The 66,560-nt window shown below is 37.4% G+C and overlaps 3 protein-coding genes across 4 annotated transcripts; 2 read left to right on the top strand and 1 right to left on the bottom strand.

Moving 5' to 3' along the window:
- Positions 1-5,816: 5,816 nt before the first annotated feature.
- On the bottom strand, positions 5,817-27,039 carry LOC112056566 (ubiquitin-protein ligase E3C). 2 transcript variants are annotated; one of them, XM_052887271.1, is made up of 21 exons: positions 26,852-27,037; positions 26,602-26,733; positions 25,667-25,870; positions 24,265-24,384; positions 23,394-23,514; positions 22,907-23,060; positions 21,929-22,149; positions 20,854-21,235; positions 19,871-20,139; positions 18,994-19,214; positions 17,398-17,605; positions 16,379-16,493; positions 15,583-15,701; positions 12,981-13,092; positions 11,937-12,069; positions 11,229-11,441; positions 10,555-10,649; positions 9,748-9,908; positions 9,287-9,417; positions 7,159-7,326; positions 5,817-6,259 (listed from the first exon to the last, which is right to left on the bottom strand). In XM_052887271.1, exons 2-20 carry the CDS (start codon positions 26,725-26,727, stop codon positions 7,159-7,161), a joined length of 3,273 nt encoding a protein of 1,090 aa, XP_052743231.1. In that variant the 5' UTR covers positions 26,728-26,733; positions 26,852-27,037; the 3' UTR covers positions 5,817-6,259. The 2 variants fall into 2 exon arrangements, with proteins under 2 accessions (XP_052743231.1, XP_052743250.1); XM_052887290.1 differs by lacking the exons at positions 5,817-6,259; positions 7,159-7,326 and adding an exon at positions 8,124-8,507 and having other exon boundaries at positions 26,852-27,039.
- Positions 27,040-27,228: 189 nt separating this feature from the next.
- On the top strand, positions 27,229-51,171 carry LOC112052084 (lamin-C). The gene is made up of 10 exons (XM_052887353.1): positions 27,229-27,798; positions 39,532-39,664; positions 40,518-40,716; positions 41,363-41,484; positions 44,894-45,034; positions 45,987-46,192; positions 46,793-47,051; positions 47,523-47,744; positions 48,600-48,692; positions 49,404-51,171. Exons 1-10 carry the CDS (start codon positions 27,368-27,370, stop codon positions 49,446-49,448), a joined length of 1,851 nt encoding a protein of 616 aa, XP_052743313.1. The 5' UTR covers positions 27,229-27,367; the 3' UTR covers positions 49,449-51,171.
- Positions 51,172-54,156: 2,985 nt separating this feature from the next.
- LOC112052099 (UPF0489 protein C5orf22 homolog) lies at positions 54,157-63,140 on the top strand. The gene is made up of 4 exons (XM_024091031.2): positions 54,157-54,278; positions 59,704-60,561; positions 61,773-62,018; positions 63,005-63,140. The coding sequence occupies exons 2-4, from the start codon at positions 59,764-59,766 to the stop codon at positions 63,101-63,103; spliced, it is 1,143 nt and encodes a 380-aa protein (XP_023946799.2). The 5' UTR covers positions 54,157-54,278; positions 59,704-59,763; the 3' UTR covers positions 63,104-63,140.
- Positions 63,141-66,560: the final 3,420 nt, after the last annotated feature.

Raw genomic sequence — 66,560 nt, 5'->3', positions numbered from 1 at the left:
CAATGAATCCTCCCGTATCAATAAAAAAAAAACAAATTGCCTACCTCGCGTAAATAAATATACAAAGTATGACGTTCTGTCATATCACCGGCTAGTGGCTCACAATACCGGCGCGTATGATCCATGACGTTGGAAATAGTCGGAGGTGACGCATCCAGGCGCGACGCTGCACTAGATCCGATATGACGTGAGATAACTGCTCGCTATCTATTTCAATATTACTGGAGCGAACGCAATATCTTACAAATCTCGGCCTCATTCTGTCTGCTAGCCAACAGCCCACGACAGACCACCCAAGTCGTACCATACATACGTATATGGTCTGTTTGTTGTTTACTATTTAGATATACTTCTCTAATCTGTATAATACTTAGAAGTATCTCCACCCAATTAGTTTTGAAGTAGTATCAATATTATAAAGCTAATAGTGAGTATTCTAAACTGGTCAGAAATTAACTTTTCTTTTGAATTCGGAAACTCGACTAATTTAGCAATCCAATAATAGAAATTGCAGCTTATAAATGAATAACTGGACGCCTACAACTTCATTCGCAACTTTTCTTTAACCGTTTATGCAACGATGATTTGTTTTCCGTTTTTGCAAATATTTTTTATTGATGCTTCGCTCATATTGATACCAGCTGATGTTATATACCTAGCCTTCCTCCAGAGGCTTCCTCGTTATGTTGACTATCCAACATAAAAAACAATGTAATAATATTTTAATTATTTAAAATGAATGTTTATTATATTTCCATAGTAATAAAAATTGATATAGTACCTACTCGTAAGAGGAAAGCCATCGTCCTACAAAACACCGCCCTGAGTCCTTGAACCTGAAGCATTAAGAACTTGAAATAAAGCCACGAAGACAGGCAGCAATGCTACTTGGCGACAGTAATATGCACATACATCATCAGCATCATTGACAACCCATATTCGGCTCACTGTTGAACACGAGTCTCCTCTCAGAATTAGAGGGGTTAGGCCTTAGTCCACCCCCGCTGGCCACATGCGGATTGGCAGAATTTCTTCAAGATCTTTTTTTTTCACCGTTTGAGACGCGGGGTATTTAATTTCTTAAAATGCACATAACTAAAAAGTGTCAGGTGCATGCCCCGGACCGGATTCGAACCTACGCCTTCTGAATCGAAGGCATAGGTCATATCCATTGGGTTATCACGTCTCTTTACATAGGTAGGTACATACGAGTACATCAAGGTATATTTTAATATTTTTTTAAACTTTAATGTATTTTTTAAATATTATCTTTGTCACTACGGTGTATAAATACGTCTGCTTAGGCAACACAAGGATCGTAAAATCTCAATGAAACACGACAAGTTTTCAAATTACAAGCGTAGGACTTGCATACAGAATGCTGTCTGTGTAACCATAAAATATTTATACAAGTATAAAGGCACAATATAATTTACCTTGCATATTCGCCCACTCAAAATTCTGATACGTAAGTAAGTTTATCTTAAGGACTTATAGAAAATAACTAAATTATCCGTTCACTCATTAATTCAATGAAAATTCTATTAATAAACATTAGTGTGATTTATAAAAATAAGAAAGGATCGCTAATCTCACCTAATTAAGGAATCACTGATTTTATTCTAATAATTAACCCCAAATAGATCCATGATCCATTTCCTTGTCAGCAAAGCCTGCCGTTGGAACTGGCAGTGGTTTTTATAATTAAAATTTAAACTAATTTGTCTGGATTTGGCTTTGTAATAAATTCGCTAATTATAATCACCCTATTCTCATTTTAACAGCTATTGCAGTATTCAACTGCTTTGTTAGTCCAGTGATTACGATAAATTCTCATAGCAATAATTGGAAAGTGAAACATTGTCAATCTAATCCCGCCAATATACCATTAAAGCTTGGTGGGTTTAAACTCTGAACTCTATAAGAGATCCTGTACTTCTCGGGCCCTAAAGTGAAGAATAATTGCAAAGCACAATCCTTCCCTTTTCTGCCTTAAGCAATTAACATTATCTTCAAAGATAGTAAAGCAAAATGCAAATTAACTGCACTAGAAGTAGGTACTGTACTAGCTCTTGCAATTCACTTACCATAAAAGTATCTGTGGTACAAGTACTTACCTAATAAGCGAGCCCAGTCATTAGTTTCCTTAAGTGTCCAATCGATTTCCTCATCCCAATGATTGACAGGTAAGTTGCCTATAATTACAGGTCTAGGAGTAATTTTACAAGCGCTTAGTTTTACTACGTAGGCACAAAGCTTACGCCGATGACCTTCCGAGAAATGTCTCGAACGAAGCGACCACCCTCGAAGTCGATTGTTGGTGTCGTTCTTTGTTAAAAGACACTTGACGCCTTTATTTCGAACAACAATACAAATTAAGACGTTTTGTAACATAAGTAATTTTCGACGAAGACGTTGCCACAGCTTGCACCTTGCACCTTTGGACAACCGTGAAATCTTATAGGTATTGTATCGAGTAAGATAACTTTTTTAAACATTTCTGAAACTAAACACTTTTATATCTATTAGGTACCTCATCTATAAATGTGATGTATGAATGTCCTATTTTATGATGCATAAGAGTTTTGGTTTGGTTGTAGTTGTAAGACCTTAAAAGGTCGATGTTGTAAGGTTAATTCACTGAGTTCCTTTCAATTAATAGAATTGAGATTGAGAAGTACATAATTATTAAAAAGTGGTCTACCGGGACCCGGGACCGTCCCTCAAGGATCTGCTATTCTATTCTGTAACTACATTTCGTATAACTCGCAAGTGCGAGTTTAGAATTCACCTCGATCTTTATCTTTCCAACACGATACAATAGAACGAGAAAGATAGAGCTAAATTTGAAACTCACACTTGCGAGTTTTACAAAATAGCACTGCTGTACTAGGACCATTTACTTTTCTCAATTAAGTACCTACCAATATTAATGACCTTCCTTATCTTGATAAGGATAATCATGAAATAGCTTTGTTTATAGCATCACTTATATTTAAAATTATAAAAGAAGAGAAAAAATTGAAATTATTTACTATACCCGCCCATTGAGCAAAGTCATATTCACTACTAGCACAAATTATTCGATTATAGTTAGAGGGGAAGACGTAACTAGAATTTATTTATTAAAAAAATAACAATGTTTAAGTACCATCTTTTTGGTTCTTCATTAGATACATACCTACTGATAAACAAAACAGTGCACGATGCAACTCTTTAAAAATCAAATCAGCGTTCCTCCGAAAACGAACGTCGTATATCTTCTATTCAGTTGTCGTATTGTTTCGTGCAGTAACTTTCCAGGGGAGACTGCAAGTATTTTGCAGTTTGGCGAACAATGTTGCAAATCAAATAAGCATGCCGAATTGGTAAGACAATCGTCACGGACGCGCGTGCCTGCGTGAACAGCATGCTAAATGCCGCATGTCGTCAATGCTTCACGACAATCCGTCATTACCAGCGCTTGATAATGTGAGTGCATCGGTCACTTAGTGGCACTGGCAGCTCCTCTGAATGCCCACTTTAGAAACCGCAGTCACTCAGCTGAACGTTTTTAGAATATAAATGTGTTATGGCATATAAATTCAGTCTTTTATGTACCTATATTTAAAAAAAAGGTTATAAAGGATAAAGTAGATAGGTATTCTTACACGATTGGGGTAGGCAAGGACTAATCCATGTTTCAGAACCTACCTCTACCTACCTGTTCTGTTTCTGAATCTTTGCAGTAAGTAGTACTTACTAACATTTTATTTATGATTTGTTGCCTAATAGTGAGCCTAATAGGTCGATAGATACTTTTCCTGGGTATCTATATCCTGGACCATATGAGTGTTGATCGAATAAGCTAACCGCTAGACTAACGAACCACTCCTAATACAGTATAAATATTAAAGGCATCTCCTATATACAAAGAGTAGTAAGATAAGCCAGGTCCAAACATAAGCACTTTTTCTTTAAAGAAGTTGAAAAGCTTTTTATGACATTCAAAAAATGTAGCAATTCTTTCATACGACGGCAGTATTCAATCATCGCTGAGGTTACAATTCTGTTACCCCTCGCAAGCTAAACAATTTTATACACGGAGTCATTTAATTCACATTAGGGCTGACAGGCAATCGTTTAATCCTTTCATTGGTGGTGAATTGAATCGACTGCGCGAGCGCGGTGGCCGATGACTCACGTCGTAAAGGCTTCTACGGTCCACCTTCGTCATGTTATGATAGCGGCTATACTAAAGTACTCGTAATGTATTGATTGATTGACTTTTATGTACTGATCTAAATGTCACGAGCGCAATATAAAGTTGTAGTTGAAATGAGTACTTCGATAGGAAATGCATCACGCAAGATAGTGAATTTTAAATGTGAACGTAGGTTGTTACCTGTGTAGTTAATATTGTGTCTTGCACAAATAGCGAAGTCCGCATTGAACGATCGGCAAACAACTTTTAATTATTCATGTATTTTAGGTTATGTAAGTGTTGCAACTCAACTGTTGATTTATGATTTAAAATACCTACCTAGAATAGTTATTCGGTAGAGTTGTCAATTAGGTACAGATCACAAGCGGTATATCTAATCTTAATCTGATAAAACGCAGTACAGTGAATAGATACTTACCTACTTTATAGTTTTTCCTGCACGAAAAGTAATCGTAGGTCGTAGGTACCGATATGTTCTTTTCTGTACTGTTAGTTTGTTAAGGTACAGAAAGAACAAAGGGTTGATACCCACCACGACCTACGGGTATAGAAATTTTAGGAAGTTCGGTCGAGTAGTTGAAGCGTGAAACCGTGACAAACAAACTCCTTTACCCGTATAAAACCAATATTAGTTTTAATGTACCTACTTAGATTCTACCGTATAACGATACGTAAAGGTTCCAAAAGCTTTGAACCATGCACAAGTTATGAACAACATCGTGTATTAGATTTTAGATCGGTGATATAGACCTTTATAGCGTTATAGAATCGAGATAGTCGATCAGACTTAGAATTAGGGCCCTCGCGCACGATCGTGGTCGCTAAAGCTACGGTTTGCTGCGGCCAGAGTTGCAAGCATGACCCACGACCGGTTGTGAAGCGGGCAATAGTCTAGTTGACACTTTTTCAAGTGGTCTTAAATAGTATTATATATAATAGTATAGTATCGTTCTACTAGACTGAATTTTTTTTTACATGATGATGATGTTCAGAAAATTTCTTCAGTTAACCTGTTCGTGGCGGTTACTGGTCGTGGTCGTGGTCGTGATCGTGGCCGTATAGTTCGCTAGATGCCTTAGGATCGTCCATGTGTTTGAGCGCGCTACCGCACGCAGGCGCGGGCGGTACGTCTCGTGAAACTCATTCATCAAACCTGATTGATTGCAACTGTCAAAACCATAATGGCGGCGAGTGGCGGCCATATTTGAAACGATGAATGCACCTAAGCCAATATTAATGCTGGTTATTGATGAGCATCGCCAAGTTCACGGTTACTTATTAGATGTGTAATTTATTTAACCTTAAAGGCATATTTGACGACCTCTATGGAAGAAGAGCTAATGTCCTAATTTATAATATTCTGTTCAAACCATATATGTAATTCTATGATTCCAAAAGCAATATTTGGTACGAACGAAAGTTCTATTTCAAACATATGTTTGAAATCCAAAAAATATGATAGGTACATAAAAATATATTTAATTATTTATATAAATATATTTATATAAATTGCTGAGCAAGTTTAAAAAAGTGTAAATGACGATTTAAATTTGACAAAACAGTGGCACAATAAATTTAATTGAGGGCGGACCAATCAATAAAAGTGTACTAAAGTTTCAATAAATTTATTTGACACTTTCAGATGAGATAAAATAATTTATAATTGTTCTAAACATACTTTACACCCCTAATAATGTATTTTATGTATATTTTACCCAAACAGCCTCAGGAAGAGTACATTTAACTTACTGAAAATATACACTTATTAAGATAATATATAAAATTGAAACATAAAACTAGAAACGTGTCTACTACATCACAATATCTAAAAATATGTTTACATTCTGTAAATTTCCACATGAGCAAGAACTCCATAATAATAAATAATATACGACAGTGAACTCAATTTAACATTTATTTACACAATCCTAGTCTAGGAGCTTATATTATCACATTGAGATTAACGATCGGTATATAAATAAAATGTATCGCGAAATAGATATATTCATTTCATGTATAAAAGTTGGTAGGTAAACAATTCCTCTGTCGATTTACCTGGAAATAAAATAATAAAAAAATCAATTTTATTAAATAATAGCGGAGAAATCCTGGATAACACAAATCTCACGTGATTTTTTCCGTGATAAAAAGTAGCCTATATGTTAATCCAGAAAAAAATCTATCTCCATTCCAAATTTCAGCCAAATTAAACCGATTTGGCTGTCGCAGTCGCAGTGCAAAGGAGAAACAAACATAGATACACACTAACTTTCGCCTAATATTAGTGTGATTGCAAACTTCAACACAAAGTCTTAGGATTTTAATTACATGTTTAATGAAAGAAACAATCCTGCGAAATGCTTAATGACCTCAGGGTACGAAATGTCTAATTATAATGAAATCGCTACGGATTTAAGAGCCTGTGGTTAGGCCCCTGTGCTCTTTAAGTTTTGTTTTGTTTTAGCACCAAAATTAAACCGATTAGTAGCAAAGACTAAGTTACGAATCGAAGTACCAAACGTTTAAAAAGCACACGCATCCAATGGAAGACCTCCTTTTTTCTTTCTGTTCACAATCTTAACCAAATTACCAATGATCCTTGGGCCCAGGAACACAATATTTATTAATGATTATACTATAGTCTATATTATATATTATAGTCACATAGTATAGTATATATTATAGTCAATAATTAGCTCTTAGATGGCTTGGAGGGAAAACGCTTCACTATCATGGTTTGCTACAATGCTTCGCTACGTTTAATAATGTCCACTTTGCCATGAATTTTACATACAAGTTCAGGCACGTAACTAGTGCTTACCGACGCGGTTATTAGATCTCGCGTTTTGTTCAGCGTTAGACTGACACGCTAATACTTGTATACAAAATTTGAGCAGTATGGTCGTAAATAAATACTTTGTTCTTGGGCCCAAGCACTGTAGGACTGGACTCACTTAGCTCAGTTCGAAGCCCGCGCCGGCCTGTATCGCGTACAGCAGCTTCTCCGCCATGGCGTGCTCCGAGTGGTACTCGGGCACCTTCAGCAGGTTCATGCACGTGGAGGCGGACGGCAGCCGGTCCGCCGCGCCCGCCGACTGGATGCAGAACGGCGGCTGCAGGTCCTGGACGGACGAGATACCAATATACACGGTGTGTGGATCACTACCTTCTTTTTTTATTAGGAGGGCGTAGGTCAGAATTTGACTTTTCAGTTATATGTATTTCATCCTCTACGCCCTAAAATACCTGCTACAGAATCAGGACAGCCTAAAATACCAATCAATCCTATTACGCTGAGACAACAACGGCAAATGCCTGAAACGAGCTATGCAGATATCCTTAAAAACAAATCTCAACCAAAAAATTATTTAAATATCCAAGAATCTTCCGATAATCCAAATGATATGAAGAATCTAATAAATATGTTCAATCAAATTATGAATCAATTATGCACCGTGACAAATCTACTCACCAATTTAATGACAGTCATGTGCCAAAATTCGAGCAGCTCCAAATAGTTGTATGGAACCCAAATGGCCTGTCACACCACTCTTTAGAAGTTAAAACTATTTTTTAGAAACAAATGGCGTAGTATCGGAAACCCACTTCACACAAAAGAGCTGGTACGGTACAACTTTCAAAAGGCTCACGAGACCGAGCACCACAAGATGTCATGAAATAGACACTACATTATTATATTTGGGCAAATCACTGGATTTCGCACCAAACACGCCATAATTCAAATACTTAAAATCCCGCTGAATGGCTCACGACAGATTGCAGGAATAATTAGACTAAAAAAAAAAAAAATTATATGCATTTAAAAAAAAATGCGTGCGTACAGTACACAGTACAAGTACACATGTAAGAAGTGAAACTTCTTTTGCGAACTAATTTATAAATCTTGTTTATATTTATACAAATCTAAAACTTTAGATTTCCGAGACTAAGAGGAAGTGAAAAAGGAAGATAGGTTAGGAATTTAATTGTCATTAAAATATAAAAAGTGTTGAAAATTAATGTAAATTATAAATTTAATTTTTTCAATTTATTTCTTTAATATTTACATTGCACGATTTCTCTCTCTCGTTCAATCTTTCCCACTATAGCTCTCTCCCACCACCACTGTGCGTGATACGACGTTCGCTCTGTCTCAATCTTTCTCACTTGCTTGCTCCCTACTCTCACTCCACGGCTAGTTGCTTCATGCTACGTTCGCCCTGTCTTACTCTCTCTCAATCGGTCTCGATCGCACTCTGTCTCTTTTTCGACACTTCCGTTGCATACCGGCGTGACGTTACATCTGTAAAAAATGTTACCCTCATGCGCCTAAAGAAGTTTCAATTCAATTAACACAATTCAATTTTCACAAGTCTAAAACGGTGAAGGAACCGAAGAGTTCAAATGGTTGGTTCCTCAAGAATCATACGTGTAGGAAATAGTAGACTGAGATGGATATGACGTCGCTCGATCTCGTGTTGGCTTGTGCCGACGCTAGATGGCGCGAACTGTTTCCCTAAAGAGTAGGGAGTTAGAGAGGTAAGGTTCGGTTGGCGGGAACGACTTACGATATAAGGCTCTCGTCGTACGGTCAGCTTGTGGCGTTCGAGTCATCCACGTTTCTTGTTGTGTAGTTCTTTATGGGATACTTGGGATTGGCAGGAAGAGTGAATTGAGTGGAAAAGGGGAGTGTTAGTTAACTGTCTAGGGATCCCTAAACCCTACATACAACGATCACAAGTTCGGGACTCGACTCAAAGTCAGTCTCTTCCATTTCAGGGTTGGTTACAGTTTGACTTGTTAATTAAGTTGTCCTGACCAATATTGTTCGACAGTCATTGGTTTTCCTATTTCATCATTTCCTATGTCATTGTAATCCACTTCTGAGTTTGCTAAAATACGTTTATTAGGCCAATAATTTCACCAAATTCATCATTATACATCATATTATCAATTCCATATACTTATATACTGGGTACCCAGGGCCGACGTTGTATTGGTCGATGGTCATTCCCCTTTTAAAGGTGGTATATGAGAAAAACTGTTTGGGAACCTCTGCTCTAATCCTATGGTATGGATTACCTTGAACCCCAAGAGCGGCGGTCGGGAGCAGCTGGTGACGAACTTGAGCAGCTGCCGCCGCTGCTCGTCCGTGAACTGCTCCACCACGCGCCAGAAGCACTGCACTGTCGCGTGCGTCTCCGAGAAACCACCTATATCGGAATGAGAGAGATTTTAGACACCCTTTTCACGTAACAACATCATAAAAGGCACACTACGAGTGTATGACCCTCACCAAAAGCAAGACACACCGCCGCGCCGATTGGGTGACCTATTGCTCGATTTACCCAACTGTACATCGTTCACCACCGACGTCAGCTGATGATGAGCACACTCACCGCCGTACTGCGTGTGTCGGCGCAGGTCGTCGATGTCGATGGGCACCTCCGCGCCCGATATGAGCAGCTGCAGCTCGCGGCACGAGAACATGCGCAGCCACTCCGCGTTCACCACCGCCGTCAGCTGATGATGAGCACACTCACCGCCATACTGCGTGTGTCGGCGCAGGTCGTCGATGTCGATGGGCACCTCCGCGCCAGATATGAGCAGCTGCAGCTCGCGGCACGAGAACATGCGCAACCACTCTGCGTTCACCACCGACGTCAGCCCGCGCTTGAAAGCGTTGCACTGTGCCCTTATTTGTCTATGAAAAATACAAAATCTTTATAATATAAACAAACGTGAACTTTAGACCACACGACTGAAGTAAAACTTCTTTCAAAAATAAATAACAAAGCGCCATCTATGAACTTCAGGCATAACTGCATGGGACAGGTTCTTGAAGTGTTCCGCGACAAGGAGGCGAAGCCTTGAGGCTCGTTCCCCTGCCCGTTCCACGGGAGAAACCCACCATTGAAGTGCACAAAAATGGATTGTTTCTAAGTTCTCTAAAACCGCCATCTATTGGTAGTATTAAATAAGAAACACATTCATTATACCTGTAGATGCCAGCACACATCTTAAAAGCCTCGCTCGATAACGCATTCACCAGCTTACTCCTCAAGTCAAGAGTGCGGAAAGCAGTTTTACTTCAAAAATTTTGCTTTTCTCATTTTCGTCGTCTTCCACTGCCATATAATATACAGGTTTTTTATTGAGACTAGACACACACAATGGCCCCAAGCCGACTGTAACCAGCAGCTCTATGCGTTATGTTTATTTTCACAAACCGCACTGTATTGGGTCACCCAACACAGTGGAGTCATCATTCTAATACCTTGGGATCCTAACGTCCGATTCTAACTTGTTATCAAATAAAGACTTTGAATTAAAATTAACAGAAAAGTTACCTATTTAGTTTGTAATCAGCAACAAGATGAATATACTCTATCCTGTTTTCGGCTGTTACAGGGATGTTTGCGCCACCAGGTTTTAGTTCTTCTATCTGCAAATGACAGACAATATTAATTTTTCAGACCACAGAACTTAACTAAACGAAGTGGGGCCAATAATAGTACTTAACAAGAGTTTTATAAGTTATGTTTTAACTCTGCTTTATCTAACAGGAACCTAACAAAATAAAAGACCAAAATTAAAATAACAACAATAAGCAATCTATATTAAATGCAGAGGCGCCAAAATTCGAAACCCATGCGCATATATCAGAGAACGATTTATTTATGTTGAAAGCGATTTAAAAAATCTCCTTATCTCTTAGCAAATTATCTCTTGGCGTGCATCTCAGACCTTATGCAAAGTATGCTCTGCTCGGCAAACAAACCTTTAAACCAAAACGAGACTTCTAAAGCTTGTTCGTTGAGATATTTGTCACAAAATACCCTACTACTATTATTATCTTAATCACTCATCACAAAATGTCGAAAATCGACGTAAACAGTTGAAATTTGGCTGGGAGATAATAAATTAGTAGTCCGCTAAGACCGGATCTTACGAGAGGGCCAGATTAAGGAGTTGTAAGGGCGATCGAAATCGCGGGCCTCCGCTAGTTTCTAATATAACTTACCCTCTGTTCTCCTAATTCATCGCTAACTATAGTGAAGTCCAAGCCTAAATCGGGAACGTCTTCTCTTCTGTGTGACTTTAACATCAGCAACCCTCTGTACAACGCTGGGTCCAACGACGCCAACGCGTGGACATCCGGTTCCCGGGTAGAGCACATCTTAGCCAAAAAGAACTCTGCTAGAGGTAACTCTACCAAGAGATTTTCATATAAAGCCTGAAATACGACATTATAATAGATAAGTAATGATAATCTTTATAACCCCAAAATTAGTGCGAAAAGTTTTACTTTAACAACTAGTGTGGAAAATGTTCAGATTTGGAATTTGACGATAATTTATTTTTTTCTTGAATGTGTTTCTGAAGACTGAATTATTATTTATTTCTGATATTGTTGAAGTCCTCGCATCTATTTTTGCATGAGGCTTCTATATTAAAATCATTTGCTTGCTCGGTAGGCGGTATTTCAAACACGCACTTAAATAAATATAATTTATTTTCAGCTTCATTTTATTCAGTACAAACATCTATCTATTGTTTTTTCATAATTAAAATTATGAATACACCAAATAATTTCAAGATAGCTAGATTAACTCAAGCACCATCATTGCTTTCCATGAGACATAATTATTGTACTTGTAGTCAAGTGCAGGCTTATTTATCATGAAAATATGTCACACATGTGCAATACCTTAAAAGTCATATTACATACCTTTCCCAATATCCTTCCAATAAAATAATAATGCATAGGGAAGTCGTCATACAGCAAATGCACTCCTGGATTTGGATACAACATGTTGTCTTTTGTCAGACGAAACAATCCTCGGTTGGGATCAAAGGCAGATCTGAAATTTTAACAAGCTACAATTTGCTAATATTAGGAAGTAAGGAAAAGCACTAAATATAAAATAAATAATGAAAAAAGTAAAAAAAAACCGAACGAACCGAAACGAATTAATAAAATATAAAACTGAAGTGAAATAAAACAAGTTGTAACCATAAGTATATTATTAAATTCAATAGATATTACAATGATTATTATTATATATAATTAATCTACTTCCCTCTTTACTTAATTAATAAAAATAGTACACTAGTTAAAATAATATACCCCACAGAATTGAAAACGTAAAGGTTGCCTGCTTTCACACTGCAACTGTAGAGTCTCTAGGTATGAACAGTATTATTTACATACCCTCATCAGTTATTTAGTCGTCTATAAAGTCTTATAAGCTTTTTTATGCATAATTTAACTGTATTAGCTTGCCTTTGATCTAGTACATGGTTTCCTAAATTTTGTAAGAAAAATATGTTTGGCCGCTAACTATGTGTCACTGTAAATATTATCTATAATTTATTTCTTATCACTCACAGATTAATCAATAATATACAGGTGAAGCGTGCGGAACACGATAGTGTCGTAGCCGCTCCAATTTTAAAAACTGTTCACAAAAACTAAAGAAATAAGATGGAGTATTTCTCTATTGGTAGTTATTGATTATTAATATCTTAATTTACGTCATTTTTGTTAGTGTTAAAATTTTAAATACAAATTATGAAAAAGTTTGTATATGCGGTTGTTAAGGAGATTTGTATACGCGTGACGTTTGTTTTGCTTTTAATGTGTTCGACCGGCTTCAGTACGTTGCTTGTAAAGACTCACTCTGGTTACTCTGTGTTATCACTAATAAATAACAGACGAGGGTACTCGTTTATATTTCTAATGTGTAATCTTAGACTTTATAAAGATACTTACTTTAGAAGTTCTGAAAGGAATTCTCTAAATAAACCGCCCCCATCTACTCCAAGCTCCTCCGCGCCTGCCTGATTTATTAATTGCACACGAAGTTTCAGCTTTAAATCGGGTTCTAAAACAAAAATGCATATCGATGTTTTTTTAATCTATACTAATATTATAAAGATGTAAAGTTTGTGTGTTTGTTTGTTTTTGAGTTTGTAGGCGTTTAGGGGGTAATCTCTGGATCTGTTGAACCGATTTTGATAATTCTTTTTCTAATAGAAAGCCACGCTATCCGTGAGTGTCATAAGCTATATAACAACGCGCTATGGCCAATAGTGGAGTATCAATGAAAAGTGTGACAAAAATCCCATGGATACAAAAAGCAGGGTCACAAATTTAATATAAACAACATTAATTTCGTGTAGTACATGGAATAAGGGTTCGAAATATACTATGCACAAAAATTAAGGGAGCAGAAATAAAATCAAAATTTTTGGGGGATTTTCAACAGGCTGTAACTTATACAAAAATGGTCGTACAGCAAAAAAAAAAACCAAAATTGTAACCCTAAGTGTTTAGTTTTTGGATCTGAGTTTGAAAAATTTTTTTTGAAAATATTTTTCGAGTAATCATAAGAAAACCACCGAAAAAAAATTTTCGAAATTTTTTTGTTTTTTTTTTTTAATCTACGGACGTGAAAAAAATTTTTTCGACTCAACCTCCATATGGACCGGATAGCTTGTTTATTCAGATTTAATTTCGTTTTTTTTAAATCTCGATATGAGTATTTCTCGCTGAGATATCGATGTTTGAATGGAAAAAGATCATTTTGTCTTTGATTACCAATATCTCAGCAACCAATGATTGCACAGAAATTTTGAGGTTGGTTTTAAAAACTTGAATAAATTTTCTACAAGGATTAGCAATTGAATTTTGAAAAAAAATTTTTTTTCAATCATTACATGAATTTGAAAAAGCATCCAAAAAAGGGCTTTTTGTCGTTTTTTGGAAAATCAAGCGCCCAATCAAAAATATTGCGGAAACCACTGACGTTAAGTGTGCCTTTTACTGTTCAATATACCCACAAAAACCCTACAAAGTTTCAATTCAATCCAGCCAACCGTTTTTTTTTCCCACTTGATCGAATTTTTGAAAAAATTAAAGGAGCAAGAATTTCGCTCTGAAAATGTCATAATTTTTTATCAAAAATGAAAAAATTTTTTTTTTTCATTTTTCTCTCAATTCTGTATTAGTGACTTGAAAAATTTAAGAAAAAAAAAAATCGAAAATTTTTGAGAAACAAAAAAAAAAATTTTTAATTTTTTTTCAATTGGCCCAAATCAAAAAAAATTACCGCCGACATTAGCGTTACCCAAACCGTACCACGTGGAGGTTGCACGGCGGATTTACGGTTTTGCTTGCGCACGTGTATGTGTGTGGTTTTATCAGAGATTGACACACTGTGGTTCGTCACTTCCACAGTATTTTGTGACTCAAAAATTCGATCAAGTGGGAAAAAAAAACGGTTGGCTGGATTGAATTGAAACTTTGTAGGGTTTTTGTGGGTATATTGAACAGTAAAAGGCACACTTAACGTCAGTGGTTTCCGCAATATTTTTGATTGGGCGCTTGATTTTCCAAAAAACGACAAAAAGTCCTTTTTTGGATGCTTTTTCAAATTCATGTAATGATTGAAAAAAAATTTTTTTTTCAAAATTCAATTGCTAATCCTTGTAGAAAATTTATTCAAGTTTTTAAAACCAACCTCAAAATTTCTGTGCGATCATTGGTTGCTGAGATATTGGTAATCAAAGACAAAATGATCTTTTTCCATTCAAACATCGATATCTCAGCGAGAAATACTCGTATCGAGATTAAAAAAAAACGAAATTAAATCTGAATAAACAAGCTATCCGGTCCATATGGAGGTTGAGTCGAAAAAATTTTTTCCACGTCCGTAGATTAAAAAAAAAAACCAAAAAAATTTCGAAAATTTGTTTTCGGTGGTTTTCTTATGATTACTCGAAAAATTTTTTAAAAAAAAATTTTTCAAACTCAGATCCAAAAACTAAACACTTAGAGCTACAATTTTGGTTTTTTTTTTGCTGTACGACCATTTTTGTATAAGTTACAGCCTGTTGAAAATCCCCCAAAAATTTGGATTTTTTTTCTGCTCCCTTAATTTTTGTGCATAGTGTATATTGATATGAATTAATATAAGTTAAAGATTTCTTATAAAACTTTAAAATAATGTATATAAAAAAATCCAAACGTCAAAAACGCTGTCGTCCATTTTGTGTCGTCACGATGTTACGTGATGTCACTAGAAGAATAAACGTCAAAATAAGGAATGTCCAACTTTTTTGCTTCTTGTTATTGTACGGTTTAGTGTCTCAGTCTTGGTATTGTACGGTTTAGTGTAAACGGGTTTACGTGATGTCATAGCATAGATAAAATATCATAGCGTTTTGGCTCATATTTCAAAAAAAATATTCATAAATTAAAATTTTTATGTAGCAAAAATATGATATATTTTTTAAATCTATTAGAACGGTTATAACCAATTTAAGACCCTTTTTAAAAAAATGTCAACTAGCCTATTATATAAATTACTCACCATTGTCAGGACTAAGTTTACCAAATGCATCTTCATACAAATGCGTACGTCTAACACTGATTATTATTGACGGACCCTCATTGAAATTTGTCATCTCATACCAGTGTTCATGTTTCTCCCTAAAAAATTACAAGTGGCTTAGTAGGGTAATTAATTGCATGCTCAGAATAAAGTATATAATTTATGTACGTTTGTAGTTACAAATTGTATAAAAAATACTTATTATTTTATAGTACTATCTCGAAATACAAAAATTTTGTTTAGCAAAAATTCAGTATTTCGGCAGTTTCTAATAAAAATACAAAATACAAATCACAAAATATATTATACACAAACATAAACTAATAAATCCAACCCATTCCCAGAAAATTTTTGTATAAACTGTCATAAAAACATCCTTTTGCAGGGTTATGATTTAAATATATTGCATATTTGCTTCAGGAAGCCGTCAAGTTATTTTCTGCAGAAAACATCCATTATTAACATAGCTATATTTTAAGTAAAATGTATTTTTAAACCATAAAAATATTTTATATCAAAAAATCATCAACAGGTATTTGAATTATTACTAATACATTTTTAGGAAGTACTTGAAATATAAATACAAATTACACATTTGTATTTCAATTACAAGTAACTGAAATATTGCACACCCATATTTATATTCTTCGTATTCAACTTACTAATCCCAACTATACACAGCGCAGGGTAGATTCTAACGACCCTTAACTCATTTTGGACAAATTTTTCATTTAAATTGTGCATTTTGTCTGGCATTTGGTATGAGCAAGCTTACCTTACGAGAAGACCTTGGAATATCAATACTCTTGTTGAGAATGGCACTACAAATGGAATTTCTCTCAATATTGTAACAGTTCTCAGTTCTTTTATTGTTAATGGTGGACCCTCATCTGTAAATAAATACATTTGAAAAGACATGTCCCTAAAAGGGCTTTAATTATTTACATGTGAAGAGTAGAAGACAGAAGTTGATTAGAAAACAATATTTAGTATTTTTGGACCCTTCATTAATTAGACAAATCGGAATGAGCAAAAAATAAATCACAAAATTCGAGTACCTAATACAAATCAAATCAAAATAATAGGGCAGTTTACTCATCAAGGGGCCGAAATAAAGCGATATTAATTAATATAAGTTATTATGCAACATCGTGACGTCACAAAATGGAAAAAATATAAAATACATTATTTTTAAATTAAGTTTTATAAGAAGGAATTCTTAATGTATTTTAAATTTTTTCCATTTTGTGACGTCACGATGTTGCTTGATGTCACTAGAGGAATAAACTTCAAACTAAGGCATGCACAATTTTTTGCTTCTCTCAGTGTCGTTATTATACGGTTTAGTGTTTACGGGTTTAGGTTTTAAATATATTTAAATTTTAAAAAACATGATATTCTTTTTTAAATCTAGTAGAACGATAACAAACAATTTAAGAACCTTTTAAAAAAAATGTCAACTAGCCTATTAATCTGATTAACCCCGTCTACACTGCAGTGGCGAGGGATAGAATTTTGACGAAGGTAAGCCATCCCAAAGAAAAGGAAATTAATGACGCTTGATATAAACTCCGATTCCTCATACATCTATACATATTCATTACAATACTGAATACGTTTTTAGTTTTTTTTTTTTTGTTGGTACCGGGAGGGTTTGGGCGAGCGCAGAAGCATCGCCTGATGAGACCCGTGTATGGATTTTTAAAAGGTAAGCCGGCGGGAATCGGTCCGTATGGACTCTTCGCTGCTGCTACACTGTGTTAGTTCAGTCGCAGCTATACTGATGTGTCTCACCGTGCTCCGCCTGCGCCAGCCTGGGCACGTAGGCGCGGTAGGGGCGCGCGGAGCGGGGCGTGCGCGCGGCGGCCAGCGCCGCCTCCGCGCCGTCGCCCGGCACCACCGGCCCGGCCGCCGTCCACGCGCTGGGGCTGTCCGGCTGCGTCGCGCAGAACCGCAGCCGCGCGTCGCGTGCGTACAGCGCGCGCAACAGTTGCGTGCACACCTGACCAACACAAACTATAATAGGGTACTTGACTCATATCAAATTTAATATAAACAATATTAATTTCGCTTATTACATAAAATAAAACCGTGATAGCCCAGTGGATATGACTCTGCCTCTGATTCCAGAGGGTGTGGGTTTGAATCCATTCGGGGGCATGCATCTTCAACTTTTCAGTTGTGTGCATTTTAAGAAATTAAATATCACGTGTCTCAAACGGTGAAGTAAAAACATCGTGAGGAAACCTGCATACCAGAGAAATCTGCGTGTGTAAAGTCTGCCAATCCGCAATCCGCATTGGGTGGACTATTGGCCACGATCGAGATCGAGATCAGCAGTGAGCCGAATATGGGTTAATAATGATGATTTACATAAAATAAATATCTGTAATATATGTTTAGACAAACACTAAAACGTTTGGTTAAGGTTTGGTGTTTTCGTGACGTCATGAAACGAGAAAATATAGACCAATGCCGACAGCGTTTTGGCGCGAATTGTAAAAAAAATTTTTTTTTAGTATGACGTCTTAAAAATACGATAATTTCTTTTCAATCTAGTAGAAAGATATTGAACAATTTAAGACCATTAAAAAAAGTGTCAACAGCTAGTCTATTATGTACCTAAGGGATAACCTAAGGGAAGCCTCTGGCCCTTAAGACACGGGCTGACGTAAAGTTTAAGGGCCAGGATGCCATTGTAATTCTATACTGAGTATTTACCAACGAACATCTCTTATTTCTATTTCTAATTTAATATTGTCACACTAATTCCATAATTAATATAATCAACCCACAAACCAATATAAAATGCGTGTCTTCAGACCACACAATTGAAGTAATACTTCTTTCAAAAATAAAATATTACGTGAATGAGAAACTGAAAAATTAGTGACGTTAGTAGCGCCATCTCTATTGCTTGCTTTACTTCACAAGCTCCTACTAGTTAGTTCACAATTATACCGTTAAAAGACAACGCATTCGGCGCTGAGCTTACTTGTGTTGTGTCGTAGTTTAGCAGTGTTACTACAGATGGCGCTTTTACAACTTAACGGTATTTCGATTACACTTATTCACCAGCTTACTCTTCAAATCAAGCGGGCATAGAGAAGTTTTACTTAAAAATATTCATATCAGTTCTTGAGTTTTAGTGACTAACAGACCGTAATTAATTTAAATAAATGTTTTCTTTCATATAAGTTACTATCGTAATAGTTGTCCTATACTTTAATAGTCTTTGTGTCCTTATTAACTGACTTCAAAGAAAGGAGGAGGTTCTCAATTCAACGCGTATGTTTTCTTTTTTATTTGCTTTCAAGTTTGTTACTTCATAACTTCATCATTTATTAACCAATTTTTTTATTAAGAAGTTATTAAATAGAATAGCATTACCTTAAACAAATGCGCCCATACAGGTGTTTGATTCTTCTCCGACAGTTCCAGTTGGTAGCCAGTCCCGACAGCATCCTTATACTGGCCAATCACAGACGGCCTGTACTCGGGGTAGGCGAGCTCCACCAATCCGAGACACACTTGTTTAAGCGTGCGACATAGACCTCCCAGTTCGGAGAAATCAAACGCATGCACGCGTCCTGAACACGGCAAACTTGTTACTGAAAAAAAAACATACAACACGAATTGAGGGCTTCCTCCTTTTTTTAAGTCAGTTAATAATGATGTTTGTTATACAATTAAGTGTTTTAGACTCAAAAGAAAAACGGACAAGACAACTGTTAGCCTTGTCGTGTGTATGGATCAGAATGTTAGGCAGTAAAACGATTGGATAATCAAAGAATGCATGCGAACGAAATGCGCATGTTATAGCGTGGCAACTTCGTTCGTAACACTCCCTATGGGCCGCGCGGGCCGGGGGGCCTTTAGCGATGAATGAAAAACCGACGACTGATGCACTTCACTTCCCTGCGTACGCGCGATTTCACACCCGGTATTTCCGCTCGTCGCCCGCATATCATGAGAGTGTCATCAACGAACTTGCGAGACTATAAGATGGATGTGTAGGGTGTCTAGGATGGATAATTAGAGGAACTTTCATAGTGGCGTATTCAAATATATTATTTGTTATGTAAAAAAAAATATCAAAACATATCATATTTATTCAATAATTTCTTATTAAATGAATATGTTTGTGACAAGAAAGAAACTATTCATCTGATTCTACATTTACCCAAACAGTACCTATACAGAATATCATTTCTAAAATATATGATACCAATTATAATATATGTTACTTATGTGACGATCTACTTACTATTCATTTTTTCACCCCCATCTGTGTCTCTAAAGAACTCTGTGTCATGCAGTGTACCAATCAATAGAGAAAACAGTGCACAGAAAACTGCCAGAGGCGCCAGCAGTTTGTGCACTCCCATGACGTTGGTGTCAGCTCCCATGCCACGGGAGAGAGCCGACAGGAGCGGCGTGGTTGAGCCTCCGAAGGAAGATTCGTGGCTCATGTTACTTAACCATTGCCAGAGGTCGCGCAAAAAGATTGGCTTAAATGCTAATGTATATAATAACCTGAAAAGATATGTGTAACAATTAAAAAGTAAAATCAGCTTAAATGAACATGAGCAAGACGAAGATCATGTCTAATGCTCATATACCGCTTCACCCAGTTATTGTTGAGGACAGCCAGTTGAGGCGTGTTGCCAGTGATGACCTACGGATCCGAGACTTGGTCCCTAACTATGGGCCTTATTAGAAGGCTCAAAGTCACTCAGCGGGCGATGGGGCGAGCTATGCTTGAAGTTTCTCTGCGTGATCGAATCAGAAATGAGGAGATCCGCAGACGAACCAAAGTCACTGACACAGCTCAGCGAGTCACGAAACTGAAGTGGCTGTGGGCAGGCCATATAGTTCAAAGAGCCAATGGACGTTGGGGTCCCAAGGTACTAGAATGGCGACCCCGCACTAGAAAGCGCAGTGTTGGTCGACCTCCCATCAGATGTCACGATACCAAGTGAGTCACAGGGTTTCGCTGGATATGGTGGCTCAGAATCGTGATGTTTGGAAGTTGTATGTAGGTAGTGGACGTCCATCGGCTGATATCATGATGATGTGTAGTACAGAAGAGAAAGGTGTGGGTGGGTACACAAGAACCTATTAATGAATGAATAAGAGAACTCTCACTGTCACTTGCTCTTCATTTGTTCTTTTTTGTCATCACACCCCTACACAAGTATCCACTCAGAAGAGGACTCAATTATACAGTTACAGCAAAATTAAACTCACCGATACTTATGCAACGCCATCCTATGACTTAGAAGTAAATTATGGCATATCTTCGACATACTATCAAGGAACTCGTCACACAATTCAGTATCTGTGATCTGAGAGCACATGATCATTATACAACGATCAGGTTCATTCAACAGCTCTATACATTTGGTGAGGAGCATCTGTTCACGTATTGAAGTGGGATTCGGTTCAGTGTCACTGTCACTGTCATCGTCATTGTCAGCGGCTGTCTCTTGGCTGTACAAAGAATCTTCGTATTCATATGTTATTTGTTTGTTGCATACGTTAATAGTTAATTTTCCTATTATTTTCAAATATTCTAGCATAATTCGATTGTGTGGCAGCCTTGTGTTGTCTATTTGGAGTATACTGTTTGCTGTAACAAAATTAAATTGTTGATCATACGCCTGATGATTAGCCAAACTATGATGGTGATGAGGTAGTTCATGTAAAAACACGCTTGCATATTGCTTAAAGCTATATTGCTCTGTTATAACGGTTTATTAATCTGTCAACAAGAAACAAAAATCCATTTTATAGAACTTTCCATGGAATCCATGTGAATGCCGGGTCTATCAAGTGGTAGAGAGAATCTTCGAGCAGAGCATGGGACTTGTGTCCCGGGTGTAGGATTAAGGATTTACTGTATGGCATGTCAGTAAACACTTTTCCTGCTTGTGATTTTCTTCCTACCCTGCCAAATATGATAGGATCATACTAAAACGAAGCCGTGACAGCCCAGCGGATATGACCTCTGCCTTCGAGTTCAGAGGGTGTGGGTCGAATCCGGTCCGGGGCATGCACCACCAACTTTTCAGTTGTATGCATTTTAAGAAATTAAATATCACGTGTCTGAAACGGTGAAGGAAAACATCGTGAGGAAATCTGCATACCAGAGAATTTTCTCAATTCTCTGTGTGTGTCAACTCTGCCAATCCGCATTGGGCCAGCTTGATGGACTATTGGCCTAACCCCTCTCGTTCTGAGAGGAGACTCGAGCCCAGCAGTGAGCCGAATATGGGTTGATAATGATACTAAAACCGATTTGCATGATAAAAACAAAACTCACCAAAATCTGGTGGTTCCAGAGTCAAAATGGAATGCAATAACCAAGAGTCGTTGACCAGACGCCCCGAACTGAACTTATCCATGTACAAACTATGTAGTAAGGAGAGAAATGGAAATCGTTTGCTAGGGTCGTTAGTTAGCGCTGGCAGCACAAACATCTCCACAGGCTCCGGGTATGGGTTACATAGGAATGCTGCCGTGAACTCCGTCATGACTGTGTCACTGAAAATCATGATAAATATAATTAAAAAAAAACAATAATCCCATAAAAGATATATGACATATCATATGAAGATATTAACAACCACACATATATAAGATATATATATATATATATGTGTGTGTGGTTGTTAATGTAAATGGGTGGGTAAAGTACATTTTTGAATACAGTAGTTTACATATTTGAATATTTTAATTATTTATGTGTTTGCATTAGCTTATTCTTACAAGCAAATGAGTACAGTAGAAGTTATCTTTATTATTATTTATTTATATTTTTTTTTTTTTATTAACCAACTCCACTAAAATACAGTAACTAACCAAATGAAAAAAATAAGCCACAAAGTTCATTACATAGGATGTGCGGTTGGTAATATAAATGGGTGTCAAGTTGTTTGCATATTTGAATAGTTGAATTATTTATACATAATTATTTGTATTGCTAGTTGTGCTACGCTATGCGACCAACGATAATAACGTAAAAAGAAATAGACAAATTCAAACAACGCGAACGGGTGCAACCGGACATATTGCTATCTCTTTTTTGCGTTGGGACGAAAGATATGGGACAGGGACAACCCCGCCGCCATCAGCCGTCATTTTGTCTATTTCTCTTAGTCGCAAACGACACGAGGGTTCGTACCGCGCCGTACTAATAAAATATGTACTGTAAAAACATTTTCCTATACTTAAAAATTATATCATGAAAAAGCGTTTAATTTAATTTTAACAGTTTAAAACATGAATGTGATAATCTTACTTATATTCAGGTACATTAATTTGTGAGGTCAGATTTAGCGGCCTCTGTATGAGGTCTAGTAAAGCTCCGCACAGCGGCGTGGGGGGGTTGGGGGAAGGTCCGTACAGGGGCGGCGACTTCTGACAGAGCAGTTGGCGCAAGTCCTTGAAGTAACCTGCAATAGTATTGAATAGATGTAAAAAGCCGTGATAGCCCAGTGGATATGACCTTTGCCTCCGATTCCGGAGGGTGTGGGTTCGAATCTATAAAAAGTAATGTGTTACAACATATTACTTTTTATTGACAGAGGTATAAAGAAAAAATCTTTTGAAAGAGTCCCATAGGTCACATTTTGAGTTTTCGAAAAACGAATTTATATTAAAAGAAATTAAGACTTTAATAGAGGTCATATAGAGTAAACTCTAGTTAGTACTTGTGTTCCGTAGGCTTTGTGCCTAATAAACTTTAATCTATGGTCAATATTATTATAAAAAAAATATGTATTTACCTCTTTTTACTAAATACAAAAATGTTGTTCCTATAATATTGATATATTCTGTACTTGATGTTTCAATAGAATTTATAGATGTAAATACTTCAAGCATCCTAAGTGGTACTGCCAATGGAACCTGAAAATTCATCAAAAAAAAGCACCTTGAATTAATTATTTGTATATAAATAATATTTAGAATAATATATATACTAATATATAAAGCGGAAGAGTTTGTTTGTTTGTTTGAATGCGCTAATCTCAGAACCTACTGGTCCGATTTGAAAAATTCTTTCAGTGTTAGATAGCCCATTTATCGAGGAAGGCTTTAGGCTATGTATTAACCCCGTATTCCTACGGGAACGAGAACCACGTGGGTGAAACCGCGCGGCGTCAGCTAGTTTAGAATATAAACTGAAATTGCAGAGTATTTAAGTAAGCAGCATTGCAGTACAGCCAGCATTGGTCCCAAAGCAACAATCCATGATGTAATTAGAGACTATCCCAGCTTCAGGAGCGAGCTTGGCTGGAATTATATAGCAGGGAGCCAGTATCAATGGACCTACATATAGCTTGGCAAATTCGTTCGTGACACTTACGTCTGCGAGGGCCGGGAGGCGAGTAGCTAGCTTGATGCACCGCGCGCACGACTTCACACCCGCGCAGTCTTTTCCCCCGTCGCCCGCATATCATGAGAGTGTCATCAACAAACTTGCCAAGCTATAGCAACTTCGATTGTGTAACCAAGTTCAAAAAAATGTTTAGGGAAAAGTGAGAAAATCTTGGCCATATAAAACCTTAACATACCTCTTGTTAATGCAAACTAGTAATCAAAATAAACAAGTCAAAATATTTGGAAAAACACTTTAAAGAGAGTTATAAATTATACCTTGCTGTCATCTCTTAACAGCCGAAGATGCAATGCAAGAAGTCTCCGAATTTGTATTGAAGAACCACGACTTTCAAACACCCTCTTCCATTGTTTGAGAATAACTTGTGATATAGAAACCTGAAATGTAGTAAAGATATTTTTTTCAGGCCATCACTTCACATATACCAATTTGTTCAGATTTTGGTTAAGAATCTAAACCTAAATCTAATCTCTAAAGACTTTCTTTTTATTTTCGTTATACATGCAAGCAACATAAATGTCTTAATAATACAACAAAAATTTTCATACATTCAATGAACTACAATCAACTACAGTGAACAAACCTGACAGATTTGTATTATCACAACATCATAATCTGATAAAAAGTACTCTAAAGAGCTCTTGTGATATATCTCTCTATGATCTTGGTAGTACTATGTGGCCAACAAATACATATATGAGGATTTAAAAATTAACACAGTAAAAGAGATTGAGAGTTGAGAGAGAGAGGAGATTGTTAAATGTAAGATCAAACAAGAATATTCAATCATGTCAACGAGCTGGCACTGAAACTGGTAGGCACAGGCAGTGTCACTCACAAGAGACTGAAGAGGCAGTTTTTTTTTGTTATAAAATAAATAAAGATACTTAAACAATACACATCATTATCTAGCCCCAAAGTAAGCATACAGAGTAGCTTGTGTTATGGGTGCTAAGATAGTTGATATTATAATATTAATATACAATTATATACTACATATAAATACTTATATAATGTATAAATACACACAGACACTGGAAAACACCCATGCTCATCACACAAATATTTTCCAGTTGTGGGAATCGAACCAACGGCCGTGGATGTAGAAAGCAGGGTCACTACCCACTGCGCCACGCGGCCGTCACAGTGTCCCCACACCGATTCTTAGATTACACGTGATTAGAGGACTGGGACTCTCTTAGCTAGGGAGCCGCTCTGCTCACACACAACAAAATACCCAATATACAGAACTGAATGGTTCATTGTGCACTTTGTATATGCATAAATGGAGGAGGAGGCCTACCCCGGAGACGCAATGCCCATATTAAAGAAGCCATTGCTTGTAACTATTGTTAAGGATCATGTGCCAGGAGCTACGTTGACATTTTGTAACAGGGGGTATAAGCATAACACTACCAATTTGAATACTCCAATAAATTATCATCATTATTATCAGTATATTTTAACAACACAGTTAACCAGGCTGCTATGTATATGTCACAAAACAGTCAGGTTTCATTTAAACTCTTAAATTTGAGCAATTGGGCACAGAAAATAGTCTGGAGAGTAGTTTACATATATTGCAGAGCACAGCTAGTAAAAGTAAAAAAGTAAAGTAAAAAGTAAAGTAAAAAAGTAAAGTAAAATAAACATATTTACCAATCTAGCACAATCCTTTTGATCATCATAAAAGAATAGGATCTTAGCCAAAAGCCAAGATATTAAGCTTTGATTCTCAGAGTCACATTTTGTGAAGACATTGTCAAACTCTTCCCTCTCAATATGTTTGCAATGCTTCCTTATTAAATAGCTTCGCACAAAAGCTTGGATTTTTATAGCACTGTGCAACTGTTTTCTGTGCTCCTGTGGACAAATGAAAATTAATCATCATCATCATTTATCATTAACTGCAGATGGACGTCCACTACATAGGCCTCTTGCATAGATTTCCATATACCATGCTCTCGAGCCGCCAATAAAATTCCATAAAATAAAAAAAATATTATCTGTTTATTTGAAGATGATAAGAAGGCTCAGAGTCACACAGCGGGCGATGGAACGAGCTATGTTAGGAGTATCTCTGCGTGATCGAATCAGAAATGAGGAGATCCGCAGAAGAACCAAAGTCACAGACATAGCTCAACGAGTTGCGAAGCTGAAGTGGCAATGGGCGGGGCACATAGTTCGAAGAGCCGATGGACGTTGGGGTCCCAAAGTGCTGGAATGGCGACCCCGCACTAGTAAGCGCAGTGTTGGCCGACCCCCCACCAGGTGGACTGACGACATCAAGCGAGTCGCAGGGATTCGCTGGATGCAGATGGCTCAGTATCGTGATATTTGGAAGTCCCTACAAAAGGCCTATGTCCTGCAGTGGACGTCCATCGGCTGATATGATGATGATGATGATTTGAAGATGCAGCTTCATAACAGCCAATTCCAACAATGAAAAAGTTTAGCAAATGGTACAACTATCAAAGATATAAGATATAAGATAACAGTTTAGTATAATCATTCTAAATTAGATATACTTCAAAGGTGTAAGACCTGAGGCTATTCAGTATTAAAGTATAATTCATGATAATAATAATAATAACCTCTCGCTTCTGTCTTTGTTGTTGTGACTGCAATATCAGAGCGTCTCTGTCAGTCTTTCGTTGTGCACTTGCGCCTGCTAGGTTTTGCTGTGGCTTTCGCCTGAAATCTCCTTCGAAAGAGTACATAGTTACCTGTGGTGTGTAGAAGAAAATATTATGAGAACTATTAACAAAAACTAATAGGAAGGAAGAAAACGGTAAACAAGAATCAGCTGAATGACATTATGATATATGTCACGTTTAAACTCACTGTTTATTAATTTGTGTAACACGCAATTCGTAATCATTAACTCTTATTTGTTATTTTTTGGAATACAAGCACATTTTCTTAGTATTCGGAAAACACATAAAACAGAAAATAATAATGTTTTAAATGTGAAATACAAATTTTGATGATTAATATTTTTTTTTCGTATATTTACCACAGAATGATAAGTTATGAACCTAAACCCACAGAGTACATCGAAAACTGTAATGTAAATATGACTGTAGTCTGTAACTAATTAGCTATAGACGTTATAACATTTTGGACTATTCAAAACCCAATCTACCAAGTTGGCACGTCTGTCACTCTGTCAGTTTAAAACAATTTATGAAATGGTAACATTATCTATGACTCAATGGTCACGTGACTACGTGAGCTTGGGTTTACAAGTCGAAAAAAAATTGTTCGGACTTCGGCGCTTCGTGAGCGCTTGCTTGATTGTTAGCGTGTGAAAACAAATCAGATTTGCATTAACTATTGTGACTGAAAAACCTTTCAAAAATGTCGTCTAAATCAAAAAAGAGTGTGTCATCATCCACTCATGTCAGTGTTGTGTCGTCAATTCAAACACCACCTCAATCAAGCACTCCTGTTGGTAGCCGCCCTTCCAGTTCAGCCGGCCGGCCAAGCAGCCCGTTGAGCCCTACAAGGCATACTCGTCTCCAGGAAAAAGATGCATTACAAAACCTTAACGATCGCCTCGCGGCCTATATCGACAAAGTTCGACAGTTGGAAAGCGAGAATTCAGGCTTGCGTCGGGAGATTCAAACAACACAGGAGGTCATCACCCGCGAGGTCTCCAATATAAAGGGCATGTACGAGCATGAACTGCAAGATGCAAGGAAGCTTTTAGACGATACTTCCCGGGAGAAAGCTAAATTGGAAATCGACCTAAAGAGGTTATACGAGGAAAACGATGACCTCAAAAAACGGTAGGTTTATACATTATTCTTTGATCTGCTAGATAATTATTCATTTACAAACATTAAGTCGGCTTAATTTAGTAATATGTTCCGGCTAACCTTAGCATAGTTTACGTCATCGGCTTCGTTTTGAGTCGGGCTTGGTATGACGAGCGCGCGCGACCTCGCGTTTACGACATCGTGACATCATAGCTCGATATAACTACCCAATCACCTACACTCGCTGCACTAAATTTAACTCCCGCCGCAGTATAACTTACCTTTTTTTCTATTGTCACTCTGAAACTATGTCAGCGGATTTGTTTGTAAACAAATTTGTAAACTACTCATATAACCTCTATTTATTAATCTAACATTTCAGTGCATACCATGCATATCTATAATGAATTGCAACTATGTAAAATGTTTAAAGAACTACATTTGCAAGTATAAAAGACTTTTTGGTCTTTATTGTTACTATACTTATTACCAGGGATTATATTTCAAACTAAGAATGATGATGCATCACATTAAATATTATAATACCAAATAAATTTATAAAAAGTAGGTATATTTAAATAAATACTCAAGCTATGAAAGTGACCTTATTCCAAATCTATTTGTGTCAAGGTGTATGCTCCACTTTCTCTGATGCTATAATAAAGAATCTTCATATTATTGGTTATTTGATGATAAAGATAGAATACACACACAGGTTTAATTTTGCAATTTATTATATAAAAATGAATCTTGAATATGTTCCTGTATGCAAATCTCGAGAGTGGCTGAAACAATTTAGCTAATCCTTTTTTAGATTATTCCTTGACATAAAAGGATTTTTTTCGTTGTTGTTTTTGTGTATTGCCGATTCACAACTTCTTTAAAAAAATGTCTACGCAATGCAAACTAGTTATTAGAATTGTTCATATTGGCCATATCTGCGGAACAAAATGGCCATACATTCCGTACAAAATGGCACGAATTAATGACAGACAAGTAAAATCTGTAAATTCAAACTTTTAACTGCAAATATAGTGAATGGAATAGGTTGTTGTATATTCTATTGTAGTAAGGTGATTGAGATTTATGAATGACGTACAATTGTTGTGATTATTGTGAACTACAAACAAACTGAAACTGAGTAAATTATTGACACATAAATTATAGCCTACTTAAGTCCGGTTCCCTGGACATTTTCATTGGTCAAATAATGAATTCTTATGAGTCTGTCTGCCTTTAAGTCGAGACTATTGAATGAATTCAACAAATTCCAAACATAAATACTTTCAGGCATTCCATGAATTGCTTTCATGTGGCCTTTGGCCAACCATACCTTCACCTGCCCACTCTAGGATACCACTGGAAGGACTCCTGTGTACCATTAAACCATTATGGGACAACAATAAGGGAAAGAGCATTCAACCCTGGCATACTCCTGTACTAAAAGCTTATCATAATTTAAATGAATACTACTTTATCATATAATATTTGTTTCAGAATGTGTATCAAAATGCTTATGTTTTAACAGCAACCATAAAATTTACTGAATTTTTGTGTATGTTGAAAGAGATAAAGGGCCACAAACATACAATCAAATTATTGTTAAGATAATTTATATTTTTTTGAAGTCAGATTGTACTAGATGGTTGAACAAGTGGTCAGTAAATTGCCTTGGGTTGTTGACCCTGGCTATGTCTTACACGTAACACATCGCGTCGGCCTTACGCCCACAGCATACAAGTGAGCTAAGCTGTGACTTCATTTACTTTTTAGGTCCTTTTAATGTTAAGCCTCTATATCAGAATTTAAAGTGTGTCTCCAGCATTTGACTGAACGTTTATGTGTAGAATTTATTGTTGTTACTTGTAAAAAATATTTTAAGAATTTTTGCATTATCAATTTTCAATATTGTTCAGTAAGTAGTAGGTAAGACAAAACTCCAACAGGCGATGGTCGAACCACAACCTCTCAATGATGAGAGAGCCGAAAATAAAATAGAAGGGAGTGAAATAGCGTAAATAAAACATTTAAAATAAAAATTGGTGTGTGTTACCAAAAACATAAATAGGGAAAAACAGTTAATACCGATTTTTACGCAGACGAAGTCGCGGGCGTTCGCTAGTATTCATATATTTGTGAATGTGTAAAAAATCATATGAGAAAAATATTGATATATAGCCTTTTTCTAGTATTCAGGACGCTAACTTGCGTCCAACAAGATATTCTAGTTATGAGAAATAGACAAAATAAAAAAGGCGCAACTGGAAATACCGCATCATTGCGTTAACACTTGGTACGGAAGAGATGGGACTGGAACAATCCGACATCATTGGACGACATTTTGTCGATGTTTCTTTTGTCTCATGTTAGCACTACAGACTTGACAGAATTTATCCACTGAAACAGCAGGCGAAGGTTCCTTTAAAATCACAGGCACATGAGGCTCGACGCCTTTGGTAGACGGCAGGGCGGCGCTTTTTACGTGTTCGTGGTGCATGTCGTGGAAGGTGTTGCTCTGTCATAGGCGATCCTATTCCAATTCATTATCAACCTATGTTCGCCTCACTACTGAGCTCGAGTCACCTCTCAGAATGAGAGGGGTTAGATCAATAGTCCACAACGCTGGCCCAATGCAGATTGGCCTGCCTGGCCTGCAGATTCTGCCTGGTATGCAGGTTTCCTCACGATGTTTTTTCCTTCACCGTTATGAAGTGATTCATCGTGTCTCAAACGTTAAGAGACTTTTCCAAATAAGATTAGATATTTAGGTGGGTTCGTTTGGATATTATGGCCTAGACCAGACCTAAGCTTTTTTTTTTTAATTCTTTACAAATTAGCCCTTGACTGCAATCTCACCTAATGGTAAGTCATGATGCAATTTAAGATTTAAGCGGGCTATCTTGTTAGGCGTAGAATGAAAGTTCACACCCATTTCGGTTTCAACACATCGTACCGGTAAGCTAAATCGCTTGGCGGTACGTCTTTGCCGATACGGTAACCAACCACGGCCGAGCCTCCCACTAGCCAGACCTAGACCAATTAAGAAAACCTCAATCGTTCTAGTTGGGGATTAATCCACCGCACATACCACTGCGCCACGGAGGCCGTCAAAAAGCCAAATTAATAATCCAGTATTATTTACAAAAAAATTTTAATCGAACTAAGCTAAGCCAGCCATCACAACTAATTAAACCATACTTGCGCGAATAATATCGTTTTATTCGAACAATCAAAATAATGTACATTGATGACATACATGGTCAACAATGTAAGCTTGTGATAAAGGTTTTATGTTAAAGGCTCGATGGCAATGCGAGAAAACGTGTTGCCATTGACATTATGATCTCCTCAAACAGTTTACCTCGCCTGAGGTCGCTTGAGTAGCTATAGACGTGACATAAGAGTTTAACAATTCCATAAACCAATGATTTATCATAATTGGATTGATAAATATATACTCAGAGGCACGATTATCCGCCCTTTTTAATATGACGCGAGTATAATAAAGTGGGCGGATAGTTATGCCTCTGAGTATATATACTTGTTAAGTTAGCGGCTCGAAACTTAAAGTTATTTTTCTGTTTCTCACGTTCTGGCGCAGTAAGTATATAAGTAAAATTCTCATGTCACAATGTTCGTTCCTATACTCCTCCGTCGGGTTGACCGATTCTTATGATTTTTTTATGCATATTCAGTGAGTCAGAATCGGCTAAGAAGATTAAATAATAATTAACTGAAAATCTGCTATACATAATTCCTTATTTTTTTCGAAAAAAACTCTGCTACCACCTGCTACTAACAAATTATAAGTCTAATTTACCTGATAGGTTCCTTTTTTCATATGGTATTTATGTACCTACGAAAATACCATATGAATAACATATAGAAGATTTTCGGTTCATTGTTATTTAATCTTACTGTCCGCAATTAAATATTTCGATCGTAATGAAGCGGGAGATTGGTTCTTTCATTATTCTGCAACAGACCGCTAATTAAACTCAATTAATAGGACATCATCTTGTCATTGTTTGGTCTGAAGAAATCCGCAATTTAATCTAAACTGAGTCATACCTACATCATCCAACAACTCATCAACAAACTTCTATAGTATAACAGTATAAATATCCATACTTTAAAACGATAGCGAGTTTGTTTGTAAAACTTTCACTCTATAACCAATACTTAGCCCTCATTCGCACGAGAGTTTTTTTAACGGACGTTAAAAAAGCGGTCAAATACAACAAATGCATTCCCAGTGTTGCAGTGTTGCATTTTCAATTTTAGGTGTTGTATATATAATAGACCTTCATTCAACTTCATACTATATTTGAACGCTTTTTTAAAGTCCGTTTAAAATACACTCGTGCGAATGAGGACTAATCGATTATCATTCAATTGGTCAGCTTGTCAGGGATACAAAAAATACTCTGGGCACAAAATACATACATTGTATACAAGTACCTACTATGGGTTCTTTTCCATAAAAATCTTCTCTTAACGAGAAAACTTTTCCAGGCTGGCGATAGTAGATGATAGCTAGAACCTAAATAATGGTATAAATAAATTAAATGGGCAAACGCCAAGCTCTTGCGACAATTATATCGACCTAAAACCCTAGATATCTTTTTCACATAGAGCACGTTGTCATCGACGCGGGAGGCAACATTACGAGTAATTTCTTGAGATAAAAGCATGAATATAGTCGATGTGAGATCTATCCATCCTGATAATAATATATTTAGAACTATGCTTGTACAATGTACGTTTAAGGTTGTACCAATTGATGATTTGTGAAGAAATCCAGTAGCATGCTGGATATGAAAAACTATTTACTTACTTGGTTTAATAATGTATTTGTTGTAAAATACAAAATAAAATCCTCTTAATTAAATTAAATCCTCTTACTTAAATTAAATCCTCCCTCCGAGCCGCATTAGAACAGCGTGGTTAATCTAAGCTACATATCCTCTCTCCTGTAAGGAAGGAGGCTCGATACTGTGTTCCGTTAAAATAGGTTGATAATAAATTTAATTATTTTGTACATCTCCATCTAAACCTAAACTATTACATTTCGCAGACCTTGCGCTCTGGGTATTAATTTATAGATTAGATAAAATTACGTAATATCGAAAGAATCTACTAAGCAATGTCACATTTCGTGAAGCCGAATTTATAAGTCACCGGTGGTCACGGTTATATTTACTTGATTACGTCATCGACGAGGCTGCGGTCACAGCCACACACACTCGCGAGCGTAACCGCCACATTTACGCAAGTTTATTTTAAGCTATCTTCAATTGACTTCCTGTCTGCTAGACAATTTTTTAACAATACTTACTTTCGAGTTTCAATGCAAGTGTTTCAAAAATGATCGTTATTCCCCTGTACGAATAACGCACCACGACATATCTTGAGACTAGGGTAAGAAAAATGTCGACCAATAGCGGCAATGACGAAAATATCGCTCCCTGTTTCATTGCGTTGGGATGAAAAAGCAGATACTAGGACAGTTGTCCTAGTATCTGCTTCTGTCCGTCCGTCTACTGCTGGACATAGGCCTTTCGGAGACCGCGTCACCACACACGATCCTCCGCCTTCCTTAACCAGTCACTTCCCACTATCTTCCTAATGTCGTTCTACCATCAGCTTGAGGTATCCACTCCAGAACACGTCTGCCCCAGCCTTCTGTCATCTGTACTGCTACAAATAATAACAGTTTGCTAATCCTTTGGACTACGTGGATTAATTTCGTTCTCAAACTCCGCCGCTATTGGTCAACAATATGTTTTTTCTCATGAGATATGTTGTTGGTGCGCATTCTAGGCTTAACTAAACTAATAGATAGGTATCTAAAAACATAAATAAATTAGCGGACGCCCGCCCTTAGACCTCCTTAATCCGGCCCTGTTGCAAAATTCGTTCTTAGCTGACGTCTACTAACTTTAAAGTACTCCCCTGCCATATCCTTGTAAGTCATTGCGGTTTTCGATATTTCGTCGATGAATGACCTTTCGCTCTTATGTGTATATTCAGATGAAATGATATGTAGGTATTCAAGTTACATCCAATACACGTATATAACACCGGAAAGCATAACAATAGAAACCCAACACACAGAACTCCAGATCCCATTGTAGAGATTACATGGAAATATATCTCTTTCACAAACATAAGTTGCCTTCCGCATTTTAAAGTTATTTTTGGTAACATGGCGCGTACCGATCACGCACAAGTCCCCCCTTTATATTATTACGATTGGTCACGCTATAATGCGCCAACTGTAGGGGAGTCACGTTATCTGCTAAATGCAAATATGTATTTAGAAACATAATTCTTTTTAACCGGTTGAGGTTTTCTTAGTTAGTCCTGGTCCAGGTGGGAGGCTTCGGCCGTGGCTAGTTACCACCATACCGACAAATACCTACTTACCGCCAAGCTATTTAGCGTTCCGGTACGATGTCGTGTAGAAAGGGGTGTGGAATTCATCCTACTCCTTAGCCCGCTTCCATCTTAGATTGCATCATCACTTACCATTAGATGAGATTGTAGTCGAGGGCAACATGTAGAGAATGCGGACATCCATCCAACATAATTATTTTCCCGTTCCCGTAGGCATACGGGGATAAAATGCCTATACCACTCAGGAATAGTATAGCTTCCTAGCACCGAAAGAATTTTTCAAATCGTTTAATTAGTTTCAGAGCCTTTTCAATGCAAACAAACAAACAATCAAATCTTTCCTCTTTATAATATTAATATAGACTAGCGAACGCCCGTGACTCCGTGAGATAATCAATGTAAACTTTCATTATATGTGATCATTTATAAGAAGATAAAATATGTATAACTATCCTTAAAAGCTACAAGTAGATAAGGCAGACTTTGTAGATCTATAAAAGATGAGAAGTTATCCCACTGTACATTACATTTATTGTAACTCGAAGTGATTAGGTGCTAAAGTTATTAAAAATTAAAAACATCTGATACAAAGAAACCATCACAAAATGGACCTCAAGAATTAAACCTAAACTTGTATTCTCAAACTTATATTCTTTAGTATTTTGCAAGCGAAATATTAAATTCAATTAGTGTGTGAGGCGTAAAAAAATACGTGTAGTTAAGCTTAAGCGACCATAATCTATAATATAGATGTACAAGGTCGCTTATAAATTTTTATATGTATGCCAAGATCACTGTATAAAATTTACTTCTTAGTAGTTTTGCAGCTGTTCCTTACATTTTTAGCTAGTAAACTGTATTGTAGTTCACCACATCAGATGGATGTTTCAGTAGACATCCATTAAAATGTGTGCCTTCTGTAGGACACTACTAAATACCACCTTCTAATACCAACATTTCATGTTATTACTATATTTTTTCCCTTAGAGAGTGTAAAATATTCGTTAATTGCAGCATAATCGGCCGTATCTTTATCTTTTTTTAAACCGGATTCCGAAAATAAAAGGTAAAACAGGTACGAAGACTCCGCTGCCTGTCCATCAGTTTCTCACCACTCTGTAGTTCATTAATGTGATGGTTAGACATGTTGATATTGTTATGACAGTTGAAGATTTCACAGATATTGTATTTCTGTTGCTGCTACAACAACAAATACTAAAAACCCAGAATAAAATAAACATTTAAGAGACCTGGGAGTCCAAACTTGGTCGGTTGGAATCGTTGTTTTCAATCATGCAATAACATTTAAATGTTAATATTTTTTTTTTTTTGTGTTCAGTTACATCTATCAGTGATCAGTCGCTTGACTATAAACTGAATTTTTCATAGCAGATCATGTTTTTAGTTAAAGGTTACTCCATTAAGTGACTCTTCGTGTTATGGTCCTTTTTTCGGGTATTACTGTCCACCACATAATTCATCCACAGTGGATCGCTTTAGCCTTTTGGTCTTACCAGGCGTGATAAGCAATTTGGCAAGACTATTTGTGTGTTCTTGTAGTCTGCTTTTGTGTTTTATGGCGTACTTTCTTATTTCTTCCTTGACAGTCGGCATTTCAAGATACTCATGCATGTCTGCTGTTTTGGTGAACCAGGGGGCGTTTAGTATTGTGCGGAATACTAGGTTCTGGTATCTCTGGAGTATTTCAATATTGGAGTGACTGGCTGTGCCCCACAGCTCCAAGCCATACGTCCAGATTGGCTTTAGAACACTTTTGTACATGAGTAACTTGTTGTTGAGTGACAGTCTGGAGTGGCGGCCGAGTAACCACATTAAGGATGTAGTGCGAATACGGAGCTCCTCTCTCTTCTTTTTTATGTGAGCCTGCCAGGTCTGCCTTCTATCTAGATGAAAACCTAGATATTTAGCTTCGTTGCTCTGTGGTAGAGTCTCTTTACCAAGTTTTATCTCTGGGCAGTTTTCGGGTCTAAGTGTAAAAGTGACGTGAGTAGATTTGGATGCACTGGCTTTGACTCTCCAAATTCGCATCCACTGGTCTATGTCATTTAGGTGGTTCTGAAGTTTTTGTGATGCCACTTTGGGATTTGTGTTACTACTTAGCGCCGCAGTGTCATCAGCGAACGTTGCTGTGAGGATACCTGGCGTATCAGGCAAGTCAGCAGTATACAGGGTATAGAGCACTGGTTCCAACACTGATCCTTGCGGGACACCTGCTTTGATTTCGTAAAACTTAGAGCTGTCTTCGCCCTCCACGACTTGAAATATTCTGTCTTCCAAGTAAGATTTAAGCAGAGTGTAAATGTTGTGTGGGAAGTCCTTTTTTATTTTATATAGTAGGCCTTTATGCCACACTCTGTCAAAAGCTTGTTGAACGTCTAAAAAGGCCGCCGAGCAATATTCTTTCTTTTCGAGAGACTGTCTTATTTTATTGACCGCTCTATGTACTTGCTCGACAGTCGAGTGACCTTCCCTAAATCCAAATTGGTGGTCTGGTATGAGAGCTTCTTTTGATATGTGCGTTTTTAATCGTTGCAGAAGTAACTTTTCGAACAGCTTCGACAACAAAGGTAGGAGACTGATAGGTCTGTATGATGATACCAAGAAGTGATCTTTTCCAGGTTTTGGAATCATGATTATTTGTGATATTTTCCATATCTGTGGATAGTACGACAATCTTAGTATACCATTAAAGAGAGTTGTAAGAAAGACAATAGCTTTTTTTGGGAGATTTTTAAGGACTTCTGCGGTTATTAAGTCGAAGCCTGGTGCTTTTCTATTTTCGAGATGTTTTATGGCTCTCAAAACTTCGGCCGTAGTAAAACTTTTGACAGGAGGACTTAGTTGGAGGTCGCTACATAAGTAATTATCAATCTCCGTTTCATTGTTGTAAGTTTCGTCACTATCGTTTGGCGTAAATATTTTTTCCAAGTATTTGGCGAACACCTCCGCTTTGTGCAAGTCTGTTTTTGCCCAGATATTTCCATCTACTTTTAGGGGATGTGATTGAGTCTGCGCACATGTACTCGACTTTGTAGCCTTCCATAGTGAGTACTCTTTATTACCCGTCGGTGACATATACTCTAGCTTATTCTGAAGTGTTTCATTTTCAATGTCTTTAAGATAAGATTTTAAGTCGAAGATTGCTTTATGAAGTCTAGTTCTATCTTCTGGTCTTCTCTGAGTTTGCCATTTTCTTCTTAGACGCCTTTTTTCAAGTACTTTATTCTTTATTGTCATTGGTACATTTTGGAGTGCTGTTTTCTTAGTTATTAGCTCTGGAGTACTCAGCCAGCATGCCTTCTGCACTAATTTTGTGAAGTTAATTGTTGCCATTTCAATCTCATCCTCTGTCTTTAGGCGTATGTTTAGGTAAAGGTGATCATTAACATATTCACTAAAAGCAGACCAGTCAGTTTTTTTATTGAAGAGATGTTGTTTAGGAGTTCTTTCAATTATTGTCGTACTGACAGTAGCAATAATAGGTGAGTGGTCATCTGATGTGTCATAGCAGCTTTCTACATTCAAGAAGTGTTCTGTAAATCCTTTGTAGATGAAGAAATCTAGAAGATCTGGTTTTCTATTGAGATCTGCAGGAAAGTAGGTGGGTTCTCCTGTGCTAAGTGCTTTAGCATTGTTTCTGTCCATTGATTTCTTTAGTTCTCTACCCCTTGTCAGAGTGAGCCTGGAAGCCCAGCATTGGTTTTTTGCGTTCCAATCCCCTCCCGCTATGAATCTACTGAATGCAGTAAAAAGGATCGTAATACCCCTGCCAAATGTGCTCTCTGTCTCGGTGATCATCCAGCTAACTACAAAGGCTGTAACGTCTATCTGGAAATTCAAAACCGTAAATTCAATAAGAATAAGACTAGCAAGATTTACAATAAAACATACACACCTAAGGAATCACATCCAGGAACAGAAAATACCAAGGAAGAACTAGATAGATAGATAGGAAGCCAAAAATACACTAACCGTGATACAGACAATACTTACAATAACAAAAATCATAGAACACAACCAAAGGGTATAACAAGAACATATGCACAAGCTACTGCCAACAAAGATGTCACTAATCTAGACAAACTAGAACATCTACTCACAAAACAAGCTGAAAAGCTAGATATACTCATCCAACAAATGAGCACTCTTATGGGCTTGTTAACCACAGTCATTAACAAACTAGCCAATTAATGGCTCTCCGAATAGCAGCATGGACCATAAATGGCCTTTTAGGGCGCAAACTAGAATTATCAACGATAATAAATATAAATAAAATTGATGTCATGCTCATAAGTGAAACACATCTCACAGAAAATACAAACTTTTCGCTACAAAACTTCTGCGTGTACACAACAAACCATCCTGACGGCACAAGCCACGGAGGAACTGCTATTCTCGTCAAAAAGAACATCAAGCACAATGTTGCACCGTCATTTCAAATGGACTACTTACAAGCGACTACTATATTTATTATCATTATTATTCCATTTATTCTCAGTCAAATTGTTTGTGGCAGTCTGAGTTTCTGTACAATTATCCTCAGATTCTGTTTTGTCGGTTGGCGTTGAGTCTCTATTCCGGTTTTTGTGAAAGAAGCTGTGATGAAAAACTTGCTGCGTCAGTTTCCTTGAAGTTTGTTCCTTATTAGGGCGATTTTGCTGTATGTCCTGTGATGTCTGCTTCTCCGTTGATGGTGGGGTCCTCTGTAATCCTTTTCTTCTGAATGGGTCTTCTTTTTCTTCTTCATTCTTCTTATCTTTCTGACTCCTGTCATCTGTTGGTGATTTGGGTGTGCGGAATTTGCCCCCCCCAGAATACGCGGGGCAGACTGACGAATCAGTGAGGGATTCTCCTTCCGCAGTGCGGTCGGTACCCTCCTGGGGTAGTTTATAAACCTTTGTTTGTTCCGCAATCCAAATGGTTCCCCAAGTTTCCCCCCCTGTTTGGCCGTTTGTATTCAGAGTTGGCCTTCTCCTAGATGGATTACCAGCCAAGGTTGACGAGGCCCATCTCCCCGAGCAAAGAACATAGTTTATAGTGGCGGCTCTCACTCGCCACTGACGTTCATCTTCATCGAGTTTTACGCCATTTGTTTGGGGTATACTCCGCCACAAGCTCCCCAGCGACCCTCCGATGAACCGCTCCCTGTCCGCAACTGCTTATTGGGTATTCGCAGCTAACCCCCATATCTGAGGGCCGTTTCGCTATCCGCAACCTGCGACGCGTGTGGTGGCATAGAGCTCTGCCCCTGGGAATGGTCGCCCAGAACCACATGTGGTGGCATAGAGCATAAATGTTAATATAGTATCAGTAAAGTATACTTCAAAATAATTTTATTTGCAGTTTGGATAAGAAGACAAAGGACTGGCAGCAGGCAGACAGCACTGCTCGTCACTACGAGACCCGCTTCACTGAGGAGAGCAACAAGTACAACAATGCCCTCGCTGACAAGAAGAAAGCTCAGGATGAGGCCAGGGTACGCTACTATGGATATCTATACTAATATTGTAAAGATGAAAGATTTGATGTTTATTTGTATTGATTAGGCTCTAAAACTACTGAAATTATTTGATAAATTCTTTCACAGTTGGGAAGCTACACTATCCCCGTGTGCTATATGCTATATATTATCCTTGTATTCCTACGGGAACGGGAACCACGCGGGTGAAAACGCGCGGCGTCTGCTAATTAATAAATATAATAAGCTTTTACTAGTGCTGGTTGGTTACATTTAGATCTGCTTTTTCATACTTAATATTATAAATGTGAAAGTAGGTATCTTTGTTACGCTTTCACGTTAAAAGCATTCTCTTGTATCTAACAATCATTAACAAATTGTCTATGATTATGATCGGGACCAAATGACATGGTCTCTGAGGCAAAGGGGTGGTAACACCTCCAACTTCCCGACTCTGTGCTGAAGAAGTTTGAAGTGAAGAAGAAGAATTAAGTCATTATTTCACAGCCTGACCTAGGATTCAAACTCAGGACCACTCATTGCGTATATTGTCTTTTGCGGCAGTCGTCAGTCGCAGTCACAGCGTGACGTGACAACGTCTTATAATTCGGTGGAGCTGGCTGTACACTCAAAAAAAGATGACGTCATGCGTTGTTCCCTCGCTTTATGGTTGCCAACTTTTTTACAAGAAATAAAGTATATTCTGGTCTAAGATTATTAAACAGTATTTTAGAAAAACGAACATTTTCTTTTGAAAAAGCAACCATTCCATTAGTATTTTCTTATGCCGTTGTCACGTTCAACTATCGTCAGTAAACCTACTTTACAGAGAACCAATTTTTTTTAATAACAATATTGACTTCACAACTAGGAGCTGGCAAAGGAGCTGGAGAAGCTGCGCAAGGTGTACGCCGACACGCGCAAGACCCTGGAGGAGGAGATGCTGTGCCGCATCGACATGGAGAACACCGTGCAGAGCCTGCGCGAGGAGCTCTCCTTCAAGGACCAGGTGTTCCAGCAGGAGTTGCAGGAGACGCGCACCCGGCGCCAGGTGGAGATCACCGAGATTGGTGAGTTTGTGTGAATCTGTTGGACTCTTGGGCTACCGTCAAACTGCGACGTCCACTCGCGTCTACGGTTGCGATCAGTGTCACTGTTCAATATTTTCATACTGTTACTATCGCGTTGACGTAAACGTAAATTTATATAGAATTGAAACAGTTGTGCAGTAGTGCCACTAGATGAGGCTGTTTCAATTCTTTAGAAATTCGCGTTTACGTTAGCACGATAGTAACAGTATCAAACTGCCACTAGGCCCTCAGACCCTGCATTATGTAAAGTTACAGCACTGTGACATTGTTTGTTTCCGTGGCAACTTTGTTGGTTGAGTTTTGGCATCCTATAAACATAAAGTTCAAATTCGAATAAGACATGTTATAGGCGAAAATAGACTGTATAATGTTTAAAACTTTAGTACGTCAAGTAACATTGTGACGTCAAAAAATGGACGACAGCTTTATTGACGTTTGGAAAAATTTCTAAAATACCTAATTTTAAAATTAATTTTTCTATAAAAACCTTAACTTTTATTTATATTGATATGTTTATTGTAAATTATATTAAATTTGATATGATTATTGAAGTAAATATAAAATACTACACAAACTAGTTCCTACTATATGAATTAACTGAACATATTATATAATTCTATCACAGACGGACGCCTCGCCCAGCAATATGAGGCCAAACTACAACAGAGTCTGCAAGAACTGCGTGAACAACAGGAGGCCAATATAAAGGCAAACCGTGACGAAATAGAAGCTCTCTATGAGAACAAGGTAAGTCTCCTTTCCCAAATTTAAAAAAGAAAACATAGGTATCTGTTTAATATGTTTTAGGCTCAACCCTCACTGGCTTAGGATCGGGAATCAGGAATTTGTTTCTGGTTTCCTAACTAATAATAGTTTCAGATTCCGAGCATATGCAGTCCGAAAAGGAACTGTCTCATGAGTATACAAAATATCTGTAGATATAGATGCAGTATAAAATCAATACAAAAGAATTTAATCCAAATTTATTAAATACATTTAAATTGTTTCGGATCTTAATCAGATGCTGTGCGAAAAGAGACTTTAATATTCATAGTTAGATACCATATTAGCATCCACTAACAGTAAAAAACACTTTATGCTCATCGGAGATAATCTAGAAACTAAACTAATATTCCACTTAAATCTTCAACAAAGTTAAAAATAAATAACTAAGTCAACAAATGCAATAGAATCTAGAATCTATTGAATTGTAATGTTCAGTGCTTGTTTATCTACTAGATATATTACATGGTTGTGTTTGTATTCATAGAATGAATGAGAATGTCATACTGACTTGACAATTTGCTAGCTTAATAGAATAAACACAATAAAGCTGCTAAGTAATAAATAAAAATATTATTATATTAAGCAGCAATGAATAAACATGCAAAATCAAAAATTAAAAAAATCTTTACAGTGTTACTTACATAGTAGTGTTACTACTTTGCAGAAGATAAAATAATAAAGGAAGGTTTAATTAATTAAAGGAAATAAAGTAAAAAAACTATTAAAATTAGTAAACATATAAAAAAGGATAAAGGGTATCCACTCAGCATTATGTTAGCACTTTTCTTCAGTGGAGTTAAGACAAGGATGTTAATTGTTATAAATATTTTGTAAGCCCTTTCTATTGTAATCTTATGCAAAACAGTGATAAATGCAAACTTACACTGATAAGGTATCATAATTATAACAGCGCTATCTCTATTATGAAATACTTACTATTACTATAATTAATCTAGTTACATAGGGTTGACAAAGTTCCTAAAAACAACTATAAGATTGTTCTTGTAAACTTTTTTTTTAAAAATCCTGTGGGAAACATACAATTTTCTGTATTAAAAGTTTGTTTCTTAATCCAGTGGACAATCTATCTAACAATTACCAAATTGTGGAAAAATGTAAATAGTTTTAGTATTTGGGGTGTAAAGGAGTAACAAACATACACATGATAATAATTAACTGTCGAGAATGAGATCAGTTATATAATATTACTAGCGGATGCCCGCGACTTCGTCCGTGTAAATTTCGATGTCAACTTTACTACTACCCCTACCCTACCCTACCCTACCCTACCACTACCCCAACCCTAACCCTAACCCTACCCTACCCAATCCCTACCTCTACCCTACCCCTACCCTACCTCTACCCCCACCCTAACCCTACCTTACCTACACCCTACCCCCATCCTACCCCTACCCTCCCCGTACCCTACCCCTTTTCTACCCCTATCCCACCCGTACCCTTATCTCACGCATATCCTACCCCTACCCTACCACTTCCCTATCCTACCCATGCCTCTACCCTACCACTACCCTACCTCTACCCCTACCCTACCACTACTCTACCCCGGCCCTACCCCTACACTACCCCTATGCTTCCCTACCCGTACCCTACCCTACCCTATAACTTCTCTATCTTACTCCTACCCTTAGCAAAATCGGTCCAGTCCTTCGAGAGTGGTAGTATGACCAAGGGAAATAGAGACTTCTATGCTAATAATATAAAGAGGTAAAGTTCGTGTGATTGTAGGAGGTTATCTCTGGATCTACTGGACCGATTTGAAAGATTGTTTTACCAATAGAAAGCTACGTTATTTGCGAGTGTCATAGGTTATGTTTGATCCCCATATTCACACGGAAACGGGAACTACGTAAATGAAAGCGCCGGGCGTCATATAGCGGAATTTCTGCGTCTATTAGAAATTTTGTATTATCTCCGAAACTATTTAAGTAATTAACATACTTTAAAGGGCAAATCTTATCTCCATAATATTCTTGTGATTATTAAATAATTTATTTTAATAAGGATTAAAGTTTAGTTGTATAAATAATGACGTAAACCTAAGTATATAAAATTAATAATTTTTAAAACACAAAAGGTACTATATCTGCTAATATATATGTAGAAGATAGATATATGGTGTCGCGGACTTTTATGTAGAACTTTTAAACATACATAAAGTCTCTATACATCAATTTCAATTTTACACAATAGTTAAGGCAGCGCACCCGAATAAGTCTGTTTAAGAGGATTTTCAGTCCGACCTGTATGACAAAAACTGTGATAACTCGGCTAATATATATGATACCAATATAAAATAATGTAGCATTCTACTGGTGAAAGAATTTTTGAAATCGGACCAGTAGTTCCGAAGATTACCCCATTAAAAAAATGTTACAAACTTACAAACTTTACCTCTTTAAAATATTAGTATAGACTATACTTTAGGTAATTTTATTTTGTATCTATATTATTTTTTTTATCATATTTATGTAATCATCTAAATAGAAATTAATCTTATCTTAAGACGTAAGAAAGCAAATTAAGAGATTTCAATATTTTCTTTTAAAAAAAATGGAAATTGCAGAGGAACAACTAAGTTACAAAACAATCTATAATGGTGTTGTTGTATGAAAATTTTCACGGCGTCTGCTACTATGGTAGTAAGTTTACTGGGTTAGCTAGTACATTAAAATGGTTACTAAAACAATACTATATCTTCAAGTCAAGAGTGAATAGACATCTTCTAGGCAAGTGCGTTCCACCATAGGCTGCATCATCGCTTACCATTGTAAGTGCAGCTAAGTGCTTACTTATCTTCTTCCCAGTCTAGATATATATAAAAGAAAGTTGTGTTAGTTACACTATTACGAGTATAACTCGAGAACAGCTAGACAAATTTTAATGAAAATTGGTGGAGAGGTTTTTTTTCATTCTTTACAAATTAGCCCTTGACTACAATCTCACCTGATAGTAAGTGATGATGCAGTCTAATATGGATGGAAACGGGCTAAATTATTAGGAGGAGGATGAAAATCCACTCTCCTTTCGATTTCTACACGACATCATACCGGAACGCTAAATCGCTTGGCGGTACGTCTTTGCTGCTAGGGTGGTAACTAGCCATGGCCGAAGCCTCCCACCAGCCAGACCTGGGCAAATTAAGAAAATCTCAATCTGCCGAGCCGGGGATCGAACCCAGGACCTCCGTTTTGTAAATCCACCGCGCATAGCACTGCGCCACGGAGGCCGTCAAAAGCTAAAGGTAGCTTAGAACCAGGAGACTTACTTAGGGTAGGGGTAAGGTTTCACACTATTACAAAATAAAAAAATAGTGTTTATGTGAAGTGAATGTTCCGTTCGTTTGGTGCAGATGAAGAACCTGCAGTCGGCCGCCAACCGCAACAACAGCGCCGCCACGGTGGCGGTGGAGGAGCTGCGCACCATGCGCACGCGCATCGACTCGCTCAACGCCACGCTCAACGACCTGGAGAACAAGAACGCTGCGCTGAGCGTGAGTACGCCTCGCTCATTGTATAATTAACCGACTTCCTTCCTTCTATAACAAGATCCCCAAGACCGTGAAGGACCTGCCAATGCATAGCTTTAAGTAATGTGTTAAAAAACATTTGCACAGTCAAGGTTACTACACCATCAATGAGTTCCTTAATGATAAAGATGCTTGGAGCCCGTTGGATCAGGTTCCACCTTCACACAGGAAGTAAAACTATAAGAAATTGTAATGTTGTCATCAATTGTATATTATAATATTGTATGATTGTTATGATTTTAAAAAGAGCAACTGTTGAGTTACTCGCCGGTTTCTTCTCAGCAGAATCTGCATTCCGAACCGGTGGTAGAATCTTTACAAATAGTCAACAGACGTATCAAAAGTGCTTGTAAACTGAGCCTACTTGAAATAAATGAATTTTGAATTTTTAAATTTTGATTTCCAAAAAGAAGGAGGTTCTACATTCGGCTGTGTGTATGTTTATTTTTTTTTTCATTACATTATAGAGTCGATGATAGCCCAGTAGACATGACCTCTACTCCAGAAGGTGTTGGTTCGAATCCGGTCCGGGGCATGCACCTCCAACTTTACAGTTGTGTGCATTTTAAGAAATTAAATATCAAATTTTGTGTATTGTGAGGAAACCTGCATACCAGAAAATTTTGGCCCAACCCCTTTCATTCTGAGAGGAGACTCGAGCTCAGCAGTGAGCCGAATATGGGTCGAAAACGATATTAGTTCTCATTCATCATCAACATTTTCATTCAATCAACATTTTCTTTATGTAAAGCTAAAGTAACAGTAAAAGTAGTAAGTAGTAAAGAAGACTTTATTTTTCCGTGATTAAGACCTTCACTCTTGATTTATGACGTTACTTTGACTGTTACTTGCGATGAAGAAACTGGCCGTTAGTAGTGAAAAATAACAAATGAAATGTGTGTGTGTGTATATACAGAACCGCTGCCGCGAGTTGGAGCGCCAGCTGGAGTCGGAGCGCGCGCGTCACGCCGAGGACCTGGCGTCGCTGGAGCAGGAGCTGGCGCGCCTGCGCGACGAGATGGCGGCGCAGCTGCGCGAGTACGCCACGCTCATGGACATCAAGATCTCGCTCGACCACGAGATCGCCACCTACCGCGCGCTGCTCGAGGGCGAGGAGGACAGGTACGAGTATATATATGACGTGACGAGTGGCGACAGTGATTGTACCATTGTGGTAGAGGAAACACCTTGAGTAGGTCCCAGGACATGTGACCTTGGGTGTAGGGTTGAAACTGACGGCCCCTGACCGACATGTTTTCCAATTACAACATAAAACATTATCAATAATTACAACACAAAACATTATTGCACAAAATTTCTACTGCGACCAGAAGCGTGACGGTGTTCACGCTGCCTAACAAACAACTGAGCATCTCAGGGTCAGGGTCATCAAATACCCTCTTATTTATACCATCACTGTTTCAACAACTTCATACAAATACATCCACAATAATATAAATAATTATTGAATGTTAATACCATCCGTAATCGAGGAACGCATAACATATACGCATTGATACGCTGATCCCGGCAGAGCAGGGTCTTCCCAATGGCCGCTAATCTCGCGGTCCGACCAACCGACGGCAAACCCTGTATACCCTCTCGGTGTGTTTAAATAACTATATCACCCTATTCCCGCCAATTAGTATTGGAGCTCCATACCCCCTCCTCTATAAGGAGGTCTATTAAAACAGGCTGATAATGATGATAACTGTTGTGCAGATTGAACCTGACATCGCAGTCCCCCGGGCGGGAGTCCCGCGCGTCCATGAGCGCTTCAGCCAGCGCCAGCGGCGGTCGCGTGACGCCCGGTCGCCGCGGCACGCCGCTGCGCGCCGCACGCAAGCGCACCTTCCTTGACGAGAGCGAGGAGCGCAGTCTCCAGGACTTCAGCGTCACCGCCAGCGCCAAGGGGGACTTGGAGGTGGCTGAGGCCTGCCCCGACGGCAGCTTCGTCAAGATCAGGAACAAGGGGAAGAAGGTACTGGCAATGGCAACAAAACTGCTCATTTATATTTGTTTGTGTGAATGTTGGAAAATTCATTTTATTACAAGCACTTTAGTATTTATTTTCGTAGTGACCAATGAGGTTCTAAAGGCCCATCAAAATGATTTAGTTTTTTTTTATCATCATCATTATCAGACATAAAGCCTCTAGTAAGGAGTTTACTACTATACATCATTTTAATTGACATTCACTTCTTCACATTACTTGTTGTAAAGGTGAATATTATTGCCTCAAAACATATTTATCATTTAGAAATTCATCAATTGTATATTTGAACTTAACATTTGCTTAACAAGATCGGATTTTAGGAAGAAATTGCTATTCAAAAACAACTAAACTCCATGTGTACAGCTGCAGGCATATTGGTTATTAATTTCTATAAAAGCTTAATACAATTCCATATTATTTTTCCCAAGTTTATATACGGTTCTAATTGTCCCGTAGGAGCAAAGCCTCGGCGGGTACCAGATCATCCGCAAGGCGGGCGACCAGGAGACGGTGTTCAAGTTCCACCGCACCGTGAAGTTGGAGCCCGGCGCCGTGGCCACCGTGTGGTCGGCCGACGTGGGCGCTGACCACGACCCGCCGCGCGACATCGTCATGAAGGGGCAGAAGTGGTTCGTGGCCGACAGCTTCACCACCACGCTGTTCAACAATGACCAGGAGGTGAGGACTGTGAAACAGTGGAAGCAAAACATCCATAAGTCGCCTTTAGACGTTCTTCATCCGGCCCTGTCGCAATATCTGTTCTCAGCGGACGTTTACTAACTGTAAACTACCTCCCTGCCTTTATATATCAAGCGGTGTTCGATATTTTTAGATGGAGTGAGCTTTCGCTTTTATATTTCATTCATTTATCAACCCATATTTGGTTCACTGCTGAGCTCGAGTCTCCTCAGAATGAGAGGGGTTAGGCCAATAGTCCACCATGCTGTGTGCGGCCAGCATGGTGGACTATTGGCGCAGAGAATTAAGAAAATTCTCAGTTATGCAGGTTTCCTCACGATGTTTTTCCTTCACCGTTTAAGTCACGTGATATTTAATTCCTTAATGAAAAGTTGGAGGTGCATGTCCCGGACTGGATTCGAACCCACACCTTCAAGAATCGGAGGCAGTGGTCATATCCACTGGACCTTACACATATACATACTCGTATTTAGCAATTTATATTTTTTATCGCCGTATTCACAGAGGATCTAGAATGGAAACTACGGTTGATAGGTGTCTGACAAATACATTATCCCATAAACTAGCTGACGCCGCGTTTTTCCCTTTCCTGTAGGAATACGGGGATAATATATAGCCTATAGCCTTCCTCGATAAATGGGCTATCTAACACTGGAAGAATTTTTCTAATCGGACCAGTTGTTCCTGAGATTGCGATGCGTTCAATCAAACAAACAAACTCACTATGTCACTTGTACACATCTGGCCTGACTGGTCAAGCGCAAGTATACTCGTATCTAGTTAAAATATAACCGTTTTTGTTTTTTTTAAATAACCGAAATTTTGTTTGTGAAGGAGGTGGCAGTGTCGGAGAGACAACGGCGACAGATCAGCACGAGCGCACAAAGACACCGCGAGATGGCGCACAAATTCCCTCGCCGTGAACAGGTAACTTGACAGTACTGTCAGAACTGGGCAAAATACATGCTTTACAGTACGACATAAAAGAGTAAAAAATAAATGAGGGCGCTGTAGTCACTTATTGTTGTTCATATGGTAACGCTGTGTTCTGTGATCCACTTCGGACTACAACTACCATAAATACCTATATACCGATAGTAATTGATATTTTGTTATATTATTTGAGCGTAGGTAATATTATTTTAAATAAGATGATCGTAAATGATATTAATTTCCATTATTATTTTGATAATCTTATAAAACTATAAATAATAATTGGTTACTCTATAAATGTGGTGTAACCACACAGCGTGTTTATTAGTTTTATGCCTTTTTTATGTCACACATACTTTTACTAAAATACAAATTACAAAATGCAGTCAGGCATAAATATAGTTGAATTAATCCAGCGCACACTATTGGGTTTTAAAGATTTTTAGTTCATACTTACTACTTAGCTTATAGATATAAGTTATAAAGAAGAATTTCTCTTCATGAAAATTTGGGTTAGATTTTCGTTTAACTGTCGGACAAACAGCCTTGTATTGGGGAATATTTAAAACCTTCATAATGTGCTTACGAGAGCAATTGAGCTCTAATTTTTTGTAGAACACAGCCAATAATCGCTAAATGTATTTTGTAACCTAATATATCCTCTAAGAAAAGTAATAAATAAACTCTTTTTTCTTTTTTTTCTAGCTCGGAGAGATTCGCGAAGGGGATGAGAATTGCCGCATAATGTAACGTACGCCGGACAATGCGTCGCGTACACACCGACGTGAAAATTTTTATTACATGGTGCCTCACCACTCCTTAGGTTACAATTTCGCCCTACGGGCTAACTCCTACCACGATTACTTAAAACAAGTATTATTCTGGGCACGAGGACTGTGGTGTCTCTATAGGGGGTAAGATTGGTGAGATGAAATTAACCTATTGTAATCTAGGTAACCCAATTCTTGCCCACCTATCTTGACATTGCTGTACCTTGAATTTTTTAATTCTATCAAAATTTCACATCACTAAATCTTAACACGCTATGTAGTAAATTAAAGGTTTGACAAATCTTCACTGCCATACAAGGCATTTCCTCTGCACAAGCTCAGACTTTGTGAACAAAGTACAAACATTATTCGTTCACCGTCACTATTAATAAGTATAGATTATAATTAATACTTACGTAATATCCCCACCCATTATTTTGCACTAGATGGATAATATTTTCAGTCATTAATAAAAAAACATATTTCACAATATAACATTAGTAGATTAAATCTACTCAATTCTCTATTTTTTTTTGTAGTAATTATGGACTAGTTATATTAGATTTAAGATAGAATTGACGTATCACACCCATTGTCAATTTGTGCTGGTCGCTCATGGGCCATTATCGCCTGAATTTCTAAAACGTATGCAGTGTTACTCTATACCAGAGGTTCCCAAACTTATTTTTGTCATAGACCACTGACACAATTTTGCTGGTCCCGGTGGACCCCCTGCTACAATTCTACATAAAATCTTTCCTTCCGAACAGATAGTAGTTGGAACAAATAGACAGAACTGACGTTTCAAAAATGCTTCTAAACTAGACTTAGTTTGAGATAAATTGATTTAGATTTTTTTAAATTTGTGTTGCGGCTGAATCAACAGCCACCTTGAACTATTCGGAAAAGAAGAAAATGAGAATTGATTACTTAAGAGCAAAGTTTGCCAATCAAAAAAGTAATTCCAACCAACTTTACTTTTTGATATCCACATATGTGCAAGGAATCAATCATTCCACACTTATGTATTTTATTTCGAAAACTCCTCATTCAGTATGAAACCACAATAAAACAAGATAAATTTTCGTGGACCCCCACTTATGAATTGTAAACCCCTATTTTTTGGTGACGCTGACGTAGACCCCGAGGAGTCTCCCATGGACCCCTGGGAGTACACCTGGACCACTTTGGGAATCAATGCTCTAAACATTGACAGGAACACTTCAATTTTTTAGTAGTTTTATTGCGTTTATGCGTATTATAACAGTGTCAAGCGATATTTGCCAATGTACGATCAGCTTTAGATTAGACAGCATTTGTCATAATATTATTGAATGCCATTTTTATATTAACACACAAATACAGGTGCAAGTCTCAAATGAACAGAATTTTCATTATTAAGAATCATGAGATGTATTAAGAGCATTTATGATAATAAATTATGGCACTGATGGGTTGTCATTATTTTTAATTAATCTAATATATTTATAGTATAACGACTATTGAAGTATAAAATTATATTAGGTTAATACTATTTTCACATGGTGGTATTCTATTAGAAGAGGACAGAATCTGATTTGGTTTCACTATTTTTTTTTTGTTTAAGATTGATCATGTGACTTTATTTTCAACCCAGATAACAAAATTATGTAATAATTTCCATGTGTAAATTACTTATAAAATAAAGGTTTATATAGGTTTAACTATGGGTTTTATTTTCTCACCCCTTTTTGTACATCAAATAGTATGAAGGAGTTACGATAAATGTGCAGTAAATACCTCCCTGCCATAAATAGGTAGGCAATTATTAGGTCTAAACAAAATATACAAACATTTATACATTGTCTATTAAACGTGTATTGGATACTTATGCAAATTTTTAACTGGTACTAGTTGGAAAAATGTTTAGACTCCAAAACTTTTGCAAGTTAGTGTTTGAATACTTGCAAAGCATGCTAGACCTGTCTATGGGCATTTGAGAACGTGTATTCGTGCAAGTCTAAAAACTCAATCAATCAATTATAGTTTTATTTTAGTCCTGATTTTTATGCGGTTTTCAGTGATGGGTTTGAATTTCATTAGTGCATGTTCGGTGATAAGCGTTACGGTGACATCACCAGGGGACGCTTCAGTAAAATTTTCTTCGTGCAAAACCAAACCCACCATGGAATGGTGATGATATAATATTGTCTTTGGAGTGAGACGATGTCTATGCATTTTTCTCCAAAATTACTAGTCCGATTTTGATGTTGTTTCAAGTGATGTTTCTAATTTGGGTTTGGAAGTATTTCTGAGATGTAAAAATTCTTGAAAAGTTATAAAATCACATAATTCGTTTCATGGAAACGATGTTTCATAGTGTTCAAAAACGATCAAACATGCTTAACAACCTTTCCTCTCAAACTTGATTTTGATGTGACCATGCCTTGGGAACTTAGAAGAACGTGAAATCTTTATGAAGCAGCGCCATCTACATCCTAGATTTAAGATTCCAGGATAGTAAATACAATTACATAGATGTGTACGTACTAGAATGTTTTTAGAGATTAAACCCGTGTAAGTACGGAAAAAAAACCGAAAAAAAAGAATTATTTATCCTTTTAATTTTGACGCGTAATAGAAAGAATGTGTGTGTATTTCTAAAGCAAAGGGATTATTAAAGAAAAACAGTAAAGTGTACATTAATTTCAACGATTTTCCACATAGTCATTTGGCCTAGTGGTGCATAACAAAGATTCAATATAATAATCCTGAGTTCGAGCCTGGGGGTAACAAAGGAAAACTTTTTGTCTTTTTTTTTTGTTTTTCTCAATTGGTTTCTTCAACTATTATAAAATCAAAAATGTCTCTCCTTTAAAAAAAATATGCATTATTATTTTTATACTTTTTACTATACTAAAAATACCGTATCTAGTCACTAGATGGCGCTATCACATTCGTTCCGAAAAAAGTTCGAGTAGCCTATCTATTTCCAATAATACACTGTAATCTTTGGATGTGACCACGTCTTAAAATTCGACGGAGCCGTCTGCACACTCAAAAAAAGATGACGTCATGCGTTGTTTCCTCGCTCTAGGGTTGCCAACTTTTTTACAAGAAATAAAGTACCTATTCTCTAGTCTATGAGGATTATTAAAACTATTTTTGAAAAATGAATGGTTGCATTTTTCAAAAGAAAATGTTCGTTTTTCTACCATCAGTATTTTCATGACGTTGTCGCGTTCAACTATCGTCAGTAAACCGAGTAATCGACTTTACAGGCAACCGTTTTCATTAGACAATGTTTGTTTTTAACGCTTCAAAGTTCAAACATGCTTCAAACGTATTATGTTTGACATTTCATCATGCAGTTTGACAGACGCTCAAAACAAAGAAGTTTGATTTTACGAAATCATCAACGAGCTCGCATCTCAGACCAATTACAAAAGGACCTGACTAACTAGATGTTACCCCTCTGTCGAAGATCTAGAATCAAGGATCTAACGCGTATGTGTAAACTGTTGTTAAAAAAATATGTTTCATTGTTGTAATTGTTTTTGTCGTGTAAAAAGCTCACTAAAATGCTGGTTTGTGTAGTTAAAAGGCATAACAAATGGTCAACAACATTTAGTTTACTAAAAGATAAAGTTACGTTTAATTAGAAAGTATTTCTAATAATTTTGTTGGTATATGGTAGCCCGGGGGTAAAAGGAAAAGACACCAAGCACTGCTCGACTGTCCCATATATTAATTAGTAAAATATAGTGAACAACAGATGGAAGAACCGAAAATCCCACTAACATTATAAACGCGAACGTTTGTATCGATGTTAGTATGGATGTTTGTTATTCTTTAATGCTGCAACTACTGAAGCGATTTGGCGAAGACGAAGTCGCGGGCGTCCGCTAGTAACTGATAATATGACAAAGTGTGCGCAAGATAAGAGCAGTGATAGCCCAGTGGATATGACCTCTGCCTCCGATTCCGGAGGGTGTGGGTTCGAATCCGGTCCAGGGCATGCACCTCCAACTTTTCATTTGTGTGCATTTTCAGAAATTAAATATCACGTGTCTCAATCGGTGAAGGAAAACATCGTGAGGAAACCTGCATACCAGATAATTATCTTCATTCTCTGCGTGTGTGAAGTCTGCCAATCCGCATTGGGCCAGCGTGGTGGACTATTGGCCTAACCCCTCTCATTCTGAGAGGAGACTCGAGCTCAGCAGTGAGCCGAATATGGGTTGATGACAAGTGCGCAAGATAAGTTTGCGCGTGGCCAAAATCGGAACTACTATATCTATATATCTTGGCGGGTAAAAGAGATCACTAAACTATATTCTTGCATAAAGCAACTCAATTGCGCCATCAGTCATGCGCAGACTTATCTTGCGCGCACTCTACATGAATTTACGAGAATAAACAATATCCACAGATAATAAACGCCTTATTACAAACCTGTAATTTTGGTTTGGGTTAATTAGGTCATACGACCCGGTAGGAGGTAACGGTCGCAGGCCGCAGTCGCGAGTCGCGGTCGCCAAGAACCAAATGCTACCTTATCATAAGTGCAATATTATTCCATTTATAATTGGTCTGAGGCTCGCAAAGAGTATGATTGAAGCTACTATATCATGAATCTGTGGTACTTCTTCTTCTTCTTTCTTGTTTATCTGTGGTAATTTTAAATTTACATTATTACTCTGTGATTTACATGTCAATTTGACGTCTGTGATGTCATTGTCAAAAATGTTATTGTTTGTTTGATATGGTTTTTAATTTTAAATTAATTTAATAACGTAATTTAATGTTAAATAACTGGAGGAATTAAATCGTAAGTAATCCATTTAAAAACATAGAGTTTGTTAATAGATTGATCACGAGCAGTAGATACAGATATTTTAATTAAACGTTACTTATCGAAACAATATTTTTTTAAGGTTATGTTAGAAACTTTATGTGAAATTAACCTTAAATATTAATTACTACACTAATTATTAAATATTTATCACTAAACTATATACAATTTGAATTATCTCACTACTGAATATATTAGCGTAACATGATATAAGCAGTCATACAGAATTAAATTATATAAAAAAATAATAAATTTTCGAAAGCCTTCGTGGCGCATTGGTGTGCGCGGTTGATTTACAAAACGGAGGTCCTGGGTTTGATCCCCGGGTGGGTCGATTGAGGTTTTCATAATTTGTCCAGGTGTGGCTGGTGGGAGGCTTCGGCAAAGATGTACCGCCAAGCGATGTCATATAGATACCAAAATGGGTGTGAATTTTCATGCTATGCATAACAAGTTAGCCTGCTTCTATCTTAGATTGCATCATCACTTACCGTCAAGTGAGATTTCAGTCAAGGGCTAACTTGAAGAGAATAAAAAAAATACTTAAGATGTTTTATTTACTAAAACATGGCTTTGTTGTTTACTGTCTCTAGGTTCTTCAAACGCAGCAGTCAAGTTTTCGAAGTTCTATTGAAATATTCTTGCATATCAAAAAGAGAAAAAAGTATTGTATTTATTCTCAAGTGCAATCTTATTAAACTTATCAACTTGGCCGAGATCAAGGTCGCAAGAACGAGATTGCATTCCCTTATTGTGACGGGTGTAGGGCTAAGAATCTTCTTTAAAATTGTGTGATTGTGACTACACTCCCCTTAACCGCTTCTCCCTGTCCAGCCAAATTTGGTATAAGCCTAAAAGAGTTCATAATGCATTTCTCGTCAGGGCTGCAATAATAACTCTAATAGGCTTATAAGAAATTTGGCTGCACAGGGAGAAGCAGATAAGAGGAGTGTAGTGTTATCAAGAGATTTTGCTGGTATTCCTCTCAAGTCTGAAACAAACATAATCCACTGCTACAACAAATTACATAACCCTAGGCGGTTTAGATATGGGTTTCAACATTTTAAATGAGAACTTATTCCATATGAGTCTGTTTTGCTATAGTGAAAATATTTATTTTTTCTATTTTTTATTTTATTCTTTACAAGTTAGCCCTTGATTACAATCTCACCTGATGGTAAGTGATGATGCAATCTAAGATGAAAGCGGGCTAACTTGCAAAGCGGAGGATGAAAATCGACACACCCTTTGGTTTCTAACAGACCGGAACGCTAAATCGCTTAGCGGCACGTCTTTGTCGATGCATTTCTCGTCAGGGCCGCAATAATAACTCTAATAGGATTATAGCAAATTTGGATGCACAGGGAGAAGAACTTAAGAGGAGTGTAGGTATCCGATAAGTGTATGTACCTGCAGCGCTAACGGCAGGACAAACGATTAAACTGATCGTGTGTTGGTCGCGATCTGCATGATGTCATTCACATGGTTCTGTTGTTAGTGCTGCATGCATGTGGGCTTATCGGATGGTGAGTGGCTAGCATAAGGCGTGTAACACCATAATCGTTAATCCAACATGTCACCCAGTTCCACTATAATATATAGGGTGCTCGGGAGTATTTCCCACTCTAGGGTTATATACATTAAGAAAAAATAATTAAAAATGTCTAAGGAACATGTGTTCTAAAATGAATATTTTATAGTAAAAAATATTTTTTAAATTGTGTCCAATATATCGCATCCTTATATTATGACCTAGCCAAACTTATTCATTGATAAATATCATGAAGTAGCTTACTAGTGAAGTGGGGAGTGCTAATTGCAATATCTCGACGATATCGACAGTCTTACACCTACGATTACGTATTTTAAAATGCTAGGATAGATAAAGGCGTGTGGTACCTGGATAGTCGGAATTATTTGAATTACTTTGTATGAAAACATAGAAAGTATTTGTTTTTGAGTTTTAAAAAAATATCTATGCAGTTCGGCCCTTACAACTTGACTTGACTTGTCAACATCTTGAAGTTATAGGAAATACTCGAGCACCCTGTATAGTGGATCTGGGTGACATTGTCGCATGTAATCGTAATTTATTTGCGGATAATAGCAATTTAGATTAATTACTGTTCTAATATTAATTTTTTATTATTTATTATTAGGCACAGTGACGAACGAGCGCCAACTACTAAATATGATAAAGGAGGGCCTGTAAAAATAAAACTGTATCAATATAAACATTGCATGCATTACCGGTACATCCGGACCGAATACGGATCCGTCGCCGTTTTTGCGCCTTGACCCAAGTGGGCGTAACGGCGCAATAGGTCACGGGGGAGAGACGCGCGCGGGGGGCATGTTTGGACGGGCGTAGTAGCGTAGTGACGTCAGAGACGCGCTGTATCGACCCCCGGAGCCGTCACAACACCACCCCCCGCGCGGCCCCGTTAGCTCCGCGCATCTACGCAGCGCGCCGCCCGGAAGCCCGCACCAGCAGCTATAGAGCACCTATATGTCTGCTAACTAGGGTAACTGCGATGGTCACTTGAGATATCCAATGAAATTTCTTGAATATACTGCAGCGTAATAAGTTTTGTTTAGGTACTGTTATCATCTTCATCTCCTTTACCTTGTCCCACTTATGGGCTTTATACCTAATATTAATAAGCTTTTAAATAACGTACATAAGCGTTTAGTTATTTACCTACGCATTTGGTACGACTTCTGGTTAACACACCGTAATACGTATTTCTTAGATCTCGTATTATAAGTGCTTTCTTTAGGTTAGAGATTGACCATAATGAATAAAAATAATATAATTACCAAAACAAGCATAATTTATAGCATTTATAATTTGTAAGGTTTCCTCGAGCTAAAAAGCGTTTTAATAGATGTAAATGAATTCGTCCGAATTAATCTATACCTACCTACCTACTTAGACTAAATAATTTATAAGGTTAATAATAGATGCGATAATATGAAAAACAACATCTATCGATACTATTCGAAACTCGATATTAGCAATTCAATAAAATATAATATTACTCGCACCTACTCGACGTCCTCTAAAACAAAATTGGTGTAAATTTTTAAGCTGTGCTAAGATTACTTAATTTTATGTTTTGATAGCTGAATTACGCGGTAACTGTATACGCTAAATAGGTATATGTTCGTAATGTCCTTATCATACCAAGGTTTTCCTAATACATGTATTAAAAATAGGCCTTCGCGAGGTGAATTTTGTCAACATCTGAGGGTGCGAAGAAGTTGTGATTTGTATAATTTTCAGCAAAGTGTCGCTTGTTTCCATATAATCATCATGTTCGTGACCTTATCCCACATAAGAGGGTTGGCCAAATATGTCACGCTTCTACTCTTCTTCTTCTATTATTCGTCATCTTATCTACTTGCTGAATTGCTGTTCGTTAGTCTCGCTAAAACTCGAAAACGGCTGAACGGATTTCAATTCAATTTAATTCAATTCAATTTATTTATTTGCAATTGTACAGTTACATTAGCTGGTATACAATAAATGTTGAAATAGGTACATTATACAATTCGCCATATACTGGCATGCAAATTTCTTAAAACACTATCTAAAAATCACTAGTCAAAATAAATACAATATTAAATTAGTTTTTTACAATATCATATGCGCACTATATTTATTTATATATTTTTTTCTTTTTCTTCTCTTAAGTGTCAATAAATTACGTCAAAGTTTATTAAAAAATGACAATTAAATAATCTTTAATAGAATAATAACATTTCTTGAACAAAAATTCTTTGACCTTATTCTTAAATACGGCAGCACTCAAGTTTCTGTCGGCTAACTCTGGAGGCAGTTTATTGTACAATTTAGGCGCCATGTGAAATATGCTATTTTTATATAAAGATGTTTTATGCCATGTGTAACAGATTTTATTTTTTCTGCGTTTACTATCTGAATATTCAAACAATTGACTATTAGTTTTCATAAACACTAGTACCTCATAAATATACAGGCATGGGCAGGTCATAATTTTAAATTTTTCAAAATATGGTTTACACGAAACTGTAGGACTTAAATGCCATATTGATCTAATACACTTCTTTTGTGCTTTGAAAACTTTATCACGGTCAAATGAATTTCCCCAGAATATGATATCGTAGCGTATATTTGCTGTAACATATGCATTAAAAGCAATTAACACAGCTGACTGATTTATCTTATCTTGGTCTTGAAATGTTCGTGGAGGTATAGGGAAGGTTTAAAAGGTGAGAAAAATTAAAAGGTGAGAGAAATTGAGAATAATTGCCGGAAAATCCATAAAAACAATCCTTTTTTTATTTCCCATACAAACGTTTAACAGTCAAGGGGTAGGGTAAGGTAGGGGTAGGATAGCCAGCCACTGACCATCCAAAAAATTCATGAGTTTGCAGCGCTAACAAACAAACAGACCCACAAAGATAAGGTCACAAAGATGCTGTCATCTTACCACATTATCCAAATCACAACGAATTTCCCAAAAGAGATTGACTAAGACTATACTCATTAATATCTAGATAGATAAATATATATAAACCTGGTTGTAGGGCCGCCTACAGCTAGTCTATGTTTGAAGAGATATGAAACGGTGGACGTACTAGACATCCGCTAAAATCACTTTATTCGGCATCTATAATAATAGATACTATAAACATATAATGAACTAGCTGACGCCGCGCGGTTTCACCTACGTGGTTCCCGTTCCCGTAGAAAATCGGGAATAATATATACCCTATAGCCTTCCTCGATAAATGGGCTATCTAACACAGAAACAAACTCTTCAGCTTTATTTAGTATATATGAGGTGAAATTAAAATTATATTGATTACATTGCTGCAGACGCGTTGCGCTGTGTGTAAAGTTTGTTTACACAACAAAGTACTTTTACACACATTGTACATACCCCTCCGTACCTAACAACTGTTTGGTCTGCAATATGTGCCCCAAATAGTACTTCGTCAACGTCAATCCAATACATATTGAATGTCGAAGTCAAACACACTGAAATGTGTCCACAGTACCAACGAAGTGGTGGGGTGGGAACTTTCCTTTTGCTTTTTTTCCGTTTGAAGACCTTGACCTAATTCTGAAGGACGCAAAGTTACGCAGTTGCTATTGTTTTGAAACGTTGGCGGGTACGGTTCTCACTGGGTTAGAACGAAGCTTAACTCTGTTATATAACTGAATTGATCTATATTAACAATCATAACTGTAATTTAATCAGCTCATTAGGTATTGTTTAATTGATACTTACTGTTATTTTCATCTAGATTCATAAAGATTTGTTATCGCAATTCTGTAATCTGTTTCTATTCGATAGCTATTTAAACAGTCATAATTTCAATTACTTTTTATTCAAATGATTTTCTTTTACAGGTCACCAAAATGACGTAAAAATCCAATTTTCTCACCAAATACTACAAAAATACAATAATAATGAACGACAACACAGGCGTGGATAACAAGAAAGAACCTTTAAAAAAGTTTAAAAAGATTCCAGTTTACGTAGTAGAAGAACACAACGACGCTCTGCAGTTTATTTACGCAGCCATAGGAGGCAAGAAATTGCCGATAAAAGGCACAACGTTGCTGCATCTAGATGCGCATCCAGATATGCTTATAGATCGCAAATTAAAGGGGCGAGAGGCTCGGTCCGGTAGAAAAGTTTTGCCATTACTGCAAATAGAGAATTGGATTGTGCCCGCGGCGGCAGCTGGCCATATAGGTCGAGTGGCGTGGCTGAGACCACCGTGGGCGAAGCAATTTATTGACGGCACTCGCGTTGTGCGCGTAGGAGACCACCCCGCCTCAGGCTCGCTCCGTGTAGACAGCACAGAACCTTATTATCTGTCAGATGCATTGTATTCTGCGAACCTACTCAATGAAAAGGCATTTACATTTACCGTTGCGGAGCTTTCCGATGTCGACGAGGAACGAATAAATAAATTGGCTCTACATCTTGGTGTAGACCATCCGTATGTTCTTGATATAGATTTGGATTTTTTCAGTACTGGCAATCCGTTTCGTAATTTGTTTGAAGAAATTGAATTATACGACCGATTGGAAACTATTTTCAGTTCAAATCTACCGACTGACAGGGACGAGAACACACTAGAAGCCTTTACAGAACTAAGAGAATCTCAATTGCAAGAACTTGAAAATCTATTTGAATGCTTAGAAAAGTTTGGCAATTTAGAGCTGTATGACGGACCCGACACCGAAGTATATAAAAAGGTAGCAATTAATTATTTTGACGTAAAATATCAAGGTTAGCTATTAGTGTAAAATCAGATCACATTAATATTATGAATTTGAAAGGTGTCTGGATATTGTTGTTCGACCACACAAATGGCAGTGCGGAAATTGGCACAAAGATAAACCTTGGCCTGCAGTAACAATCCCGCGGGATAACAGAATATTCGTGCGGACAAACTTGTAGGCGGCAACTAAGTACCTACCTATATATCCCATCGATATAATTATTATATCGATATGCAATCGAAATCTAATATCATTTAAAATGTATTTAAAAAGGAATCCGCAGAAGAACTAAAGTCACCGACATAGCTCAACGAGTCGCGAAGCTGAAGTGGCAATGGGCGGGCCACATAGTTCGAAGAGCCGATGGACGTTGAGGTCCCAAGTTGCTAGAATGGCGATCCCGTACTACAAAGCGCAGTGTTGGTCGACCCCCCACCAGATGGACTGACGACATAACGCTAGTCGCAGGGATTCGCTGGTTGCAGGCGGCTCAGGATCGTGATATTTGGAAGTCCTTACAAAAGGCCTATGTCCTGCACCGGACATTCATCGGCTGATATGATGATGATGATGATAAACTGTAAATATGTATATTAATCTAATCCATGACGCTCTTCTAAGAGAGTCATACGGAAGTTCATTTAAACAGAACTTTATTTCTAATAAGCTAAAAATGTTAAACCAAAACGTTTAGGTATACCGTATAACAATGAGTTTTAAAACATTGTAACATGCATTGTTTGTTTGGATCAAGTCTTGCAACTGAACCACAGAATACATAGTAAAAGACTAAACTTTGAAATTTTTACCCCTATCTGACTGAGCGTAAAGGTTCATCACGATATTTCGAAAACCGCTTGACGTACAAAGATGAAATTCGGCAGGAAGGTAATTTGTAGTTAGTAGATATTCACTAAGAATGAATTTTGCGATAGGGCCGGATTAAAGAGGTATTGCACACGTTTAGTTCGGATGAAAATGCACGGATAGCTAAGTGACGTTTAACTAAATTAAACACGTCGGCTGACGGACTAGTTGTGTAGCCCCACATTTCGCGTATAAAAGAGTATCACCATTGCAGGGCTGTTCTTCTCACACTGTACGAGAGAAGTATCACTTCATACAATCAATTAAAATCTTATTTCTGGAAAATGATCATTAATAATAATAATTTGGTCTCCCAGGTTTGTGATATATTTGAACTAGTTACTGCAGAAGCGAATAGATTAGGCCAAGCCCCTGACTGGTGGTTGATATTCGCTGCGGGTTGCACAAGAGACCAAGGTGGATTGCCGTATCACATAAGCACGGAGGAAGAAATAAGAACCGCCATTACGAAGACTCTTAAACAATTTTTACATAATTTGCCACCTCCTGTCTTGATTACTATCGCTAGATCTACAGATGATGGATATTGTCCGGCGGACCAAGTACGTTTTATTCATTCGTTCGTTCGTTATCAACCCATATTCGGCTCACTGCTGAGTACGAGTCTCCTCTCAGAATGAGAGGGGTTAGGCCAATAGTCCACCACGCTGGCCAAATGCGGATTGGCAGTCACACACGCAAGGGATGATGACAGTTTTTTGAATTGTATATAAATTAACAGTACGCTAATAGTAAAGCAATTTTGTAAAAGTAACAAGGTATCTGCGACCATTACTTTCGGAGCTACAGGGATTTAAAGGGTCAGATTTGCGGCGCTGCCGCGGATCCCTGATAAACGCCCCATACAAAATGGTACGAACTTATGACGTCGTAGGCAATTAATGATCGTTAGATTTGTATAGGCGTTTAAACAAAATTAATAATATCTTTGTTATTTCTGCGTTTATGTTTATAGTTCATATATTAAAAAATGTAACATTTAATGTAAGGAAGCTAAAACTGTATGAATTTTCATCTAATTACGATAAAATATTTTTAGTAGATTTTGAAATTTTATAATCTTATTTATTTTGCAAATATCCAGTCAATCTTTGCTTTTTATGTATAAATTAGTTAACATTGACCTTATTTACTCGAATGTATCATAAAAATCAATATATTCAAACCTAGTCATCATCCCCATTCTCTGGTATGCAGGTTTCCTCACGATGTTTTCCTTCAAAGATTGGGAAACGTGATACTTAATTTCTTAAAATGCACACAACTACGTTACCTACGTACGTTTTATTATGACACTAATATTTTAAAGGCGAAAGTTTGTGTGTGTGTGTGTGTGTAAGTATGAGTCGTGTAAATAATCTTACCATCAGGTGAGGTTGTAGTGATAGGCTTATAAGAATAAAAAAAGAAGATAAGAAACCTATGCCGAAGAAGAATAACCATCGATTGATATGACGAAGATGATAGTAGTATAGACACTATGATAGATGCTCAAATGCTAATAAAATGTTATCTATCTCCTTTGCAGGTGGAACAGATCCAGTCACTCGTACTCGAAACAATCAAAGAAGTTTTTGATACAGACGACCCTAATTTATATTATTTAAATACTAAGAATCAAAGTTGAATTGTTCCTATAATATACCATTTTTTTATTTATCTAATTTTGTTTAATTTATTCCCTGACTTCACCAGATCAGCAATCAGGATAAAATCGAAAACTCTTTTAATACTATTTTTTTATATGTCTATGTCAGATATTTTCCCTACACTTGTGTTTTAGTTTACATACATGAAATTCAAATGCACTGAAAAATTGAGGCAACACACCTTTCATAATTATCAAAAAAATACTTTTTTTTTACCCGATTGGAGAAGGAGGGTAACGTTTTTCCCATTTGTTTCTAAGGCTATTTCATTTATTTCCCCATAGATTTGAGAGTCGGTACAGAGTACATGAAGGTCTATTTCCTACGCGCAAAGTTGATAATGCAATACTGCTGCAAAAAAAGAGTTGTGTTTTAAAAACGCTATCGTGAGCATGTACTCGGGAATGCGTTTGTTATGTTTGAACGCTTTTCGTCCGTTAAAAAACCTCTCGTGCGAATGGTGGCATAAGGTATGTAAGTCAACGAAACGAGTCAACGATAGGCAACGAAACGTGTTATTTCGGACGAGTCATGATTAGGTAGGTGAGTAGGTACATGAGGTGATAAAATTAACGTAGCAGTGGTTTTAATTTGCTTGTTATCAATAATTGACCCGGCCACTGACGAGTTGACACTGGACCCTGCTAACTACGCCGCCTCTTAGCTCCGCGTTGCGAATCTTATATGCTCGACGTGAACAACATTGAGCTAATTTAATATACGACTTTTATAACCAAGAGCAAGGTCATCTATTGATCCTAATGGAAATTTACGAAGTTTTTAGACATGGCTACTCAAGAGGCACGAATTTTTTGAAGTCTTAAGAACATGTATGAAATCCTAGGTAGATAGCTCGTATTCTTACGTTCCCAAATTATTATCATCATCATCCAGATCTAAGCCCCATGTCCTTACAAGAGATTAGACTAGACCCACAACGATGCTAATGCAGGGCTTAGGGTGATGTTTGCTTTTGTAACGAATAACGATCACTATCAGATGTTAATTATAATGACCCAGGAGTGACGGTGTAGCGTGCTGTCTGAGACAGGGGTGTAACATCGCCAACTTACCAACTCCCAAGCTTGTAATTTTTACTGGGAACTTCTTCAAAAAACTTATCGAATAATAGGACTCGAAGCCATATAAGCTAACCAATATGATGAATTGATTGCACCGGAAGCTACATAATTGCTCTGATAAGAAAATAAGAGCTAATACGTTACGCGGCATATCTGCATAGAACGTGGAAAGCCAGAAACATCTCTTATAAACACAAAAAAATTGTTTTGTCCATACACCGATATTTCCAATATTTACTTATGCAGCTGAGACCTGGACGATCAAATCAGCTAATCGGCATCTCATAGACGCTTTTGAGATGTGGTGCTGGAGAAGAATGCTCTTTATTCCGTGGACAGCACATACTCATAGAACCAATGCATCGGTGTTGAAACAACTTAACATCTCGAAGATACTGTCCGCCACCTGTCTTCAGAGGATCATCGAGTAGGTACTTCAGCTACATTGCTAGGAGAGAAAGAGATAACTTAGATGAGCTAGTACCTAATCACTTACATTGACAAAGTGGAAGAAAAGAGACCTCGAGGACGTAGCCCGAAGTTCATATTGCCTCGAGGATACCTTTTGCAAAAAAAAAAATTAAGTCCTCTGCCTACTCCCCAGCCAGGCTTGCCTCGAATAACTACCCAAAAATGTCAATCAGCTCGGTACCTCGGTATAATCGGATAAAGATTCTGTTTGTCGCCGATTGGACCTTATCTGGGTATTGGTTGCTTGCGTGTGATCAGACAGACACAGAACAGACATCGCTAAATGCTAACGTTACTTCTTATATCTGATGGACCTGCCATTGCATAGCTTTAAGCAATGTGTTAAAGAAGCATTTACTTAGTCGAGGTTAGAGGTAATAATAATTAGTCAACTGACGTATCAAAAGTGCTTGTAAACTGAGCCTACTTGAAATGAATGAATTTTCATTTTGATTGTACCTAACTGTGTAAGCCAATGGAGTGAAGTCGTCAAAGCGAAGCTCGACTGAGTCTTCTAGTTTGCTATAAGCATCGGGGTAGACGACGGAGCCTGAACAAGCACTAAAAGCACTTGCTACTCATGTAAAACTAAATGACGCAATATTATTTTATAACTACTCTCGTTAAGAATTATGAGAATGCATTTGGCAGTTGGCACACACATTGTGCGGCATTGCGCCTATTCTTATGTCGCTTTTTCGTTGCGGTGCATAAAATATAGCAGTTCTTTAGAAATATGTTGAAGTTTGTGGCTTACTTATAAAACTAGTTGAAATGTATCTTACCGTATTTTATACTTATTGATACTCGTTGTCTATAAGATTTTTATCACGTCTTTTTAGTTCGCCATCTCACGTCAAAACTCTTGTTATTTAGGTAAGCATTAGGTACCTACTCGTATTTAAATATAGACACACAAAACTTATGTACAAGATAGGTTTAAATTGAAAGCCACCGAGAATAACAGTACAGAATAAACTAACAAGCCAATGTTATTCGAAAAATTAAAGTACTTGAGAATTTTTAATTTTTCAGGCAACGTTCTTTTATTTTTCAAGCGTTTAATACTTTTGTTTATAATTGTACCTGCGCGGATGACCGCCATCTACATGATGAGAATGATCTATTGCTGATTTTCTTGCCGGCTCTTCCCAGTAGAATCACTACGTACACCTACACAGCAGTATGTAGCTCCAGATCATAATAACACTGATCGGACAAACAATTTAGTCCTTCGATTGGGGGCGATTGGGGTCAACTGCACATCGAAGTGGCCACACTCGAGTCTCATTATTAACGTTGAATTACATCATGCGGCGACCATGTCTGAAAGTTATCAATTAAATCCAATCAATAGTGTTAATGGCCAATGTACCACAAACGCGAGTAGGAGGCTTATGAATGCATCGTTCAAGACAACAATTAGTGATCTAGTATATTTAGTATTCTATTTTCTACCTATCTACTTGTTGTTGTATCTAGCAATGCACACATGAATTAGGGCCGTTTTCCAATGAATTTGAAGTGGCAATGGGGGGGGAGACATAGTTCGAAGAGCCGATTATGGTTGGGGTCCCAAGATGCTGGAATGGCGACCCCGCACTAGAAAGCGCAATGTTGGTCATCCCCCCACCAGGTGGACTGACGAAATCAAGGAAGTCGCAGGGATTCGCCGCATGCAGGCGGCTCAGGTCCCTACAAAAGTCCTATGTCCTGCATTGGATGATCATCGGCTGATATGATGAAGGCCGTTTTCGAGTTTTCATTTATAACATTCCTGTAAGAGGCTTAATACTTGGAAGTTGTATTTTATTGTACCAAGTGAACCAAAAGCTACATTTTTTTTTGAAACTCTAGGTGGGACTTAGACTCTTTGCCAGCG

The sequence above is a fragment of the Bicyclus anynana genome, chromosome 1, assembly GCF_947172395.1.
Source record: "Bicyclus anynana chromosome 1, ilBicAnyn1.1, whole genome shotgun sequence".
NCBI classification, from domain to species: Eukaryota; Metazoa; Arthropoda; class Insecta; order Lepidoptera; family Nymphalidae; genus Bicyclus; species Bicyclus anynana.
Note: the sequence above shows the minus strand (reverse complement) of the source record. Positions and strands in the feature narration are given on the sequence as shown.

Bases quoted from the DNA above. Each gene is read 5' to 3' on its own strand.
- LOC112056566 (XM_052887271.1), bottom strand. From the start codon at position 26,727: ATGTACTCTTTCGAAGGAGATTTCAGGCGAAAGCCACAGCAAAACCTA. The intron at 16,494-17,397 runs GTGAGACACATC...ATTTATTTACAG, and splicing joins GCTGGCGCAGGCGGAGCACG to ATGAGGGTCCACCATTAACA. The intron at 9,418-9,747 runs GTGAGTGTGCTC...ATTCCGATATAG, and splicing joins CCGACACACGCAGTATGGCG to GTGGTTTCTCGGAGACGCAC.
- LOC112052084 (XM_052887353.1), top strand. From the start codon at position 27,368: ATGTCGTCTAAATCAAAAAAGAGTGTGTCATCATCCACTCATGTCAGT. The intron at 45,035-45,986 runs GTGAGTACGCCT...GTGTATATACAG, and splicing joins ACAAGAACGCTGCGCTGAGC to AACCGCTGCCGCGAGTTGGA. The intron at 48,693-49,403 runs GTAACTTGACAG...TTTTTTTTCTAG, and splicing joins AATTCCCTCGCCGTGAACAG to CTCGGAGAGATTCGCGAAGG.
- LOC112052099 (XM_024091031.2), top strand. From the start codon at position 59,764: ATGAACGACAACACAGGCGTGGATAACAAGAAAGAACCTTTAAAAAAG. The intron at 60,562-61,772 runs GTAGCAATTAAT...TTGGTCTCCCAG, and splicing joins ACACCGAAGTATATAAAAAG to GTTTGTGATATATTTGAACT. The intron at 62,019-63,004 runs GTACGTTTTATT...TCTCCTTTGCAG, and splicing joins GATATTGTCCGGCGGACCAA to GTGGAACAGATCCAGTCACT.